At 45.6% G+C, this 52,500-nt stretch overlaps 2 protein-coding genes across 2 annotated transcripts in view; both read left to right on the plus strand.

Annotated features, from left to right (window-relative positions):
* Window positions 1–3,588: 3,588 nt before the first annotated feature.
* On the plus strand, window positions 3,589–39,791 carry tec (tec protein tyrosine kinase). Its single transcript, XM_046319503.1, is given in 20 exon segments — window positions 3,589–3,751; window positions 8,052–8,241; window positions 9,043–9,144; window positions 10,185–10,266; window positions 10,717–10,845; window positions 18,863–18,912; window positions 20,126–20,167; window positions 20,169–20,320; window positions 21,067–21,132; window positions 22,031–22,085; window positions 22,560–22,639; window positions 22,729–22,862; window positions 23,079–23,150; window positions 23,842–24,013; window positions 24,176–24,286; window positions 25,640–25,745; window positions 25,877–25,941; window positions 27,495–27,613; window positions 35,707–35,864; window positions 37,314–39,791. Coding segments are annotated over 19 exon segments (1,917 nt in total). The 5' UTR covers window positions 3,589–3,751; window positions 8,052–8,103; the 3' UTR covers window positions 37,398–39,791.
* Window positions 39,792–50,907: 11,116 nt separating this feature from the next.
* Window positions 50,908–52,500, plus strand: part of LOC124008691 (coronin-2B-like) — a 24,227-nt gene continuing 22,634 nt past the window's right edge. Inside the window, exons 1-2 of the mRNA XM_046320196.1 lie at window positions 50,908–51,192; window positions 52,183–52,299. Of these exons, the coding sequence (XP_046176152.1) occupies window positions 50,992–51,192; window positions 52,183–52,299 (318 nt within the window). The 5' untranslated portion in view covers window positions 50,908–50,991. The remainder of the gene's footprint in view (window positions 51,193–52,182; window positions 52,300–52,500) is intronic.

Below are 52,500 nucleotides of genomic sequence, written 5' to 3' on the forward strand. Positions count from 1 at the left end.
CCACCGTGGACCAGAGGAGATCTGCAGCTCGCCACCGTGGACCAGAGGAGATCTGCAGCTCGCCGTCGTGGACCAGAGGAGATCTGGAGCTCGCCGCCGTGGACCGGATGAGGGGGTCTGCTGCTCTGCAGGATGTTTCAACGCATCACGGGAGGCATCTCCCTGCAGGAGATCTTCACCTCCTACTTATTTGAAGAGGGTGCTGTTCCCTGGCAACAGCATAGACTACACTATGCACAACCAAAGGCTCTTTTAAGAGGGTGCTGTTCCCTGGCAACAGCATAGACTACACTATGCACAACCAAAGGCTCTTTTAAGAAGGTGCTGTTCCCTGGCAACAGCATAGACTACACTATGCACAACCAAAGGCTCTTTTAAGAAGGTGCTGTTCCCTGGCAACAGCATAGACTACACTATGCATAACCAAAGGCACTTTTAAGAAGGTGCTGTTCCCTGGCAACAGCATAGACTACACTATGCACAACCAAAGGCTCTTTTAAGAAGGTGCTGTTCCCTGGCAACAGCATAGACTACACTATGCATAACCAAAGGCTCTTTTAAGAAGGTGCTGTTCCCTGGCAACAGCATAGACTACACTATGCATAACCAAAGGCACTTTTAAGAAGGTGCTGTTCCCTGGCAACAGCATAGACTACACTATACACAACCAAAGGCTATTTTAAGAAGGTGCTGTTCCTGGCAACAGCATAGACTACACTATGCACAACCAAAGGCTCTTTTAAGAAGGTGCTGTTCCTGGCAACAGCATAGACTACACTATGCATAACCAAAGGCACTTTTAAGAAGGTGCTGTTCCCTGGCAACAGCATAGACTACACTATGCATAACCAAAGGCACTTTTAAGAAGGTGCTGTTCCCTGGCAACAGCATAGACTACACTATACACAACCAAAGGCTATTTTAAGAAGGTGCTGTTCCCTGGCAACAGCATAGACTACACTATGCACAACCAAAGGATCTTTTAAGAAGGTGCTGTTCCCTGGCAACAGCATAGACTACACTATGCACAACCAAAGGCTCTTTTAAGAAGGTGCTGTTCCCTGGCAACAGCATAGACTACACTATGCACAACCAAAGGCTCTTTTAAGAGCCATCCACATTGTAATAAGCTTATTCTTCCATTTACTTAACTATGTCAACTGCAGTTATTCAATTCCCAGTTACTCTCACTTTGATGCTCTAACCACTAGGCTACCTGCCACCCTATTATTAAAGAAAGTCTCAGAGTTAATGATCCCAGGTCAGTTTATATTATACAGGAAGTATTATTAAAGAGATGCAGTAGTCCCAGAGTTAATGATCCCAGGTCAGTTTATATTATACAGGAAGTATTATTAAAGAGATGTAGTAGTCCCAGAGTTAATGATCCCAGGTCAGTTTATATTATACAGGAAGTATTATTAAAGAAATGCTTTACATTGAAATACAGACAGAGATGTAGTCGTCCCAGAGTTAATGATCCCAGGTCAGTTTATATTATACAGGAAGTATTATTAAAGAGATGTAGTAGTCCCAGAGTTAATGATCCCAGGTCAGTTTATATTATACAGGAAGTATTATTAAAGAGATGCAGTAGTCCCAGAGTTAATGATCCCAGGTCAGTTTTGCACTTCACCTCCTGATGATTATGATGACTTGACAGTGTTAGAATAAAACAAACTAAAGCCACTTCAGGCTTAATCATGCTCTCTCTCTATCCACCTGTCTCTCGTCTGCGGGTAAGTTTAGATGTGAGAGTGGAGGCCAACACATAGTCCCGTCATCGCCACCTCACCCGCTCTTAAGATAACCTTCGGGCCGACTGGGAGCCCAAGGCTGGTTAGGAGACACCACTAGAGACCCTATGATGTAATAGTGATGAACTGAGAGAATATTAGGGTAGCACTGTGATTCATTGATCATATGCTGTCTTCCCCTGCTCCTCTGTTCTTACCTCTTTCCCTTTGTCTTTTACACCTCCTCTGTCTTCCTGTTATAATGCACACCAGATGTTTTTACAATATAATATTACAGTTCTAATATTTATAATGCATGTATTATGTATTTATAACACCTGGACAATGAAACTTCTTTCAATAAAGCGTTTCACATTTTCCACTGGTCACAAAAGCTCTGACGAAGGCCGTGAAGCCTATTACGTCAAGCTTATTTAAGATCAGTGATACTATCAAGAGCAGTGTGCGGTTTCCTATTTCCTGCGTTCTCGACTGGTTGAAATGAAATCTCCGATTTGATTAAATACTACACCTATCATGTTTTGTACACTGCTGCTACTCACTGTTTATTATCTATGCAGAGTCACTTTACAAATTCTCTCGACGAACCTGTGCCCCCATACATTGACTCTGTACTGGTACCCCCTGTATATAGCCTCCACATTGTCTCTGTACCGGTACCCCCTGTATATAGCCTCCACATTGACTCTGTACCGGTACCCCCTGTATATAGCATCCACATTGACTCTGTACCGGTACCCCTGTATATAGCCTCCACATTGACTCTGTACCAGTACCCCCTGTATATAGCCTCCACATTGTCTCTGTACCGGTACCCCCTGTATATAGCCTCCACATTGACTCTGTACCGGTACCCCCTGTATATAGCCTCCACATTGACTCTGTACCAGTACCCCCTGTATATAGCCTCCACATTGTCTCTGTACCGGTACCCCCTGTATATAGCCTCCACATTCTCTCTGTACCGGTACCCCCTGTATATAGCCTCCACATTGACTCTGTACCGGTACCCCCTGTATATAGCCTCCACATTGACTCTGTACCGGTACCCCCTGTATATAGCCTCCACATTGACTCTGTACCGGTAAGAGAGTAATAGGATACAGCATGTGTCAAAATGATTGATTGATGACAGGTGTCAAAAATATGATTGATTGCTGAACTTATGACCTTCTGACATGTAGTGAATATGTGCATTGTCCCGCCCCCCTGTTCGTGTGGTCATGTGTTAGAGGGTGTGTGTTATTTTGTGGCCCATGCCCCCCTCCACCCCCCCTCCACCCCCCAGTTTTATTTCCCTTATGGTTGTTATCTATGAAGCATGAATGTCTGGTTTTATAGATATCTCTGGGGGCCTCAGTATTATAAATGTCCAGAACATGAAACAGACAGAATTACAATGTCAAACTCATGTCACAACACCCATAAAGCTAACCAGCTAACTGGCTAATGTGAACTAGTCAGCCAGCTTGCTAAATAACGATTTTCGTAAATTAACATTATGAAGAAAAAAACAATACGTATAACCGTATGTCTCTACATTAACTAAGATATTACTTTCAACTATATATATATATATTATTATTTTTGCATTATTTTTTTATGATGTTATAATAATTTACATTTGCATCTGTACTAGTATTTTTGTCCGCCATCTTTGTTGAAGAAAGACTTCAATGTTGGGTCGCAATGCGTCAAATTCGTCATGGCAACAACTCGATATGATTGGTCATCGCTCAGCGGTCGCCGCTGGTGATTTGCATAACGTTCGGAAACGTTTTAAAAAAACAATTCGCCTCCTCCGCGCCGTTCAACGGTCCGCGTTGGTCTCCGCGTCTCTTCAATTGAAAATGAATGAGAAGTGGTGTTTCACCGCGCGGCACCGTGTGAAATTAGTGTACACTAGGGAAGTCTGTGTCGCTTCCTGGTTATGCTGGTCACATAGTGACAGTCAGTGGAGGCAGAATAATATCAGTTCACTCTCGGAAGAAAAGGTAAGAGTAATTTCCTATATCATATTGGACATTTAAATTGCGGGTGAAACGACTGGCTACTTTCAGTGCAATAAACGAGATTTCGACACAACCGAGAAATGTTTGTCTGAGTTGCGAGAATAGATATGTAGGCTCGTTACCGGGTTTCTGTCTGGAAGGGAACGGAATCGGCTCCGGAGATCTACTCAAAGTCCATAGAGAAATCACCACCGCGGCAGGTGTGAGTGTGTGTCTTATCGCACTGTGGGTCGCCTACTGCCTATGTCCGCGCGTAAATTATGTTTTATTTGGTCAAAATGTACCACAAATACAAAGTAGTAACATGCCTTTGGACGAGCCTGTAAATTGACTGTATAAAGTAGTGCAGTTAAATAAATAGAAGCGGTCAGCATCGAGACATTAGGAAATCAGTTTGAGAGAGATTCCGTTCACTGAAAGCGCCACACTCACACACGCGTGACCTCGAAGAATTAGATAACTAAAATTAATTTGATCCTCTATTGCCCTTTCTACCACAATATATGCTTGACCTTATTCCAGAAAGCCCACCAGATTCTGAACGTAATTCAGACCCCTTCACGTTTCCCGCATGTTATTACCTTACAGCCGTATTCTAAAATGGATTAAATATGTTTTTCCCTCAACGAACGCACAATACCCCATAATGACAAAGCGAAAACAGGTTTTTAGACAAAACTGAAATACCTTATTTACATAAGTATTCAGACCCTTTGCGATGAGACTCGAAATTGAGCTCCGTTGACATGTTTCTGTCTATATAGTGACAGTTCACGTCAGAGTAAAAACCAAGCCATGAGGTCGAAGGAATTGTCTGTAGAGCTCCAACACAGGATTGTGTCGAAGCACAAATCTGGGGAAGGGTACCAAAACATTTATTGGGGACTTTCGAAGCTGTGGAACAAAATGGCCTCCATCATTCTTACATGGAAGATCGTTTGGAACCATCAAGACTCTCCTTAGATCTGGCCGGGTGGCTAAACTGAGCAATCGGGAGAGAAGGGCCTTGGTCAGGGAGGTGACAAAGGTGACAAAAAATGGTCACTTTGACAGAGTTCCTCTGATAGAGATAGGAGAACTTTTTTTAGGACAACCATCTCTACAGCACACCACCAATCAGGCCTTTATGGTAGAGTGTCCAGACGGAAGCCACTCCTCAGTAGAATTCACATAATAGCCCGCTTGGAGTTTGCCAAAAGGCTCCTAAAAGACCCAAGAAGACTCGAGGCTGTAATCGCTGCCAAAGGTGGTGCTTCAACAAAATACTGAGTAAAGGGTCTGAATACTTATGTAAATTAGATTTAATTAAAAAAATATATATAAATTAGCAATAAATAAACATAGAATTTTGCTTTGTTATTTAGGGGGTTTTGTGTGTAAATTTGAGGGAACAATTTAATTCAATTTAGAATAAGGCTGTAATGTAACAACATGTAGAAAAAGTCAGGCTGACTGAATACTTTCTGAATGTAGTGTAATGTATTTAAAGCCAACAGGATGTTCCATTCCCCTGAAAACAAACTACAAGGATCTAGACACACATACACACACACACACACACTGTCACACATGAGTAGGCCAGCATGCAGTACAGTGTATTCTCAGAGGGACTGATTAACTTTGTTTCAGATGCACCTGTTGCGTGCTTGTTGAAGTGTGTGTATGAATGAATGACATTTGGCAACCCGGGATTGATTGAAACATTTAAAAAATAAATAAAAACATTTAAAAAATTCACTAATTTATTTATTCCCCTTGTTTTTACCAGGTAAGTTGACTGAGAACACATTTCTAATTTACAGCAACAACCTGGGGAATAGTTACAGGGGAGAGGGGATGAATGAGCCCATTGTAAAACTGGGGATGATTAGGTGACCATTATGGTATGAGGGCCAGATTGGGATTTTAGCCAGGACCCCCACTCTTACAATAAGTCCCATGGGATCTTTAGTGACCACAGAGAGTCAGGACACCCGTTTAACATCCCATCTGAAAGATTGCACCCTAGACAGGGCAATGTCCCCAATCACTTCCCTGGGGCATTAGGAAATATATATATTTTTTTTCTGACCAGAGTAAAGAGTTCCTCCTACTGGAGCAACACTACTTCCAGCAGCATCTGGTTTCCCATCCAGGGACAGACCAGGACCAACCCTGCTTAGGCAAGCCAGCAGTGGTATGCTGTTTTAAAAATATATATATATTTTACCTTCATTTAACTAGGCAAGTCAGTTAAGAACAAATTCTTATTTTCAATGACGGCCTAGAAACAGTGGGTTAACTGCCTGTTCAGGGGGCAGAACGACAGGTTTGTTTGTACCTTGTCAGCTCAGGGATTTGAACTTGCAACCTTCCGGTTACTAGTCCAACGCTCTAAGCACTAGGTTGTGATAATTATTGGTGTGCAGTGCGCACCACATGAAGATAAATCAATACATAATAGTAAATATTGTTATCCAAGGAATAATTATTTAGCAGTAAATATATATGTTTAGTATATTAGTAGTGTGTATATATATATATATATATATATATATATATAAGAAAGAAAGTGTTTGGCACAAAGAGAACCTCCAAGTGTGAGACAGGCCTACATTCAATCTATATACATGCCATTTGCTGTACAGGAGCTAAAATATTTGTGTAATTTAATTATGGGTTGCCTTTTTAATGATTTATTCCAGGCTTTAAAAAAAAAAAAAAAAAAATAATTGTGGTCCTTCTGTAGCTCAGTTGGTAGAATACACAGGGATGGACACAAACATTTCATGTTTCCTCTCATTGCTCATGGCATTTATTATTATTATTATTATAATTCAGCTCACGGGAATACACGATGGACACAAACCAGTTTCCTCTCATTGCTCAGCCGCTTAACCACCACTTGGCGCACCGATCCCGTTAGCGGGATCATTTTCCGTCAACATCCTGTGAATTGTAGAGCGCCAAATTCAAATTAAATTACTAAAAATATAAAATGTTATTGAAATCACAAGTGCAATATACCAAAACACAGTTTAGCTTGGCGTGTCAGATTTCAAAAAGGCTTTACGGTGAAAGCAAACCATGCGATTATGTGAGGACAGCTCTCAGCAGACAAAACATTACAAACAGCTAGCAGCAAAGTAAATTCGTCACGAAAGTCATCTTTGGCAGAGATTGGGTTTGACGCTACAAGCTTGGCACATCTGTATTCTTTTTACCCCCCTTTTTCTACCCAATTTCATGGTATTTTTTATTTTTTTACCTTTAACTAGGCAAGTCAGTTCCAATTGTTAGTAGTCACTATCTTGTCTCATCGCTACAACTCCTGTACGGGCTCGGGAGCGACGAAGCTCAGAATCCATGCGTCTTCCGAAACACAACCCAACCAAGCTGCACTGCTTCTTAACACAGCGCGCCGGAAGCCAGCCGCACCAATGTGTTGGAGGAAACGCCGTGCACCTGGCGACCTGGTTAGCGTGCACAGCGCCCGGCCCGCCACAGGAGTCTCTAGTGCGCGATGAGACAAGGATATCCCTACCGGCCAAAACCTCCCTAACCCGGACGACCATCACTGTCAACTGTGGGACCTTTTTATATAGACAGGTGTGTGCCTTTTCCAAATCATGTCCAATCAATTGAATTTACCACAGGTGGACTCCAAGTTGTAGAAACATCTCAAGGATGATCATTGGAAACTGGATGCACCTGAGCTCAATTTTGTTGTACATTTTAATAAATGTGCAAACATTTCTATAAAAAAACAATGTGGACAAAGTCAAGGGGTCTGAATACTTTCCGAAGGAGGTGATCTGTAAAGGATTTATTGATCTAGTGAGAAGAGAGAGGACTTCTACTGAATGTACCATTATCAGATCACTTCAAAGCTGATATCACAACCTACCAAAGGGCAAAGTACCTGGGGTTGTTTTCAATCAGATTTAAGCGCCTTCATATAGTAGCATTTTGACAACATGCTTGTATTCTATTATATTCTACTATGTTCTATTATATTTTATTCTACTATTTTCTATTCTATTCTACTATTTTCTATTCTACTATTTTCTATTCTATTTTACTATTTTACTATTTTCTACTATTTTCTATTCTACTATGTTCTACTATTTTCTATTCTACTATTTTCTATTCTATTTTCTATTCTACTATTTTCTATTCTATTTGACTATTTTCTGTTCTATTCTATTTTACTATTTTCTATTCTATTTATTATTTTCTATTATATTCTATTTTACTATTTTCTATTCTTTTCTACTATTTTCTATTATATTCTCCGGTCCAGGTGGGTCCAGTCAGTGTTCGATGGCAGAGTGGAGGGAGTGGGCGGGTCCAAGATGAGTGCTGACACGCTATTGGAGGAGACCCTGATCAAGCGGTCTCAGCAGAAGAGGTTGACGTCACCGCTGAACTACAAGGAGAGAGTGTTCGTCCTCACCAAGACCAAGCTCACATACTATGAGTTCAGAGTAGAGGTGAGTGTTCGTCCTCACCAAGACCAAGCTCACATACTATGAGTTCAGAGTAGAGGTGAGTGTTCGTCCTCACCAAGACCAAGCTCACATACTATGAGTTCAGAGTAGAGGTGAGACTGGCAGACGCATACCTTTCCCTGTACGATGGAGGTTATGTATGGACTGCTCCTATATCCTTTATCTCTCCTATCAGACTGCTCCTATGTCCTATCTCTCCTATCAGACTGCTCCTATGTCCTATCTCTCCTATCAGACTGCTCCTATGTCCTATCTCTCCTATCAGACTGCTCCTATGTCCTTTATCTCTCCTATCAGACTGCTCCTATGTCCTTTATCTCTCCTATCAGACTGCTCCTATGTCCTTTATCTCTCCTATCAGACTGCTCCTATGTCCTTTATCTCTCCTATCAGACTGCTCCTATGTCCTTTATCTCTCCTATCAGACTGCTCCTATATCCTTTATCTCTCCTATCAGACTGCTCCTATATCCTTTATCTCTCCTATCAGACTGCTCCTATGTCCTTTAGGTCTCCTGTCTGACTGGGCCCATATCCTGTTAGTCAAACTATTGTCCTGTCCAAAACCTCACCACTTCTGTCCTTCTGTCTCTCTCCTCTCCAAAACCTCACTGTGTTCTGTCCTTCTGTCTCTCCTGTCCAAAACCTCACCTGTGTTCTGTCTCTCCTGTCCAAAACCTCACTGTGTTCTCTCTCCTCTCCAAAACCTCACTGTGTTCTGTCCTTCTGTCTCTCTCCTCTCCAAAACCTCACCGTGTTCTGTCCTTCTGTTCATTGTTCACAGAAGAGGTTTAAGAAGGGGTCCATCGACCTGCAGAAAGTCAGGTGTGTGGAGATCGTGAAGAATGATGGAGTCCTACCCTGTCAGAACAAATATCCCTTCCAGGTGTGGTGCTACATATACAGCCAGTATGATGGTAGACCCCCCCCCCCTCATTACAGTGTTAATGCCCCCCTCATTACAGTGTTAATACCCCCCTCATTACAGTGTTAATACCCCCTCATTACCCCCCCCTCTACTAGGTGGTGTGTTAGTGTACAGTGTTAATGCCCCCTCCTCCTCTACTAGGTGGTGTGTTAGTGTACAGTGTTAATGTCCCCCCCCTCTACTAGGTGGTGTGTTAGTGTACAGTGTTAATGCCCCCCCCCCTCCTCTACTAGGTGGTGTGTTAGTGTACAGTGTTAATGGCCCCCCCTCCTCTACTAGGTAGTGTGTTAGTGTACAGTGTCAATTGTCCCCCCCCCAGGTTGTGTTAGTGTACAGTGTCAATTGTCCCCCCCAGGTGGTGTGTTAGTGTACAGTGTTAATTGCCCCCCCCCAGGTGGTGTGTTAGTGTACAGTGTCAATTTCCCCCCCCCCCAGGTGGTGTGTTAGTGTACAGTGTTAATTCCCCCCCCCCCAGGTGGTGTGTTAGTGTACAGTGTTAATTGTCCCCCCAACCCCCCCAGGTGGTGTGTTAGTGTACAGTGTTGATTGTCCCCCCCAACCCCCCCAGGTGGTGTGTTAGTGTACAGTGTTAATTGTCGTCGTCCCCCCCCAGGTGGTGTGTTAGTGTACAGTGTTAATTGTCCCCAACCCCCCCCCAGGTGGTGTGTTAGTGTACAGTGTTAATTTGTCGCCGCCGCCCCCAGGTGGTGTGCTAGTGTACAGTGTCAATTGTCCCCCCCCCAGGTGGTGTGTTAGTGTACAGTGTTAATTGTCGCCCCCAGGTGGTGTGTTGTTAGTGTACAGGTGGTGTTAATTGTACAGTGTTAATTCCCCCCCCCCCCAGGTGGTGTGTTAGTGTACAGTGTTAATCCCCCCAGGTGGTGTGTTAGTGTACAGTGTTAATTGTCGTCCCCCCCCAGTTGGTGTGTTAGTGTACAGTGTTAATTTCCCCCCCCCAGGTGGTGTGTTAGTGTACAGTGTTAATTTCCCCCCCCCAGGTGGTGTATGACACCAGCACTCTCTATGTATTTGCTCCCAGCTATGAGAGTAGGAGGATCTGGGTCCAAAACATTAAGGAAGGTCAGTGACTAGCCATTTTTATTTTTAAATCATCTAGGTATTGTATTCTATGCAACACTGTAAACTCTATATCTGTTGTTGTCCCAGCATACAGATGTAGAATCGTAATTTGAGCCAGTTTGCTGCAGCAGGGAAATGATGTGGAATATCATTAATCGACATTGTTTTGTAGGGGTTGATAGATTTTTTTTGTTGTTTTGTTATATCAAAGCAAGTCTTGCATCTTTTTAAAGTAGAAATCATCTTTTAGAAGGTTTTCTTTTCTTTAAAAAATTGTAAAACCTCGAATACTATAAAAGTTGTGCAGGAAAATTGTCAGTAACAAAAGAGTGATCAAATTAAGATCCTACATCTGTAGGTAGGCTGTATGTTGTTGTTTTTTTTGTCAGGTAATCTGATTAACCAGATGTTTTTCCTTTCTCTCTTGTGTTGATGTTGGATGTATTTCAGAGATAAGGGACAACTCTGTGATCGTTGCTAAGTTCCATCCTCAGTTCTGGATGGAGGGCGTGTGGCTGTGCTGTCGTCAGGCAGAGAAACTGGCCCCGGGCTGTGAGGAGTACAACCTGTTTGGAGACCGTGAGATCTATCCCCTCTTCTCATTTTTTATTTAACCAGGCAAGTCGGTTAAGAACAAATTATTATTTTCAATGACGGTCTAGGAACAGTGGGTTAACTGCCTGTTCAGGGGCAGAACGACATATATTTTTACCTTGTCAGCTCGGGGGTTTGACCTTGCAACCTTCCAGTTACTAGTCCAACGCTCTAACCACTAGGCTACCCTGCCGCCCCATTGCCAGAAGTATGTGGACACCCTTTCCTATTAGTGGCTTCGTCTATTTCAGTCGCTGACAGGAGTATAAAATCGAACACACAGACATGTACAACCGAAATTGATGTAACCAAGGGTTTTGGGGATTAACGGTACATTTACTACTGGTGAATTTATAAAAATGAAAACATCTAACAGTCAACAGTTCACATAATGAAATACTGAATGTGCAATAGTTGGCGGGAGACAGAGCCGTTCAGGAGAGAGACTTGCCTCGGCACACACACCACCCCTTCTTGTCTCAACATTATTTATTTTTATTTTTATGTTCAACACATTTTTTAAAGATGCTTTTCACTGACAGCCGCAACTCAATAATCCGCCTATTGCCATGTGGGCGGCAGGGTCGCCTAGTGGTTTAGTGGTTAGAGCGTTGGACTCGTAACTGAAATGTTGCAAGTTCAAACCCCCGAGCTGACAAGGTACAAATCTGTCGTTCTGCCCCTGAACAGGCAGTTAACCCCACTGTTCCCACGCCTGTCATTGAAAAGAAGAATTTGTTCTTAACTGACTTGCCTGGTTAAATAAAGGTAAAATGTGTGCTGCTTCCCAAATATGCAAAAACATACGAGCTTGTGATTTTTGAAACAAGCCACAGCAACAATTTATTTTTATTTTGAAATAAGCTCATAATAATTCCTCCATGGAATCAAGTGATGCTTTCTGGTCAATTGGTGTTATCTGTTTTATTTAGAGTGGGTGTTTTTCCTGCAAATTCCCCTTTTTTGGCAAATGTATGAAAATGAAATTTTTATTGTCTGCCTCTTTAACATAACATTTATGTTTCAACATGAGTAATAATCATAAAATAATAATAATATTTTAAAAACATAGTCTAAATGTGATCTGTCTGATGACCGTGGGTGGATGCCCTAATCAGGTTACCCAATGCATATGGGGCAGGTTAACTTCTCAAATGGTGCCCCCCTCCTCCTCTACTAGGTGGTGTGTTAGTGTACAGTGTTAATGCCCCCCTCCTCTACTAGGTGGTGTGTTAGTGTACAGTGTTAATGGTCCCCCCCCCTCCTCTACTAGGTGGTGTGTTAGTGTACAGTGTTAATGCCCCCCCCTCCTCCTCTACTAGGTGGTGTGTTAGTGTACAGTGTTAATGCCCCCCCTCCTCCTCTACTAGGTGGTGTGTTAGTGTACAGTGTTAATGGTCCCCCCCCTCCTCTACTAGGTGGTGTGTTAGTGTACCGTGTTAATGGTGCCCCCCTCCTCCTCTACTAGGTGGTGTGTTAGTGTACAGTGTTAATGGTCCCCCCCTCCTCTACTAGGTGGTGTGTTAGTGTACAGTGTTAATGGTCCCCCCTCCTCCTCTACTAGGTGGTGTGTTAGTGTACAGTGTTAATGGTCCCCCCCCTCTACTAGGTGGTGTGTTAGTGTACAGTGTTAATGGTCCCCCCTCCTCCACTAGGTGGTGTGTTAGTGTACAATGTTAATGCCCCCCCCCTCCTCCTCTACTAGGTGATGTGTTAGTGTACAGTGTTAATGGTCCCCCTCCTCTACTAGGTGGTGTGTTAGTGTACAGTGTTAATGGTCCCCCCCCTCTACTAGGTGGTGTGTTAGTGTACAGTGTTAATGCCCCCTCCTCTACTAGGTGGTGTGTTAGTGTACAGTGTTAATGCCCCCTCCTCTACTAGGTGGTGTGTTAGTGTACAGTGTTAATGCCCCCTCCTCTACTAGGTGGTGTGTTAGTGTACAGTGTTAATGCCCCCTCCTCTACTAGGTGGTGTGTTAGTGTACAGTGTTAATGGTCCCCCCTCTACTAGGTGGTGTGTTAGTGTACAGTGTTAATGGTCCCCCCTCCTCCACTAGGTGGTGTGTTAGTGTACAGTGTTAATGGTCCCCCTCCTCCACTAGGTGTGTGTTAGTGTACAATGTTAATGCCCCCCTCCTCCTCTACTAGGTGATGTGTTAGTGTACAGTGTTAATGGTCCCCCCCTCCTCTACTAGGTGGTGTGTTAGTGTACAGTGTTAATGGTCCCCCCCCCCTCTACTAGGTGGTGTGTTAGTGTACAGTGTTAATGCCCCCTCCTCTACTAGGTGGTGTGTTAGTGTACAGTGTTAATGCCCCCTCCTCTACTAGGTGATGTGTTAGTGTACAGTGTTAATGCCCCCTCCTCTACTAGGTGGTGTGTTAGTGTACAGTGTTAATGCCCCCCTCCTCTACTAGGTGGTGTGTTAGTGTACAGTGTTAATGGTCCCCCCCCTCCTCTACTAGGTGGTGTGTTAGTGTACAGTGTTAATGGTCCCCCCTCCTCTACTAGGTGGTGTGTTAGTGTACAGTGTTAATGGTCCCCCCCCCCTCTACTAGGTGGTGTGTTAGTGTACAGTGTTAATGGTCCCCCCTCCTCCTCTACTAGGTGGTGTGTTAGTGTACAGTGTTAATGGTCCCCCCCCCCCTCCTCCACTAGGTGGTGTGTTAGTGTACAATGTTAATGCCCCCCCCCTCCTCTACTAGGTGGTGTGTTAGTGTACAGTGTTAATGGTCCCCCTCCTCCACTAGGTGGTGTGTTAGTGTACAATGTTAATGTCCCCCCCCCTCCTCCTCTACTAGGTGGTGTGTTAGTGTACAGTGTTAATGGTCCCCCCCTCCTCTACTAGGTGGTGTGTTAGTGTACAGTGTTAATGGTCCCCCCCTCCTCCTCTACTAGGTGGTGTGTTAGTGTACAGTGTTAATGGTCCCCCCCTCCTCTACTAGGTGGTGTGTTAGTGTACCGTGTTAATGGTCCCCCCCTCCTCTACTAGGTGGTGTGTTAGTGTACAGTGTTAATTGCCCCCCTCCCCAGGTGGTGTGTTAGTGTACAGTGTTAATGGTCCCCCCTCCTCTACTAGGTGGTGTGTTAGTGTACAGTGTTAATTGCCCCCCTCCCCAGGTGGTGTGTTAGTGTACAGTGTTAATGGTCCCCCCTCCTCCTCTACTAGGTGGTGTGTTAGTGTACAGTGTTAATTCCCCCCCCCCCCAGGTGGTGTGTTAGTGTACAGTGTTAATGGTCCCCCTCCTCCTCTACTAGGTGGTGTGTTAGTGTACAGTGTTATTTGCCCCCCCAGGTGGTGTGTTAGTGTACAGTGTTAATGGTCCCCCTCCTCCTCTACTAGGTGGTGTGTTAGTGTACAGTGTTAATGGTCCCCCCCTCCTCTACTAGGTGGTGTGTTAGTGTACAGTGTTAATGGTCCCCCCCCCTCCTCTACTAGGTGGTGTGTTAGTGTACAGTGTTAATGGTCCCCCCTCCTCTACTAGGTGGTGTGTTAGTGTACAGTGTTAATGGTCCCCCCCTCCTCTACTAGGTGGTGTGTTAGTGTACAGTGTTAATGGTCCCCCCTCCTCTACTAGGTGGTGTGTTAGTGTACAGTGTTAATGGTCCCCCTCCTCTACTAGGTGGTGTGTTAGTGTAGTGTTAATGGTCCCCCCCCCTAGAGCAGTGATACTAGCTAGAGCAGTGATGCCAGCTAGAGCAGTGATACTGTGATGCCAGCTAGAGCAGTGATACTGTGATACCAGCTAGAGCAGTGATACCAGCTAGAGCAGTGATACTAGCTAGAGCAGTGATACTAGCTAGAGCAGTGATACTAGCTAGAGCAGTGATACTAGCTAGAGCAGTGATACTAGCTAGAGCAGTCATACTATGATACTAGCAAGAGCAGTGATACTGATACTAGCAAGAGCAGTGATACTAGCTAGAGCAGTCATACTATGATACTAGCTAGAGCAGTGATACTAGCTAGAGCAGTGATACTAGCTAGAGCAGTGATACTAGCTAGAGCAGTGATACTGTGATACTAGCAAGAGCAGTGATACTGTGATACTAGCAAGAGCAGTGATACTGTGATACTAGCAAGAGCAGTGATACTGTGATACTAGCTAGAGCAGTGATACTAGCTAGAGCAGTGATACTAGCTAGAGCAGTGATACTAGCTAGAGCAGTGATACTGTGATACTAGCTAGAGCAGTGATACTAGCTAGAGCAGTGATACTGTGATACTAGCTAGAGCAGTGATACTAGCTAGAGCAGTGATACTAGCAAGAGCAGTGATACTAGCAAGAGCAGTGATACTAGCAAGAGCAGTGATACTAGCTAGAGCAGTGATACTGTGATACTAGCTAGAGCAGTGATACCAGCAAGAGCAGTGATACTGTGATACTAGCAAGAGCAGTGATACTGTGATACTAGCAAGAGCAGTGATACTGTGATACTAGCTAGAGCAGTGATACTAGCTAGAGCAGTGATACTAGCTAGAGCAGTGATACTAGCAAGAGCAGTGATACTAGCTAGAGCAGTGATACTGTGATATTAGCAAGAGCAGTGATACTAGCAAGAGCAGTGATACTGTGATACTAGCAAGAGCAGTGATACTGTGATACTAGCTAGAGCAGTGATACTAGCTAGAGCAGTGATACTAGCTAGAGCAGTGATACTGTGATACTAGCAAGAGCAGTGATACTAGCTAGAGTAGTGATACTGTGATACTAGCAAGAGCAGTGATACTAGCTAGAGCAGTGATACTGTGATACCAGCTAGAGCAGTGATACTGTGATACTAGCTAGAGCAGTGATACTAGCAAGAGCAGTGATACTAGCTAGAGCAGTGATACTGTGATACTAGCAAGAGCAGTGATACTAGCTAGAGCAGTGATACTGTGATACTAGCAAGAGCAGTGATACTAGCTAGAGCAGTGATACTGTGATACCAGCTAGAGCAGTGATACAGTGATACCAGCAAGAGCAGTGATACTAGCAAGAGCAGTGATACTAGCAAGAGCAGTGATACTAGCAAGAGCAGTGATACTAGCAAGAGCAGTGATACTAGCTAGAGCAGTGATACTGTGATACCAGCTAGAGCAGTGATACTGTGATACCAGCAAGAACAGTGATACTAGCAAGAGCAGTGATACTAGCAAGAGCAGTGATACTAGCAAGAGCAGTGATACTAGCTAGAGCAGTGATACTAGCTAGAGCAGTGATACTAGCAAGAGCAGTGATACTAGCAAGAGCAGTGATACTAGCTAGAGCAGTGATACTGTGATACTAGCAAGAGCAGTGATACTAGCTAGAGCAGTGATACTGTGATACTTGCAAGAGCAGTGATACTTGCAAGAGCAGTGATACTTGCAAGAGCAGTGATACTTGCAAGAGCAGTGATACTAGCTAGAGCAGTGATACTGTGATACTAGCTAGAGCAGTGATGCTGTGATACTAGCTAGAGCAGTGATGCTGTGATACTAGCTAGAGCAGTGATGCTGTGATACTAGCTAGAGCAGTGATGCTGTGATACTAGCTAGAGCAGTGATGCTGTGATACTAGCTAGAGCAGTGATGCTGTGATACTAGCTAGAGCAGTGATGCTGTGATACTAGCTAGAGCAGTGATGCTGTGATACTAGCTAGAGCAGTGATACTGTGATACTAGCAAGAACTGTGATACTAGCTAGAGCAGTGATACTGTGATACTAGCTAGACCAGCAAGAGCAGTGATACTGTGATACTAGCTAGACCAGCTAGAGCAGTGATACTGTGATACTAGCTAGAGCAGTGATACTAGCAAGAGCAGTGATACTAGCAAGAGCAGTGATACTAGCAAGAGCAGTGATACTAGCAAGAGCAGTGATACTAGCAAGAGCAGTGATACTAGCAAGAGCAGTGATACTGTGATACTAGCTAGAGCAGTGATGCTGTGATACTAGCTAGAGCAGTGATGCTGTGATACTAGCTAGACCAGCAAGAGCAGTGATACTAGCAAGAGCAGTGATACTGTGATACTAGCAAGAACTGTGATACTAGCTAGAGCAGTGATACTGTGATACTAGCTAGAGCAGTGATACTGTGATACTAGCTAGAGCAGTGATACTGTGATACTAGCAAGAACTGTGATACTAGCTAGAGCAGTGATACTGTGATACTAGCTAGAGCAGTGATACTGTGATACTAGCTAGAGCAGTGATACTGTGATACTAGCTAGAGCAGTGATACTGTGATACTAGCTAGAGCAGTGATACTAGCAAGAGCAGTGATACTATCTAGAGCAGTGATACTAGCAAGAGCAGTGATACTATCTAGAGCAGTGATACTAGAAAGAGCAGTGATACTGTGATACTAGCTAGAGCAGTGATGCTGTGATACTAGCTAGAGCAGTGATGCTGTGATACTAGCTAGAGCAGTGATGCTGTGATACTAGCTAGAGCAGTGATGCTGTGATACTAGCTAGAGCAGTGATGCTGTGATACTAGCTAGAGCAGTGATGCTGTGATACTAGCTAGAGCAGTGATACTGTGATACTAGCTAGAGCAGTGATACTAGCTAGAGCAGTGATACTAGCAAGAGCAGTGATACTAGCAAGAGCAGTGATACTAGCTAGAGCAGTGATACTGTGATACTAGCTAGAGCAGTGATACTGTGATACTAGCAAGAGCAGTGATACTAGCAAGAGCAGTGATACTAGCAAGAGCAGTGATACTAGCTAGAGCAGTGATACTGTGATACTAGCAAGAACTGTGATACTAGCTAGAGCAGTGATACTGTGATACTAGCTAGAGCAGTGATACTGTGATACTAGCTAGAGCAGTGATACTAGCTAGAGCAGTGATACTAGCAAGAGCAGTGATACTAGCTAGAGCAGTGATACTGTGATACCAGCAAGAGCAGTGATACCAGCTAGAGCAGTGATACTAGCTAGAGCAGTGATAGCAGTGATACAGCAAGAGCAGTGATACCAGCAAGAGCAGTGATCAGGGTTCTTCTCTTAAAATGCTGAAAGAAAATCATATTCTGCTGTTTCTGATTCAAAATGTACACATGTACAATTTTACTGCAAGAAATGCTTATTTCTTCCAGGAGTTAATATTATATTAGACTGTGTGAGAGGTTCTAGACTTACAGTTGGTGTTCGTAGTTCAGTTAGGCTACTTCCTTTGACGTGCCATGTTGAAGTCCTCGTCTTGTGACCTGTCAACTTGACTACTGTTCTATAACATTAGACTACTATCACCATAGCAACACCCACCCGTAGCATGCGCTCCAGCAGGTATATCTCACTGGTCAACCCTAAAGCCAACACTTCCTTTGGCCACCTTTCCTTCCAGTTCTCTGCTGCCAATGACTGGAACGAATTGCAAATTTTTTTTGTTGGAGACTTATCTCCCTCACTAACTTTAAGCATCAGCTATCTGAGCAGCTGACTGATCGCTGCAGCTGTACATAGCCCATCTGTTAATAGCCCATCCAATCTACCTCATCCCCATATTGTTTTTATTTACTTTTTTGCTCTTTTGCTCACCAGTATTTCAACTTGCTCATCTATCACTCCAGTTTTAATTTGCTAAATTGTAATTACTTAGCTACTATGGCCTATTTATTGCCTTACCTCCTCACGCCATTTCCACACACTGTATATAGACTTTTCTACTGTATTACTGACTGTATGTTTGTTTATTTCATGTGTAACTCTGTTGTCTGTGTCGAACTGCTTTACTTTATTTTGGCCAGGTCGCAGTTGTAAATGAGAACTTGTTCTCATCTGGCCTACCTGGTTAAATAAAGGAGATGTGTGTATATATATATATATATATATATATATAGCACAGTGTTCACATTTTTCTGACCAAAAGCATGTGGGTTATGAAACAACCTGCAAGGGGTTGTGGGTTATAAGTTCACCTATAGATCACGAATGCACATATAGACACACACAAACTCATGAGTACATGTTCTCTGTAGCTGTTGACTTTGAATAATGAAAGAACAATTATCTTCTTCTTCCTCTTTTCAGTTTCGAGGAAACTTCTTCCTCCCATACCTGGAGAGGAGGGCACAGGAAGGGTAAGAACACTGTTCAACTAGTTCCTCAATCGCTCACACACACACACACACACACACACACACACACACACACACACACACACACACACACACACACACACACACACACACACAGACACAGACACAGACACAGACACAGACACAGACACAGACACACACACACACACACACACACACACACACACACTTCGGAGTCATCCAACCTCAAAAAGCACAAGAAAGAGATTTTAAAGACACTGACTATCTCAGATTGTTTTGAAATAGTTTCTGTAGTTGGAAACCGATACGATTAGCATTCCTGAAACATTAGCATTACCCCGACACCAATCCCACCGCAACAACCAATATACAGTATCAGTTCTCTGTCTGACAAGTAATGCACGGACTTCAATGGCTAATTTCTCTGAACAGGGGAAAATAAAAACATCAGCAGATTCCGATGGAATACATTACATAAGAGGAAGAAGCAATACTCCAAGCAACAACTTCATGCTACCTGCCAGACATAGAGAATTCATACTATATACTGGTTGTTGGGGTGGGGTGTGTGGGGGGTCCCATGGGTGGCATTTGATACATTTTATTGGGCGTCTTTATCATTGTAATGAACACTTGTGGTCCAAATCAGATGTTAGGTTCAATTCAATTCGCTATTATTTCTCAGAGATATAATTATATTTAAACAAAATAATGTTACAGGAATGCTAATCTTACCTGTTGCTAACTGCTGAAACAATTTCAGAACAATCTGAGATGGTGGATGACATGGTTTCTTGATATGACCTGATGGGCCTTCTAGAATTTCTGTTGTAATATTACTCTACAAATAATAAGCTATAACAAAAATGAGTCATAGCCTAGCAACAAGACAAGCTTGATACAACAAAAACAACAAAGTTAAGAAATGTCCCTTCTCTCCTCCCTTTGTCCTCCTCCCTTCTCTCCTCCCTTTGTCCTCCTCCCTTCTCTCCTCCCTTCTCTCCTCCCTTCTCTCCTCCCTTTGTCCTCCTCCCTTTGTCCTCCTCCCTTTGTCTCCTCCCTTTGTCCTCCTCCCTTCTCTCCTCCCTTTGTCCTCCTCCCTTCTCTCCTCCCTTTGTCCTCCTCCCTTCTCTCCTCCCTTCTGTCCTCCCTTCTCTCCTCCCTTTGTCCTCTCCTCCCTTTGTCCTCTCCTCCCTTCTCTCGCCCCTTTGTCCCTCCCTTTGTCCTCCTCCAGTCTCGTCGGCCTCCCCCTCCCCCTCCCCCCTCCCGTACACAGCCCTGACGATGGTAGTGGTGTCGAGGAAGTTGTGATAGCTCTGTATGACTTCCATGGTACTGAACCACATGACCTGACTATGACCAAAGGAGGACAATACGTCATACTGGAGAAATGTGACATCAACTGGTACAAGGCCCGCAACATATACGGGTCAGTACGGTGTGTATGTGAGCGTGTGCTTACTGTAGCTTGGCCCCCGGTATATCATCTCTCACTGTAGCTTGGCCCCCGGTATATCATCTCTCACTGTAGCTTGGCCCCTGGTATATCATCTCTCACTGTAGCTTGGCCCCCGGTATATCATCTCTCACTGTAGCTTGGCCCCTGGTATATCATCTCTCACTGTAGCTTGGCCCCTGGTATATCATCTCTCACTGTAGCTTGGCCCCTGGTATATCATCTCTCACTGTAGCTTGGCCCCCGGTATATCATCTCTCACTGTAGCCCCTGGTATATCATCTCTCACTGTAGCTTGGCCCCCGGTATATCATCTCTCACTGTAGCTTGGCCCCTGGTATATCATCTCTCACTGTAGCTTGGCCCCTGGTATATCATCTCTCACTGTAGCTTGGCCCCTGGTATATCATCTCTCACTGTAGCTTGGCCCCTGGTATATCATCTCTCACTGTAGCTTGGCCCCCGGTATATCATCTCTCACTGTAGCTTATATCCCCGGTATATCATCTCTCACTGTAGCTTGGCCCCCGGTATATCATCTCTCACTGTAGCTTGGCCCCTGGTATATCATCTCTCACTGTAGCTTGGCCCCCGGTGTATCATCTCTCACTGTAGCTTGGCCCCCGGTATATCATCTCTCACTGTAGCTTGGATCTTTGTCGCTTCTTCTTCTATGGTTGGCCCACTACTATTGAGTTTGTTTGTTTGTTGACATGCAGGAAGGAGGGCTACATCCCCAGCAACTACGTGACAGATAAAAAATTGGGGAACCTGGAACAATATGCGTGAGTAAAGCGAGGGACATACCGTTTTACATTGTTTTGTAACGCAAGGGTAGATGCTAAGAGGGATCCTTGGGACGTCTATACCATAACCATTTTGAAATGTAAACTTAAATGTCAACTTTATAATAACCATCACCACCAACATTATGAAGCATCCCCCCTCTCTCTCTCTTTTTTTTTTAAACAGTTATTTTCATGCAATTCTACACATTTTGTCACTGGGCGAAGATAAGTTATAAAATTGCTAAATGTTATTTCTGAAAATTCTCCACATTTTGCCACTGGGCGAAGATAACATTTAGCAATTTTATAACTTTTATTTCCTAAAATTCTCCACATTTTGCCAGAGTATGGGGAGAAAGGTTTGCACATTTTAATATATCTGAGACTGACTGACAATTTAATCGTGTCCCCCGGTCAGTAATTCAATCATGATGACTAAGTTTAGATAGTCTAGTGGCCAGCTATTTTATTTTTTCATATTTTTTATTTCAACTTTTATTTAACCAGGTAGGCCAGTTGAGGTCGCAATTGTAAATGAGAACTTGTTCTCAACTTGCCTACCTGGTTAAATAATAATAAATATGATTTTTTTGGGGGTGGGGGTGAATTGGAACGCCGACTGCGAGCCTTATCGCCCAACATCAGTGGCCGACCTCACTAATGCTCTTGTGGTTGAATGGAACAAAGTCCCTTCAAATGATCCATTGTTTTAGTGGAAAGACTTCCCTGAAGAGTGTCTACAACGAGCAAGTGTCCACAAACTATTGGACTTTTTAAAAATATATATATATTTTTTTTGTATATTAAACAATGTAATAAATGTTGATTTTATTTGGGTGAGTCTTTAAGTGTTATATGATAGTGTGAACTAATGGATTAGTGTTGTGTGTTTCAGCTGGTACAGTAAACGTGTCAACCGGAACAAAGCTGAAGAACTACTGCGGACAGAGGTGAGAAAAACTGTTTTATTTATGTCTGTGTGTTTACTGTGTGTGTGGGCGTGTTTACTGTGTGTGGGCGTGTTTACTGTGTGTGGGCGTGTTTACTGTGTGTGTGTGGGCGTGTTTACTGTGTGTGGGCGTGTTTACTGTGTGTGGGCGTGTTTACTGTGGGCGTGTTTACTGTGTGTGGGCGTGTTTACTGTGTGTGTGTGTTTGTGTGTGGGCGTGTTTACTGTGTGTGTGTGTGGGCGTGTTTACTGTGTGTGTGTGTGGGCGTGTTTACTGTGTGTGTGTGGGCGTGTTTACTGTGTGTGTGTGTGGGCGTGGGCACTGTGTGTGTGTGTGTGTGTGTGTGGGCGTGGGCACTGTGTGTGGGCGTGTTTACTGTGTGTGGGCGTGTTTACTGTGTGTGGGCGTGTGGGCGGGCGTGGGCACTGTGTGTGTGGGCGTGTACTGTCTGTGTAACTCTGTCTCCCTGTACAGGATAAAGAGGGAGGGTTCATGGTAAGAGACTCCAGTAAGCCAGGCGCCTACACCGTCTCCCTGTACACCAAGTCAGCAGGGTACGCATCACCCTAGTTCATAATGTTAGAATACTTGTGTCAGTAAAACATCATTCGAACGTTGTATAAATGTTGTGTGACCGTCATAGGGAGGGAGGTGCAGCTATCCGGCATTACCACATCAAGGAGACCTCAGGCTGCCCCAGACAGTTCTACCTGGCTGAGAAACACCTGTTCACCTTGATACCTGACCTCATCGAGTACCACAATCACAACGCTGCAGGTAGAGCACACACACTCACACACACACTCACACACAATAAACATGTATTCACATGGGATACACACACTCTTTCACTTCAATTCAAGGCTCTTTATTGGCATGGGAAACATATGTTAACATTGCCAGAGTCTCTCTCGCTCTCGCCCTTTTATCTCCTCTCTCATCCCTCTCTCTCTTGCGCCTCTCTCTTTCTCTCTCTCCTCTCCTCTCTCTCAGGTCTGGTAGCCAGGTTGAGGTATCCAGTAGGGAAGGAGAGATCTGCTCCATCCACAGCAGGCTTCAGCTACGGTGAGATTCTACTCTACTCTACCCTGTTCTACTCTACTCTACCCTGTTCTACTCTACTCTACCCTGTTCTACTCTACTCTACCCTGTTCTACTCTACTCTACCCTGTTCTACTCTACTCTACCCTGTTCTACTCTACTCTACCCTGTTCTACTCTACTCTACCCTGTTCTACTCTACTCTACCCTGTTCTACTCTACTCTACCCTGTTCTACTCTACTCTACCCTGTTCTACTCTACTCTACCCTGTTCTACTCTACTCTACCCTGTTCTACTCTACCTTGTTCTACACTACTCTACCTTGTTCTACACTACTCTACCCTGTTCTACACTACCCTGTTCTACACTACCCTGTTCTACACTACCCTGTTCTACACTACCCGGTTCTACACTACCCGGTTCTACACTACCCGGTTCTACTCTACCCTGTTCTACTCTACCCTGTTCTACTTTACCCTGTTCTACTCTACCCTGTTCTACTCTACCCTGTTCTACTCTACTCTACCCTGTTCTACTCTACCCTGTTCTACTCTACCCTGTTCTACTTTACCCTGTTCTACTCTACCCTGTTCTACTCTACCCTGTTCTACTCTACTTTACCCTGTTCTATTCTACCCTGTTCTACTCTACTCTACCCTGTTCTACTCTACTCTACTCTACCCTGTTCTACTCTACTCTACTCTACTCCATACAGAGAAGTGGGAGATCAACCCTTGTGAGCTGACCTTCATGAAGGAGCTGGGTTGTGGTCAGTTTGGGGTGGTGCGGCTGGGGAAATGGCGAGCTCAACACAAAGTAGCCATCAAGGCTATCAGAGAGGGAGCCATGTACGAAGAGGACTTCATAGAGGAAGCCAAGGTTATGATGTGAGTACAATACATGTCACACAGGACACACACACACACACAAACACGGGCTGACAGATGGCACACATCGATAGATGGATAGATAGATGGATAGATGCACACACACATTCTAATGTTTTGTAACCATGAGATCCCCACATTGTGTGTGTGTGTGTGTGTCAGGCGTCTCACCCATCCTAAGCTGGTGCAGCTGTATGGAGTGTGTACTCACCAGAGACCCATCTACATTGTGACTGAGTTCATGGGACTGGGATGTCTGCTCAATTACGTCAGGTAATATTAAAAATAAGACCAACGTCATTAGATCTATGCTCAGAAACATGTTGCGGAACGCTTCTTTCATTTTTCAATGTTTCAAAAATATATATATATATTTTTCCCCAATCAGAATAGCATACTGCAGGGCTGTTCTAGGCAGGTTAACCAAAAGGTTGCTGGCTCGAATCCCTGATCTGCCAATGTGCCCTTAACCCTAATTTGCTCCTGTACGTCTCTCTGGATAAGAACGTCTGCTACATGACTAAAGTGTAATGTAAAAGATACCCTCCTGTAGGTTTTAACTCCAACCCTGTTCCTGGAGAGAGACCCTCCTGTAGGTTTTAACTCCAACCCTGTTCCTGGAGAGATACCCTCCTGTAGGTTTTAACTCCAACCCTGTTCCTGGAGATACCCTCCTGTAGGGTTTAACTCCAACCCTCCTGGAGGTTTTAACTCCAACCCTGTTCCTGGAGAGAAACCCTCCTGTAGGTTTTAACTCCAACCCTCCTGGAGGTTTTAACTCCAACCCTGTTCCTGGAGAGAAACCCTCCTGTAGGTTTTAACTCTAACCCTGTTCCCTGTTCCTGGAGAGATACCCTCCTGTAGGTTTTAACTCCAACCCTGTTCCTGGTGAGATACCTTCCTGTAGGTTTTAACTCCAACCCTGTTCCTGGAGAGATACCCTCCTGTAGGTTTTAACTCCAACCCTGTTCCTGGAGATACCCTCCTGTAGGGTTTAACTCCAACCCTCCTGGAGGTTTTAACTCCAACCCTGTTCCTGGAGAGAAACCCTCCTGTAGGTTTTAACTCTAACCCTGTTCCCTGTTCCTGGAGAGATACCCTCCTGTAGGTTTTAACTCTAACCCTGTTCCTGGAGAGATACCCTCCTGTAGGTTTTAACTCTAACCCTGTTCCTGGAGAGATACCCTCCTGTAGGTTTTAACTCTAACCCTGTTCCTGGAGAGAAACCCTCCTGTAGGTTTTAACTCTAACCCTGTTCCCTGTTCCTGGAGAGATACCCTCCTGTAGGTTTTAACTCTAACCCTGTTCCTGGAGAGATACCCTCCTGTAGGTTTTAACTCTAACCCTGTTCCTGGAGAGATACCCTCCTGTAGGTTTTAACTCTAACCCTGTTCCTGGAGAGATACCCTCCTGTAGGTTTTAACTCTAACCCTGTTCCTGGAGAGATACCCTCCTGTAGGTTTTAACTCTAACCCTGTTCCTGGAGAGATACCCTCCTGTAGGTTTTAACTCTAACCCTGTTCCTGGAGAGATACCCTCCTGTAGGTTTTAACTCCAACCCTGTTCCTGGAGAGATACCCTCCTGTAGGTTTTAACTCTAACCCTGTCCCTGTTTATTTACTTCAGGCAGCGTCGGGACACCTTCAGCCTGGGGTCCTTACTGAGTATCTGTCAGGACGTCTCAGAGGGGATGGAACACCTGGAGGCACACGGCTTCATACACAGAGACCTGGTGAGTCTATCAGCCAATAGGATCATAGTATACAGACACCTAGCCAATAGGGAGGTAGTTAGTGAGCCGTTCTGCCAATAGGCACAGATCTGTTTAGAATAACAGCCAATCTCTTGTCTCTCTCTCTCTAGGCAGCGAGGAACTGTCTGGTGAACGATGCTCTGGTGGTGAAGGTATCAGATTTTGGAATGGCCAGGTACATAACGGAATATCACACTCTCTCTCACACCATTCTGTATCTCACTCTCTCTCACACCATTCTGTATCTCACTCTCTCTCACACCATTCTGTATCTCACTCTCTCACACACCATTCTGTATCTCTCACTCTCTCACACCATTCTGTATCTCACTCTCTCACTCTCTCACACCATTCTGTATCTCACTCTCTCACACACCATTCTGTATCTCTCTCACTCTCTCACTCTCTCACTCTCTCACTCTCTCACTCTCTCACTCACTCTCTCAGAGGGCTTCAATTATTTTGGTCTTACTGAGATTAACTGTCAGGGCCCAGGTCTGTCAGAATCTGTGCAGAAGATCTAGGTGCTGCTGTAGGCCCTCCTTGGTTGGTGAAAGAAGCACCAGATCATCAACAAACAGTAGACATTTAACTTCAGGTTCTAGTAGGGTTCTAGTAGGGTTCTAGTAGGGTGAGGACCGGGTGCTGCAGACTGTTCTAGAACCCTCGCCAATTCGTTGATATATATATATATATGTTGAAGAGGGTGGGGCTTAAGCTGCATCTCTATCTCACCCACCTGACCCAGACCCTGACCCTGTGGAAAGAAATGTGTATTCTTTTGCCAATTTTTAACTGCCCACTTGCTACTGTACATGGATTTTATAATGACATATGCCCCCCCCCCCCAAACACCACTTTCTATCAATTTGTATAGCAGAGCCTTTGACATCCCTCAGGCCAAATTGACTCTCCCGTCTTTTTCCGCAGCCGTCTATGTACCACCACCAACTGACACTAAGACGCCACTTGGTAAAGAGCAGGGCCTCATCCAACTGAAAGAATAGCCTCCCTACTATTTACAGTTATACACACTGGGGCGGCTTGGTCATGTTGGGGGGAGTGGCCTCATCACGTGTCATGTTGAGGGGCGGGGGAGTGGCCTCATCACGGGTCATGTTGAGGGGCGGGGGGAAGTGGCCTCATCACGGGTCATGTTGAGGGGCGGGGGGAGTGGCCTCATCACGGGTCATGTTGAGGGGCGGGGGGAGTGGCCTCATCACGGGTCATGTTGAGGGGCGGGCGGGGGGAGTGGCCTCATCACGGGTCATGTTGAGGGGCGGGGGGGAGTGGCCTCATCACGGGTCATGTTGAGGGGCGGGGGTGAGTGACCTCATCACGGGTCATGTTGGGGGCGGGGTGGGAGTGGCCTCATCACGGGTCATGTTGAGGGGCGGGGGGAGTGGCCTCATCACGGGTCATGTTGAGGGGCGGGGGGAGTGGCCTCATCACGGGTCATGTTGGGGGGCGGGGGGAGTGGCCTCATCACGGGTCATGTTGGGGGGCGGGGGGGAGTGGCCTCATCACGGGTCATGTTGGGGGCGGGGGGGAGTGGCCTCATCACGGGTCATGTTGAGGGGCGGGGGCATCCTGGTCACGGGTCAGGTTGAGGGGCCTGGTCACATGGGTCACTCTCTCCCTCTTTTTGTGTGTGTGTGTGTGTGTGTGTGTGTGTGTGTGTGTGTGTGTGTGTGTGTGTGTGTGTGTGTGTGTGTGTGTGTGTGTTAGGTATGTACTAGATGACCAGTACACTAGTTCATCGGGCGGTAAGTTCCCAGTCAAGTGGTCTCCTCCTGAAGTCTTCAACTTCTGCAAGTACAGCAGCAAGTCGGACGTCTGGTCCTTCGGTAGGTGGTTACTGTGTGTGTCAGGTGGTTACTGTGTGTGTCAGGTGGTTACTGTGTGTGTCAGGTGGTTACTGTGTGTGTCAGGTGGTTACTGTGTGTGTCAGGTGGTTACTGTGTGTGTCAGGTGGTTACTGTGTGTGTGTGTGAGGACTGTCTATTGATGTGTGTGTGTGTGTGTGAGGACTGTCTATTGATGTGTGTGTGTGTGTGTGAGGACTGTCTATTGATGTGTGTGTGTGTGTGAGGACTGTCTATTGGTGTGTGTGTGTGTGTGTGAGGACTGTCTATTGGTGTGTGTGTGTGTGTGAGGACTGTCTATTGATGTGTGTGTGTGTGTGTGTGAGGACTGTCTATTGATGTGTGTGTGTGAGGACTGTCTATTGATGTGTGTGTGTGTGTGTGTGTGTGTGTGTGTGAGGACTGTCTGTTGATGTGTGTGTGTGTGTGTGTGGACTGTCTATTGGTGTGTGTGTGTGTGGACTGTGTGTGTGTGTGTGTGTGTGTGTGTGTGTGTGTGTGTGTGGACTGTCTGTTGATGTGTGTGTGTGTGTGGACTGTCTATTGGTGTGTGTGTGTGTGTGTGTGTGTGTGTGTGTGTGTGTGTGTGTGTGTGTGTGTGAGGACTGTCTATTGGTGTGTGTGTGTGTGTGTGTGAGGACTGTCTATTGGTGTGTGTGTGTGTGTGTGAGGACTGTCTATTGGTGTGTGTGAGGACTGTCTATTGGTGTGTGTGTGTGTGTGAGGACTGTCTATTGATGTGTGTGTGTGTGTGAGGACTGTCTATTGATGTGTGTGTGTGTGTGTGAGGACTGTCTATTGATGTGTGTGTGTGTGTGTGAGGACTGTCTATTGATGTGTGTGTGTGTGTGAGGACTGTCTATTGATGTGTGTGTGTGTGTGAGGACTGTCTATTGATGTGTGTGTGTGTGTGAGGACTGTCTATTGATGTGTGTGTGTGTGTGAGGACTGTCTATTGATGTGTGTGTGTGTGTGAGGACTGTCTATTGGTGTGTGTGTGAGGACTGTCTATTGATGTGTGTGTGTGTGTGTGTGAGGACTGTCTATTGGTGTGTGTGTGAGGACTGTCTATTGATGTGTGTGTGTGTGTGTGAGGACTGTCTATTGGTGTGTGTGTGTGTGTGTGTGTGTGTGTGTGTGTGTGTGTGTGTGTGTGTGTGTGTGTGTGTGTGTGTGTGTGTGTGTGTGTGTGTGTGTGTGTGTGTGTGTGTGTGTGTGGACTGTCTATTGGTGTGTGTGTGTGTGTGGACTGTCTATTGGTGTGTGTGTGTGTGTGGACTGTCTATTGGTGTGTGTGTGTGTGTGGACTGTCTATTGGTGTGTGTGTGTGTGTGGACTGTCTATTGAGTGTGTGTGTGTGTGTGTGTGGACTGTCTATTGGTGTGTGTGTGTGTGTGTGTGGACTGTCTATTGGTGTGTGTGTGGACTGTCTATTGGTGTGTGTGTGGACTGTCTATTGGTGTGTGTGTGGACTGTCTATTGGTGTGTGTGTGTGTGTGTGTGGACTGTCTATTGGTGTGTGTGTGTGTGTGTGTGGACTGTCTATTGGTGTGTGTGTGTGTGTGTGGACTGTCTATTGTGTGTGTGTGTGTGTGTGTGTGTGTGTGTGTGTGTGTGTGTGTGTGTGTGTGTGGACTGTCTATTGGTGTGTGTGTGTGTGTGTGTGTGTGTGTGTGAGGACTGTCTATTGATGTGTGTGTGTGTGTGTGTGGACTGTCTATTGGTGTGTGTGTGTGTGTGAGGACTGTCTATTGGTGTGTGTGTGTGTGTGAGGACTGTCTATTGGTGTGTGTGTGTGTGTGTGTGAGGACTGTCTATTGGTGTGTGTGTGTGTGTGTGTGTGTGTGTGTGTGTGTGGACTGTCTATTGGTGTGTGTGTGTGGACTGTCTATTGGTGTGTGTGTGTGGACTGTCTATTGGTGTGTGTGTGTGGACTGTCTATTGGTGTGTGTGTGTGTGTGTGTGGACTGTCTATTGTGTGTGTGTGTGTGTGTGTGTGTGTGTGTGTGTGTGTGTGTGTGTGTGTGTGGACTGTCTATTGGTGTGTGTGTGTGTGTGTGAGGACTGTCTATTGGTGTGTGTGTGTGTGTGTGTGAGGACTGTCTATTGATGTGTGTGTGTGTGTGAGGACTGTCTATTGGTGTGTGTGTGTGTGAGGACTGTCTATTGATGTGTGTGTGTGTGTGTGTGGACTGTCTATTGGTGTGTGTGTGTGTGTGTGGACTGTCTATTGTGTGTGTGTGTGTGTGTGTGTGTGGACTGTCTATTGTGTGTGTGTGTGTGTGTGTGGACTGTCTATTGGTGTGTGTGTGTGTGTGTGTGTGTGTGTGTGTGTGTGTGTGTGTGTGTGTGTGTGTGTGTGTGTGTGTGTGTGTGTGTGTGTGTGTGTGTGTGTGTGTGTGTGTGTGTGTGTGTGTGTGTGTGTGTGTGTGAGGACTGTCTATTGGTGTGTGTGTGTGTGTGTGTGAGGACTGTCTATTGTGTGTGTGTGTGTGTGTGTGAGGACTGTCTATTGGTGTGTGTGTGTGTGTGAGGACTGTCTATTGTGTGTGTGTGTGTGTGTGTGTGTGTGTGTGTGAGGACTGTCTATTGATGTGTGTGTGTGTGTGAGGACTGTCTATTGATGTGTGTGTGTGTGTGAGGACTGTCTATTGGTGTGTGTGTGAGGACTGTCTATTGGTGTGTGTGTGAGGACTGTCTATTGATGTGTGTGTGTGTGTGAGGACTGTCTATTGATGTGTGTGTGTGTGTGAGGACTGTCTATTGATGTGTGTGTGTGTGTGAGGACTGTCTATTGATGTGTGTGTGTGTGTGTGTGTGTGTGTGTGTGTGTGTGTGTGTGTGTGTGTGAGGACTGTCTATTGGTGTGTGTGTGTGAGGACTGTCTATTGGTGTGTGTGTGTGTGGACTGTCTATTGGTGTGTGTGTGTGAGGACTGTCTATTGGTGTGTGTGTGTGTGTGTGTGTGAGGACTGTCTATTGGTGTGTGTGTGTGTGTGTGTGTGTGTGTGTGTGTGTGTGTGTGTGTGTGTGTGTGTGTGTGTGTGTGTGTGTGTGTGTGTGTGTGTGTGTGTGTGTGTGTGTGTGTGTGTGTGTGTGTGTGTGTGTGTGAGGACTGTCTATTGATGTGTGTGTGTGTGTGAGGACTGTCTATTGGTGTGTGTGTGAGGACTGTCTATTGGTGTGTGTGTGAGGACTGTCTATTGGTGTGTGTGTGAGGACTGTCTATTGATGTGTGTGTGTGTGTGAGGACTGTCTATTGATGTGTGTTTGTGTGTGAGGACTGTCTATTGATGTGTGTGTGTGTGTGTGAGGACTGTCTATTGATGTGTGTGTGTGTGTGAGGACTGTCTATTGATGTGTGTGTGTGTGTGAGGACTGTCTATTGATGTGTGTGTGTGTGTGAGGACTGTCTATTGATGTGTGTGTGTGTGTGTGTGTGTGTGTGTGTGTGTGTGTGTGTGTGGACTGTCTATTGGTGTGTGTGTGTGTGTGTGGACTGTCTATTGGTGTGTGTGTGTGTGTGTGTGTGTGTGTGTGTGTGTGTGTGTGTGGACTGTCTATTGGTGTGTGTGTGTGTGTGTGTGTGGACTGTCTATTGGTGTGTGTGTGTGTGTGTGTGAGGACTGTCTATTGGTGTGTGTGTGTGTGTGTGTGTGTGTGTGAGGACTGTCTATTGATGTGTGTGTGTGTGTGTGTGTGGACTGTCTATTGGTGTGTGTGTGTGTGTGAGGACTGTCTATTGGTGTGTGTGTGTGTGTGAGGACTGTCTATTGGTGTGTGTGTGTGTGTGAGGACTGTCTATTGGTGTGTGTGTGTGTGTGTGTGAGGACTGTCTATTGGTGTGTGTGTGTGTGTGTGTGTGTGTGGACTGTCTATTGGTGTGTGTGTGTGGACTGTCTATTGGTGTGTGTGTGTGTGTGAGGACTGTCTATTGTGTGTGTGTGTGTGTGTGTGTGAGGACTGTCTATTGTGTGTGTGTGTGTGTGTGTGTGTGGACTGTCTATTGGTGTGTGTGTGTGGACTGTCTATTGGTGTGTGTGTGTGTGTGTGTGGACTGTCTATTGGTGTGTGTGTGTGTGTGTGTGTGTGTGTGGACTGTCTATTGGTGTGTGTGTGTGTGTGTGGACTGTCTATTGGTGTGTGTGTGTGTGTGTGTGTGAGGACTGTCTATTGGTGTGTGTGTGTGTGTGTGTGTGTGTGTGTGGACTGTCTATTGGTGTGTGTGTGTGGACTGTCTATTGGTGTGTGTGTGTGTGTGTGTGGACTGTCTATTGGTGTGTGTGTGTGTGTGAGGACTGTCTATTGGTGTGTGTGTGTGTGTGTGTGTGTGAGGACTGTCTATTGGTGTGTGTGTGTGTGTGTGTGGACTGTCTATTGGTGTGTGTGTGTGGACTGTCTATTGGTGTGTGTGTGTGTGTGGACTGTCTATTGTGTGTGTGTGTGTGTGTGTGTGTGTGTGTGTGTGTGTGGACTGTCTATTGGTGTGTGTGTGTGTGTGTGGACTGTCTATTGGTGTGTGTGTGTGTGTGTGAGGACTGTCTATTGGTGTGTGTGTGTGTGTGTGTGTGTGTGTGTGTGTGTGTGTGTGTGGACTGTCTATTGTGTGTGTGTGTGTGTGTGTGTGTGTGTGGACTGTCTATTGGTGTGTGTGTGTGGACTGTCTATTGGTGTGTGTGTGTGGACTGTCTATTGGTGTGTGTGTGTGGACTGTCTATTGGTGTGTGTGTGTGTGTGTGTGGACTGTCTATTGGTGTGTGTGTGTGTGTGTGAGGACTGTCTATTGGTGTGTGTGTGTGAGGACTGTCTATTGGTGTGTGTGTGTGTGTGTGTGAGGACTGTCTATTGGTGTGTGTGTGTGTGTGTGTGAGGACTGTCTATTGGTGTGTGTGTGTGAGGACTGTCTATTGGTGTGTGTGTGTGTGTGAGGACTGTCTATTGGTGTGTGTGTGTGTGTGAGGACTGTCTATTGGTGTGTGTGTGTGTGTGAGGACTGTCTATTGGTGTGTGTGTGTGTGTGTGAGGACTGTCTATTGGTGTGTGTGTGTGTGTGAGGACTGTCTATTGGTGTGTGTGTGTGTGTGAGGACTGTCTATTGGTGTGTGTGTGTGTGTGTGGACTGTCTATTGATGTGTGTGTGTGTGTGTGTGGACTGTCTATTGATGTGTGTGTGTGTGTGTGTGGACTGTCTATTGATGTGTGTGTGTGTGTGTGTGTGGACTGTCTATTGATGTGTGTGTGTGTGTGTGTGTGGACTGTCTATTGATGTGTGTGTGGACTGTCTATTGATGTGTGTGTGTGTGTGGACTGTCTATTGATGTGTGTGTGTGTGTGTGTGGACTGTCTATTGATGTGTGTGTGTGTGTGTGTGGACTGTCTATTGATGTGTGTGTGTGTGTGTGTGGACTGTCTATTGATGTGTGTGTGTGTGTGTGTGGACTGTCTATTGATGTGTGTGTGTGTGTGTGTGTGTGTGAGGACTGTCTATTGATGTGTGTGTGTGTGTGTGTGTGTGTGTGTGTGTGTGTGTGTGTGTGTGTGTGTGTGTGTGTGTGTGTGTGTGTGTGTGTGTGTGTGTGTGGACTGTCTATTTGTGTGTGTGTGTGTGTGTGTGTTTGTGTGTGTGTGTGTGGACTGTCTATTTGTGTGTGTGTGTGTGGACTGTCTATTTGTGTGTGTGTGTGTGGACTGTCTATTTGTGTGTGTGTGTGTGGACTGTCTATTTGTGTGTGTGTGTGTGGACTGTCTATTTGTGTGTGTGTGTGTGGACTGTCTATTTGTGTGTGTGTGTGTGTGGACTGTCTATTTGTGTGTGTGTGTGTGTGGACTGTCTATTTGTGTGTGTGTGTGTGTGGACTGTCTATTTGTGTGTGTGTGTGTGTGGACTGTCTATTTGTGTGTGTGTGGACTGTCTATTTGTGTGTGTGTGTGTGTGTGAGGACTGTCTATTGATGTGTGTGTGTGTGTGAGGACTGTCTATTGATGTGTGTGTGTGTGTGAGGACTGTCTATTGATGTGTGTGTGTGTGTGAGGACTGTCTATTGATGTGTGTGTGTGTGTGTGTGTGAGGACTGTCTATTGATGTGTGTGAGGACTGTCTATTGATGTGTGTGTGTGTGTGTGTGTGTGTGAGGACTGTCTATTGATGTGTGTGTGTGTGTGTGTGTGTGTGAGGACTGTCTATTGATGTGTGTGTGTGAGGACTGTCTATTGATGTGTGTGTGTGAGGACTGTCTATTGATGTGTGTGTGTGAGGACTGTCTATTGATGTGTGTGTGTGTGTGTGTGTGTGAGGACTGTCTATTGATGTGTGTGTGTGTGTGTGTGTGAGGACTGTCTATTGATGTGTGTGTGTGTGTGTGTGTGTGTGTGAGGACTGTCTATTGATGTGTGTGAGGACTGTCTATTGATGTGTGTGTGTGTGTGTGTGAGGACTGTCTATTGATGTGTGTGTGTGTGTGTGTGTGTGAGGACTGTCTATTGATGTGTGTGTGTGTGAGGACTGTCTATTGATGTGTGTGTGTGTGAGGACTGTCTATTGATGTGTGTGTGTGTGTGTGTGAGGACTGTCTATTGATGTGTGTGTGTGTGTGTGAGGACTGTCTATTGATGTGTGTGTGTGTGTGAGGACTGTCTATTGATGTGTGTGTGTGTGTGAGGACTGTCTATTGATGTGTGTGTGTGTGTGTGTGTGTGTGTGTGTGTGTGTGTGTGTGTGTGTGTGTGTGTGTGTGTGTGTGTGTGTGTGTGTGTGTGTGTGTGTGTGTGTGTGTGTGTGTGTGTGTGTGTGTGTGTGTGTGTGTGTGTGTGTGGACTGTGTGTGTGTGGACTGTGTGTGTGTGGACTGTGTGTGTGTGGACTGTGTGTGTGTGGACTGTGTGTGTGTGGACTGTGTGTGGACTGTGTGTGTGTGGACTGTGTGTGTGTGACTGTGTGTGTGTGGACTGTGTGTGTGTGGACTGTGTGTGGACTGTGTGTGTGTGTGGACTGTGTATTGACTGTGTGTGTGTGTGTGTGGACTGTCTATTGATGTGTGTGTGAGGACTGTCTATTGATGTGTGTGTGAGGACTGTCTATTGATGTGTGTGTGAGGACTGTCTATTGATGTGTGTGTGAGGACTGTCTATTGATGTGTGTGTGAGGACTGTCTATTGATGTGTGTGTGTGTGTGTGAGGACTGTCTATTGATGTGTGTGTGTGTGTGTGAGGACTGTCTATTGATGTGTGTGTGTGTGTGTGAGGACTGTCTATTGATGTGTGTGTGTGTGTGTGAGGACTGTCTATTGATGTGTGTGTGTGTGTGTGAGGACTGTCTATTGATGTGTGTGTGTGTGTGTGAGGACTGTCTATTGATGTGTGTGTGTGTGTGTGTGTGAGGACTGTCTATTGATGTGTGTGTGTGTGTGTGTGTGTGTGTGTGTGTGTGTGTGTGTGTGTGTGTGTGTGTGTGTGTGTGTCTATTGATGTGTGTGTGTGTGTGTGTGTGTGTGTGTGTGTGTGTGTGTGTGTGTGTGTGTGTGTGTGTGTGTGTGTGTGTGTGTGTGTGTGTGTGTGTGTGTGTGGACTGTGTGTGTGTGTGTGTGTGTGTGTGTGACTGTGTGTGTGTGTGTGGACTGTGTGTGTGTGTGGACTGTGTGTGTGTGTGTGGACTGTGTGTGTGTGGACTGTGTGTGTGTGTGTGGACTGTGTGTGTGTGTGTGGACTGTGTGTGTGTGTGTGGACTGTGTGTGTGTGTGTGGACTGTGTGTGTGTGTGTGGACTGTGTGTGTGTGTGTGGACTGTGTGTGTGTGTGGACTGTGTGTGTGTGTGTGAGGACTGTCTATTGATGTGTGTGTGAGGACTGTCTATTGATGTGTGTGTGTGTGAGGACTGTCTATTGATGTGTGTGTGTGTGTGTGAGGACTGTCTATTGGTGTGTGTGAGGACTGTCTATTGGTGTGTGTGTGTGTGTGTGTGAGGACGGTCTATTGGTGTGTGTGTGTGTGTGTGAGGACGGTCTATTGATGTGTGTGAGGACGGTCTATTGATGTGTGTGAGGACGTTCTATTGATGTGTGTGTGTGTGTGTGTGTCAGGTGTGTTGATGTGGGAGGTGTTCACAGAGGGGAAGATGCCATTTGAACACAACCCTAACCATAAGGTAGTGATGATGGTGTTAGAAGGGCATCGCCTCTACAGACCCAAGAAGGCCACGCCCAACATCTATGACATCATGCTGCGCTGCTGGCACGAGGTACGTCATACGCTTCCTGCTTTCCCACTTCCTACTTTGTGTATTGTGAATGTTTGAGGCAGAAGATACACTAAAAACAAATATAAATGCAACATGTAAAATGTTGAGCTGAAATAAAAAAATCCTATAAATATTCAATTTGCATAAAAATGTTATTTCTCTCATATTTTGTGCACAGATTTGTTTGCATCCCTGTTAGTGAGCATTTATCCTTTGTCAAGATGATCCATCCACCTAACGGGTGTTGCATATCAAGACTATGATTAAACAGCATGATCATTACACAGGTGCACCTTGTGCTGGGGGACTCAGTTTTTAGGGAGCATGCAATTAGCATAGTGACTGCAGGAAAGGCCACCCGAGCTTTTGTCAAGACAATTTTTGTTAATTTCTCTACCATAAGCCGCCTCCAACGTTGTTTGAGAGAATTTGGCAGTACGTCCATCTGGCCTCACAACCGCAGACCACGTATATGACGTCGTGTGGGCGGGCGGTTTGCTGATTGGGCGGTTTGCTGATTGGGCGGTTTGCTGATTGGGCGGTTTGCTGATTGGGCGGTTTGCTGATTGGGCGGTTTGCTGATTGGGCGGTTTGCTGATTGGGCGGTTTGCTGATTGGGCGGTTTGCTGATTGGGCGGTTTGCTGATTGGGCAATTTGCTGATTGGGCAATTTGCTGATTGGGCAATTTGCTGATTGGGCAATTTGCTGATTGGGCAATTTGCTGATTGGGCAATTTGCTGATTGGGCAATTTGCTGATTGGGCAATTTGCTGATTGGGCAATTTGCTGATTGGGCAATTTGCTGATTGGGCAATTTGCTGATTGGGCAATTTGCTGATTGGGCAATTTGCTGATTGGGCAATTTGCTGATTGGGCAATTTGCTGATTGGGCAGGCACAATCTACGGACAACGAAAACAATTGCATTTTATCGATGCCAATTTGAATGCACAGAGATACCATGATGAGATCCTGAGGCCCATTGTTGTGCCATTCATCCACCACCATCACCTCATGTTTCAGCATGATAATGAACAGGCCCCATGTCGCAACGATCTGGCCCGCATCCTCACCAGACACGTCACCCGTTGAGCATGTTTGGGATGCTCTGGATCGATGTGTACAACAGCTTGTTCCAGTTCCTGCCAATATCCAGCAACTTCACACAGCCATTGAAGAGAAGTGGGACAACAGTCCACAATCAACAGCCTGATCAACTCTATGTAAAGATGTGTTGCGCTGCATGAGGCAAATGATCGTCACATCAGATACAGACTGGGTTTCTGATCCACACCCCTACGTATATTTAGGTATCTGTGATGAACAGTTGAATATCTGTATTCCCAGTCATGTGAAATCCATAGATTAGGACCTAATTTATTTATTTCAATTGACTGAATTGTAACTGTTGTAACTCTCTCTCTCCCCCTCGCTCGCTCTCCCCCTCTAGAGAGCAGAAGAGAGACCATCGTTTTCCCAGATCTCCATCTTGATCTCCGACGCTCTAGAAGTGGATGGGTCCTCCTCTGCCTGAACCCACCAATCAGATCCTCTCCTCTGCCTGAACCCACCAATCAGATCCTCTCCTCTGCCTGAACCCACCAATCAGATCCTCTCCTCTGCCTGAACCCACCAATCAAATCGTAACCACCAGTCGGATCTCCTCAGATCCAGTGTTGGAGGACTGCTTCCACACCGCTCTCTGTACTGATGGATCTCTTGTGATGGACAATTATGGTGGAGTTTGTTAGACAGGAAGTTTGCGTCCAAATACCATATACTGTTTCACTACTTCTATCCTGTCTGACAGGAAACTGGACAGTCTTCTCAAAACGTATATGTTCCCCCCCCCTTTGCTCTCAGAACAGCTGAATTCTGAGTGTTCTAAACATTAAGAACACCTTCCTAATATGGAGTTGCACCTCCCCCTTTCCTCCTCAGAACAGCCTCAATTCGTCGGGTCATGGACTCTACAAGGTGTCGAAAGCATTCCACAGGGTTGCTGGCCCACGTTGACTCCAATGCTTCCCACGGTTGTGTCAAGTTGGCTGGATGTTCTTTGGGTGGTGGACCATTCTTGATGCACACGGACTCCAGACAGGCGTTCCCAGACTCCAGACAGGCGTTCCCAGACTCCAGACAGGCGTTCCCAGACTCCAGACAGGCGTTCCCAGACTCCAGACAGGCGTTCCCAGACTCCAGACAGGCGTTCCCAGACTCCAGACAGGCGTTCCCAGACTCCAGACAGGCGTTCCCAGACTCCAGACAGGCGTTCCCAGACTCCAGACAGGCGTTCCCAGACTCCAGACAGGCGTTCCCAGACTCCAGACAGGCGTTCCCAGACTCCAGACAGGCGTTCCCAGACTCCAGACAGGCGTTCCCAGACTCCAGACAGGCGTTCCCAGACTCCAGACAGGCGTTCCCAGACTCCAGACAGGCGTTCCCAGACTCCAGACAGGCGTTCCCAGACTCCAGACAGGCGTTCCCAGACTCCAGACAGGCGTTCCCAGACTCCAGACAGGCGTTCCCAGACTCCAGACAGGCGTTCCCAGACTCCAGACAGGCGTTCCCAGACTCCAGACAGGCGTTCCCAGACTCCAGACAGGCGTTCCCAGACTCCATCCTCATCTCTGTACCCCACACATACAATTATCTGTAAGGTCCCTTAGTTGAGCAGTTAATTTCAAACACAGATTCATCCACAAAGACCAGGGAGGTTTTCCACAGCCTCGTGAAGAAGGGCACCTATTGGTAGATGGGTAAAAAATTAACCTATTGGGAAGCAAACATTAAATATCCCTTTGAGCACGGCGACTTTATTAATTACACTTTGGATGGTGTGTCAATACACTCAGTCACTACAAAGATACAGGTGTCCTTCCTAACTCATTTGGTGAAAAGGAAGGAAACCACTCAGGGATTTGAACATGAGGCCAATGAAACAGTCACAGAGTTTAATGGCTGTGATTAGAGAACACTGAGGATGGATCAACAACATTGTAGTTACTCCACAATACTAACCTAAATGACAGAGTGAAAAGAAGGAAGCCTGTACAGAATATAAAATATTCCAAAACATTCATCCTGTTTGCATATAAGGCAATAAAGTAAAACTGCAAAAAATGTGACAAAGAAATGAACTTTTATGTCCTCAATAAAAGCTTATGTTTGGGGCAAATCCAACACATCACTGGGTACCACTCTTCATATTTTTCAAGCGTGATGGTGGCTGCATCCTGTCATGGGTATGCTTGTCATCGGCAATATGTTTTCTAGGATAAAAATAAACAGAATATAGCTAAGCACAGGCAAAATCCTAGAGAAAAACCTGGTCCAGTCTGGTTTCCACAAGACACTGGAAGACAAATTCACCTTTCAGCAGGACAATAACCTAAAACAAAAGGCCAAATTTCCACTGGAGTTGCTTACCAAGAGCACATCAAATGTTCCTGAGTGGCCTAGTTACAGTATTGACTTATATTGGATTGGGCCTCCCAAGTGGAGCAGCGGCCTAAGGCACTAAGTCGCAGTGAGGCGTCACTACAGACCCGAGTTCGATCCTAGGCTGTGTCACAGCCGGTCGTGACTGGGAGACCCATGAGGCAGCGCACAATTAGCCCAGGGTCGTCTAGGTTAGGGGAGCGTTTAGCCTGCCTGGGATTTCCTTGTCCCATCGTACTCTGGCGACTCCTTGTGGCGGGCCCCGGCGCCTGCAAGCTGACGCCGGTCACCAGCTGGACAGTGTTTCCCCCGATACGTTGGTGTCTTCCAGGTTATGTGAGCAGTGTGTCAAGAAGCAGTGAGGCTTGGCAGGGTCGTGTTTCAGAGGACACATGGCTTCTCGATCTTAGCCGTCTCTCGAGTCGGTAGGGGAGTTGCAGCGATGGGACAATACTGGATATCACGAAATTGGTGTGAAAAAAATAATTAAAAAATCTAGGGCAAGACTTAAATGGTTGTCTAGCGATGATCAACAACAGAGCTTGAAATAATTTTCTGAAAAGTTAACGTGGAAATATTGTACAACCCAGAAAGACCCACAGCTGTATTCTCTGCTAAAGGTGATTCTAACATGTATTGACTCGGGGTGTGAATACTTATAAATAAATTAGTAAATTAGACATTTCTGTATTTCATGTTCAATAAATGTACAAAAATGTTTTTTTTTTAAACATGTTTTCACTTCGTCCTTATGGGGTATTGTGTGTATGTAACAGTATAACTTTACACCGTCCCCTCGCCCATACCAGGGCGCGAACCAGGGACCCTCTGCACACATCAACAACAGTCACCCCGCGAAGCATCGTTACCCATCGCTCCACAAAAACCGCGGCCCTTGCAGAGCAAACGGGAAACTACTACTTCAAGGTCTCAGAGCGAGGGACGTCACCGATTGAAACATGTAAATGGCTGGGAAATGAATGTAATCACATTTAAATTAACAACAACATGAGGTGTAAGTCAAAGGGTATGAATCATTTGTGAAGGCACTAGCTAGCTTTAGGTCGAATGAGTGAGTTTGTTATGCTGTTTCTAATAGTAGTGTGACTGACTATTGTTATGAAATTAAATCATATGTATCAAACAACGTCCTGTGAAGTGATGTGCCTGTATTGTAGCCTGCGGTGTTATTTATGCATGACCGCCGCGATACATAAACCCTCCACCCTGCCGACCCAATGACTTAAGACACTCCACGCCCAGTGCTCAGCCAGAAAACACACAGAGAGAGAGAGAGAGAGCGCGTCCGTTAGTCTATGAGATGCTGTAAGGTGATTATTGTATCGGAGGCTCTGGGTTTAGGACCAAAGGTAAGACCAAGCAGCAGACATGATTATGGCGATGGCTTCTTAAACTCATTGTGAACACTTGTTGATGTTTTTCAAAGCGTATGTCACGGTCTGTTTGAACAGATGACCCCTTATTGATACTAGTCAGGCTATGTTGACGCGCGGTCCCTCCGTAGTCAGGCTATGTTGACGCGCGGTTCCTCCGTAGTCAGGCTATGTTGACGCGCGGTTCCTCCGTAGTCAGACTATGTTGACGCGCGGTTTCTCCGTAGTCAGACTATGTTGACGCGCGGTTCCTCCGTAGTCAGACTATGTTGACGCGCGGTTCCTCCGTAGTCAGGCTATGTTGACGCGCGGTTCCTCCGTAGTCAGGCTATGTTGACGCGCGGTTCCACCGTAGTCAGGCTATGTTGACGCGTGGTTCCTCCGTAGCTCATGGTAAAGCATTGCAACTCCAAGAGAGTGGTTTTGATTCCCGGTATCAACCATACGTAAGAAATGTATGTTGCTTTGGATAAATTGGTGTAAATTATTATATTGTTACAATTCTAGGCCATATTGGGTGCTACGGTACTGTCTATACTGTGCCTACAGTTGTATTTACACCCCTTGAACTATTCCACATTTGGTTGTGTCACAGCCTGAATTCAAAATGGATTAAATAAAAGACATGTCTCACCCATCTACACACAACAATACTCCATAATGACGAAGTGAAAACATGTTTTTTTTTAGACAGGTATGCAAATGTATTGAACATGAAATACTATTCACACCTCCCTGAGTCAATACATGTTAGAACCACCTTTAGCAGAGATTACAGATGTGTCTTTCTGGGTCAGTCTCTAAGAGCTGTGTGTCTTTCTGGGTAAGTCTCTAAGAGCTGTGTGTCTTTCTGGGTAAGTCTCTAAGAGCTGTGAGTCTTTCTGGGTCAGTCTCTAAGAGCTGTGTGTCTTTCTGGGTCAGTCTCTAAGAGCTGTGTGTCTTTCTGGGTAAGTCTCTAAGAGCTGTGTGCCTTTCTGGGTAAGTCTCTAAGAGCTGTGTGTCTTTCTGGGTAAGTCTCTAAGAGCTGTGTGTCTTTCTGGGTAAGTCTCTAAGAGCTGTGTGTCTTTCTGGGTCAGTCTCTAAGAGCTGTGTGTCTTTCTGGGTAAGTCTCTAAGAGCTGTGTGTCTTTCTGGGTAAGTCTCTAAGAGCTGTGTGTCTTTCTGGGTAAGTCTCTAAGAGCTGTGTGCCTTTCTGGGTCAGTCTCTAAGAGCTGTGTGCCTTTCTGGGTCAGTCTCTAAGAGCTGTGTGTCTTTCTGGGTAAGTCTCTAAGAGCTGTGTGTCTTTCTGGGTAAGTCTCTAAGAGCTGTGTGCCTTTCTGGGTCAGTCTCTAAGAGCTGTGTGCTTTCTTTCTGGGTCAGTCTTTCTCTAAGAGCTGTGTGTCTTTCTGGGTAAGTCTCTAAGAGCTGTGTGTCTTTCTGGGTAAGTCTCTAAGAGCTGTGTGTCTTTCTGGGTAAGTCTCTAAGAGCTGTGTGTCTTTCTGGGTAAGTCTCTAAGAGCTGTGTGTCTTTCTGGGTAAGTCTCTAAGAGCTGTCTTTCTGGGTAAGTCTTTCTGGGTAAGTCTCTAAGAGCTGTGTGTCTTTCTGGGTAAGTCTCTAAGAGCTGTGTGTCTTTCTGGGTAAGTCTCTAAGAGCTGTGTGTCTTTCTGGGTAAGTCTCTAAGAGCTGTGTGTCTTTCTGGGTAAGTCTCTAAGAGCTGTGTGTCTTTCTGGGTAAGTCTCTAAGAGCTGTGTGTCTTTCTGGGTAAGTCTCTAAGAGCTGTGTGTCTTTCTGGGTCAGTCTCTAAGAGCTGTGTGTCTTTCTGGGTCAGTCTCTAAGAGCTGTGTGTCTTTCTGGGTCAGTCTCTAAGAGCTGTGTGTCTTTCTGGGTCAGTCTCTAAGAGCTGTGTGTCTTTCTGGGTAAGTCTCTAAGAGCTGTGTGTCTTTCTGGGTAAGTCTCTAAGAGCTGTGTGTCTTTCTGGGTAAGTCTCTAAGAGCTGTGTGTCTTTCTGGGTAAGTCTCTAAGAGCTGTGTGTCTTTCTGGGTAAGTCTCTAAGAGCTGTGTGTCTTTCTGGGTAAGTCTCTAAGAGCTGTGTGTCTTTCTGGGTAAGTCTCTAAGAGCTGTGAGTCTTTCTGGGTCAGTCTCTAAGAGCTGTGAGTCTTTCTGGGTCAGTCTCTAACAGCTGTGAGTCTTTCTGGGTCAGTCTCTAAGAGCTGTGAGTCTTTCTGGGTCAGTCTCTAAGAGCTGTGAGTCTTTCTGGGTCAGTCTCTAAGAGCTGTGTGTCTTTCTGGGTCAGTCTCTAAGAGCTGTGAGTCTTTCTGGGTCAGTCTCTAAGAGCTGTGTGTCTTTCTGGGTCAGTCTCTAAGAGCTGTGTGTCTTTCTGGGTCAGTCTCTAAGAGCTGTGTGTCTTTCTGGGTAAGTCTCTAAGAGCTGTGTGTCTTTCTGGGTAAGTCTCTAAGAGCTGTGTGTCTTTCTGGGTAAGTCTCTAAGAGCTGTGTGTCTTTCTGGGTAAGTCTCTAAGAGCTGTGTGTCTTTCTGGTCAGTAAGTCTCTAAGAGCTGTGTGTCTTTCTGGGTAAGTCTCTAAGAGCTGTGTGTCTTTCTGGGTAAGTCTCTAAGAGCTGTGTGTCTTTCTGGGTAAGTCTCTAAGAGCTGTGTGTCTTTCTGGGTAAGTCTCTAAGAGCTGTGTGTCTTTCTGGGTAAGTCTCTAAGAGCTGTGTGTCTTTCTGGGTAAGTCTCTAAGAGCTGTGTGTCTTTCTGGGTAAGTCTCTAAGAGCTGTGTGTCTTTCTGGGTAAGTCTCTAAGAGCTGTGAGTCTTTCTGGGTCAGTCTCTAAGAGCTGTGAGTCTTTCTGGGTCAGTCTCTAAGAGCTGTGAGTCTTTCTGGGTCAGTCTCTAAGAGCTGTGAGTCTTTCTGGGTAAGTCTCTAAGAGCTGTGTGTCTTTCTGGGTCTTTCTGGGTAAGTCTCTAAGAGCTGTGTGTCTTTCTGGGTCAGTCTCTAAGAGCTGTGTGTCTTTCTGGGTAAGTTTAAGAGCTGTGGTCTTTCTGGGTAAGTCTCTAAGAGCTGTGTGTCTTTCTGGGTAAGTCTCTAAGAGCTGTGTGTCTTTCTGGGTAAGTCTCTAAGAGCTGTGTGTCTTTCTGGGTAAGTCTCTAAGAGCTGTGTGTCTTTCTGGGTAAGTCTCTAAGAGCTGTGAGTCTTTCTGGGTCAGTCTCTAAGAGCTGTGAGTCTTTCTGGGTCAGTCTCTAAGAGCTGTGAGTCTTTCTGGGTCAGTCTCTAAGAGCTGTGTGTCTTTCTGGGTCAGTCTCTAAGAGCTGTGTGTCTTTCTGGGTCAGTCTCTAAGAGCTGTGTGTCTTTCTGGGTCAGTCTCTAAGAGCTGTGTGTCTTTCTGGGTAAGTCTCTAAGAGCTGTGTGTCTTTCTGGGTAAGTCTCTAAGAGCTGTGTGTCTTTCTGGGTAAGTCTCTAAGAGCTGTGAGTCTTTCTGGGTAAGTCTCTAAGAGCTGTGAGTCTTTCTGGGTAAGTTTCTAACAGCTGTGAGTCTTTCTGGGTAAGTCTCTAAGAGCTGTGAGTCGTTCTGGGTAAGTCTCTAAGAGCTGTCTACACCTGGATTGTAGAATGTATTCCCATTTTACTCTTTTCAACATTCTTCAAGCTCTGTCAAATTGGTTATTGATTATTGCTAGACAGCCATTTTCAGGTCTTGCGATTAGGTTTTCAGGCAGATTTAAGTCAAATCTGCCGCTCAGGAATATTCACTGTCTTCTTGGTAAGCAACTCCAGTGTATATTTGGCTTTGCGTTTTAGGTTAATTCATCTCCCAGTGTCTGTTGGAAAGCAGACTGAACCAGGTTTTCCTCTAGGATTTTGCCTGTGCTTAGCTCCATTCCATTAATTATTTTATCCTGAAAAACTCCCCAGTCCTTAACGATTACAAGTATACTCATAACATGATGCAGCCACCACTATACTTGAAAATATGAAGAGTGGTACTCTGTAATGTGTTGTATTGGAATTTCCCCAAACATAACACTTTGTATCCAGGACAAGAAAGTTAATTGCTTTGTCACATGTTTTGGCAGTTTGACTTTAGTGCCTTGTTGCAAACAGGATGCATGTTTTGTAATATTTGTATTCACACTGTCAATTAGGTTAGTATTATGGAGTAACTTCAATGTTGTTGATCCATCCTCAGTTTTCTCCTATCACAGCCATTAAACCCTGTAACTGTTTTAAAGTCATTATTGGCCTCATGGTGAAATCCCTGAGCGGTTTCCTTCCTCTCCGGCAACTGAGTTAGGAAGGACGCCTGTATCTTTGTAGTGACTGAGTGTATTGACACACCATCCAAAGTGTAATTAATAACGTCGCTGTGCTCAAAGGGATATTTAATGTTTGCTTCCCAATAGGTTAATTTTTTACCCATCTACCAATAGGTGCCCTTCTTCACGAGGCTGTGGAAAACCTCCTTGATCTTTGTGGTTGAATCTGTGTTTGAATTTCCCTGCTCGACTGAGGGACCTTACAGATAATTGTATGTGGGGTACAGAGATGAGGGACCTTACAGATAATTGTATGTGTGGTACAGAGATGAGGGACCTTACAATTATCTGTATGTGTGGGGTACAGAGATGAGGGACCTTACAATTATCTGTATGTGTGGGGTACAGAGATGAGGGACCTTACAATTATCTGTATGTGTGGGGTACAGAGATGAGGGACCTTACAGATAATTGTATGTGGGGTACAGAGATGAGGGACCTTACAGATAATTGTATGTGTGGTACAGAGATGAGGGACCTTACAGATAATCTGTATGTGTGGGGTACAGAGATGAGGGACCTTACAATTATCTGTATGTGTGGGGTACAGAGATGAGGGACCTTACAATTATCTGTATGTGTGGGGTACAGAGATGAGGGACCTTACAGATTATCTGTATGTGTGGGGTACAGAGATGAGGGACCTTACAGATAATTGTATGTGTGGGGTACAGAGATGAGGGACCTTACAGATAATTGTATGTGTGGGGTACAGAGATGAGGGACCTTACAGATAATTGTATGTGTGGGGTACAGAGATGAGGGACCTTACAGATAATTGTATGTGTGGGGTACAGAGATGAGGGACCTTACAGATAATTGTATGTGTGGGGTACAGAGAGGAGGGACCTTACAATTATCTGTATGTGTGGGGTACAGAGATGAGGGACCTTACAATTATCTGTATGTGTGGGGTACAGAGATGAGGGACCTTACAATTATCTGTATGTGTGGGGTACAGAGATGAGGGACCTTACAGTATGTGTGGGGTACAGAGATGAGGGACCTTACAGATAATTGTATGTGTGGGGTACAGAGATGAGGGACCTTACAGATAATTGTATGTGTGGGGTACAGAGATGAGGGACCTTACAGTATGTGTGGGGTACAGAGATACAGAGATGGGACCTTACAATTATCTGTATGTGTGGGGTACAGAGATGAGGGACCTTACAATTATCTGTATGTGTGGGGTACAGAGATGAGGGACCTTACAGTATGTGTGGGGTACAGAGATGAGGGACCTTACAGTATGTGTGGGGTACAGAGATGAGGGACCTTACAATTATCTGTATGTGTGGGGTACAGAGATGAGGGACCTTACAATTATCTGTATGTGTGGGGTACAGAGATGAGGGACCTTACAGAGATGAGGGATTGTATGTGTGGGGTACAGAGATGAGGGACCTTACAGTATGTGTGGGGTACAGAGATGAGGGACCTTACAATTATCTGTATGTGTGGGGTACAGAGATGAGGGACCTTACAGTATGTACAGAGATGAGGGACCTTACAGTATGTGTGGGGTAGAGAGATGAGATGAGGGACCTTACAGTATGTGTGGGGTACAGAGATGAGGAAGTCATTAATAATAATGTTAAACAGTATTATTATTATCATTATTATTGAACACAGAGAGTCCATGCAACTTATAATGTGACTTTCTTTTCTTTTTAATTAAGCACCTTTTTACTAATGAATTTATTTAGTTAAATAAATAAAAATGTTCTTCTTCTCCCTTACCTCCTCTTGGTTCTCTCCAGACTGGTAAAGTAGACCCCCAACACCCCAGGATGTTGGATGTCAAGTGGCTTGCCATAACAAAGGAGTTGAATACTTATTGACACTTCGGCTTTTAATTTTTCATACAATTGTAAATATATATATATTTTTTAAAGAACGTAAATCGACTTTGACATCATGTGGTATTGCGTGTAGGCCAGTGATGGAAAAAATAATAATGTATTCCATTTTAAATTCAGGCTGTAACAACAACAACATGTGGAAACGGTAAAAGGGTGTGAACACTTTGTAAAGACATATATAACAATGTTTTGTGATTTTGTGAGTAACCTGCTGTGCATTTGAGGTAGTGAGTGAGGGTCAAAACCCAAATCACTACTGGTGACCCCAAACACTCTTATTTTGCCAACAGATCCCTCTAGGCTTTATTTAGCTCAGTGGACTAACACAGTCTTAGGCACTGGCCAGCCAGGCTAATTGATGATGGGTGCCACTGGCCAGCCAGGCTAATTGATGATGATTGATGCCACTGGCCAGCCAGGCTAATTGATGATGATTGATGCCACTGGCCAGCCAGGCTAATTGATGATGATTGATGGCACTGGCCAGCCAGGCTAATTTAATGTTGATTGATGCCACTGGCCAGCTTGATGCTAATTGATGATGATTGATGACACTGGCCAGGCGGGCTAATAGACTGTGATTAGTACTATAGCCCAGGAAACATTAGGTCCAAACTCTGTGCGATGCGATACTTGAAAAGACATAATTAGCCACAGAGCTCTGGCCATATTTTCTACTAGCCCAGACTGAAAAGTACTAGCCAGCTGGCCGGCTAGCTTAATTTCCATTCCTGCTTAGAGGTAATACTAGTTGTTGGTATGTTGCTTTGTGTTTTTCTTCCATTACTTATTACACTATCGACTCCATTGTCCTCCCTAAAGTTCAAACTTCAAAGGTTGTGTGTGCCATTGTTTGTTGTCCCAGTCAGGCAACGGGAGAGGGTGTTACGGATTACAGATTCACTAAGAACACACAGTAAACCAGGAGGAAAACGATGCATTATGTATGAGAGAAGTCAATAGGACGATAGAAAGGTTAGTCTATTCTTAGTCTTATTATAGGAAGATGATATGGACAGGAAAAACATGAGTAACCTCACTCTCTCTCTCTCTCACTCACTCACTCACTCACTCACTCACTCACTCACTCACTCACTCACTCACTCACTCACTCACTCTGTCTGTCTCACTCTCTCTCACTCACTCTGTCTCTGTCTGTCTCACTCACTCTCTCACTCACTCACACTCTGTCTCTGTCTCACTCACTCTCTCTCACTCAATCACTCTCTCTCACTCACACTCTCTTTCTCACTCACTCACTCACTCACTCACTCACTCACTCACTCACTGTCTGTCTCACTCTCACTCACTCTGTCTCTGTCTGTCTCACTCACTCTCTCACTCACTCACACCTCTCTTCTCTCACTCTCTCTCACAATCACTCACTCACTCACACTCTCTGTCTCACTCACCACCACCACCACCACTCACACACTCTGTCTCACTCACTCACTCACTCACTCACTCACTCACACACTCACTCACTCACCACCACCACCACTCACCTCTCTCTCTCTCTCTCTCACTATCCCACTCACTCTGTCTCTGTCTGTCTCACTCTCTCACTCTCTCACTCACTCACTCTGTCTCTGTCTGTCTCACTCACTCTACATTTACATTTACATTTAAGTCATTTAGCAGACGCTCTCTCTCTCACTCCCTCTCTTTTCTCTCTCACTCACTCACTCACTCACCTCTGTCTCTGTCTCACTCACTCACTCACTCACTCACTCACTCACTCACTCACTCACTCACTCACTCACACTCACTCTGTCTGTCTCACTCTCTCTCACTCACTCTGTCTCTGTCTGTCTCACTCACTCTCTCACTCACTCACACTCTGTCTCTGTCTCACTCACTCTCTCTCACTCAATCACTCTCTCTCACTCACACTCTCTTTCTCACTCACTCACTCACTCACCACTCACTCACTCACTCACTCACTCACACTCTGTCTCACTCACTCTCTCTCTCACTCCCTCTCTTTCTCTCTCTCACTCACTCACTCACTCACTCACACTCTGTCTCACTCACTCACTCACTCACTCACTCACTCACTCACACTCACTCACTCACTCACTCACTCACTCACTCACTCTCTCTCTCTCTCACTATCCCACTCACTCTGTCTCTGTCTGTCTCACTCTCTCACTCTCTCACTCACTCACTCTGTCTCTGTCTGTCTCACTCACTCTACATTTACATTTACATTTAAGTCATTTAGCAGACGCTCTCTCTCTCACTCCCTCTCTTTCTCTCTCTCACTCACTCACTCACACTCTGTCTCTGTCTCACTCACTCACTCACTCACACCTCACTCACCACTCACCACTCACTCACCACTCACTCACACTCACTCTCTCTCTCTCTCTCTCTCTCACTCTCACTCACTCACTCTCACTCACTCACTCACTCACTCACTCACTCACTCACTCACTCACTCACTCACTCACTCTGTCTGTCTCACTCTCTCTCACTCACTCTGTCTCTGTCTGTCTCACTCACTCACTCACACTCTGTCTCTGTCTCACTCACTCTCTCTCACTCAACTCACTCTCTCTCACTCAATCACACTCTTCTCACTCACACTCTCTTTCTCACTCACTCACTCTCTTTCTCACTCACTCACTCACTCACTCACTCACCACTCACTCACTCACTCACTCACTCACCACCACTCACTCACCACACTCACACTCTGTCTCACTCACTCTCTCTCACTCCTCTCTTCTCTCTCTCTCACTCACTCACACTCTGTCTCTGTCTCACTCACTATCTCTCACTCACTCACTCACTCACTCACTCACTCTGTCTCTGTCTCTCTCTCTCTCACTCACTCTCTCTCTCACCACTCTCTCTCCCTCTCTCACTCACTCACTCACTCATTCTCTCTCTCTCACTCTCCCACTCACTCTGTCTCACTCTCTCACTCACTCTCTCTCTCACTCACTCACTCACTCACTCTGTCTCTGTCTGTCTCACTCACTCTACATTTACATTTACATTTAAGTCATTTAGCAGACGCTCTCTCTCACTCCCTCTCTTTCTCTCTCTCACTCACTCACTCACACTCTGTCTCTGTCTCACTCACTATCTCTCACTCACTCACTCACTCACTCACTCACTCACTCACTCACTCACACTATCTTTCTCTCTCACTCACACTCTCTCTCTCACTCACTCACTCACTCACTCACACTCTCTCTCTCTCTCTCTCTCTCTCTCACTCTCCCACTCACTCTGTCTCTGTCTGTCTGTCTCACTCACTCACTCACTCACTCACTCACCACTCACCACTCACTCACTCACTCACTCACTCACCACTCACTCACTCACCACTCACCACCACCACACTCTCTTTCTCTCTCACTCACACTCTCACTCACTCACTCACTCACTCACTCACTCACTCACTCACTCACTCACTCTGTCTCTGACTCTGACTCTGACTCTGACTCTGACTCTGACTCTGACTCTGACTCACTCACTCACTCACTCACTCACTCACTCACTCACTCACTCACTCACTCACTCACTCACACTCACTCTCCACTCACTCACTCTGTACTCTCTCTCTCCCCCTCACTCTCTCTCTCTCTCTCTCTCCCCTCACTCACTCTCTCTCTCTCTCTCTCTCTCTCCCCCTCACTCACTCTCTCTCTCTCTCTCTCCCCCCCTCACTCACTCTGTCTCTGTCTCACTCACTCTGTCACGCCCTCTCCCCTCACTCACTCACTCTGTCTCTGTCTCACTCACTCTCTCTCTCTCTCTCTCTCCCTCTCACTCACTCTCTCTCTCTCTCTCTCCCCTCTCACTCTCTCTCTCTCTCTCTCTCTCTCTCTCTCTCACTCTCTCTCTCTCTCTCTCTCTTTCTCTCTCTCTCTCACTCTCTCTCTCTCTCTCTCTCTCTCTCTCTCTCTCTCTCTCTCTCTCTCTCTCTCTCTCTCTCTCTCTCTCTCTCTCTCTCTCTCTCTCTCTCTCTCTCTCTCTCTCTCCCCCCCTCACTCACTCACCCCACTGTGTTGTCCAACTGGACCTCTCAATATCAGTGCATATGAGTGAACCACCTGTGTGTATCCACCTGTTCACATATAACCATCATCATCATCATTAACATTGTAATCTTCCTCCTCTTCTTAGATGTCATGGTGCCCTCCGTACCGTAGTTCTAAGTTCCGACACGTCTACGGTAAGGCCTCCACCAAAGACCACGGTTACCACGGAATCCCCATCACACACAGCGTCCACGACAACCACTACTGCTCCGTTAACCCGCGCTTCGTTGCCATAGTAACGGAATGCTCCGGGGGCGGTGCTTTCTTGGTCCTCTCCATCCATCACGTACGTTACCGGAGAGAGACTATACGGACACGCCTCGGTGCCCCAAAAAATTGATGATGCATGTTAGATCACAGCGAGAGTTGAGTGGGGATTGGCAAAACAGATTTGGTTCATCCTTATTTATTTAACCTTTATTTAACAAGGCAAGTCAGTTAAGAACAAATTCTTATTTACAATGACAGCCTAGGAACAATGGGTGTAAGTAACTACCTTGTTCAGAGGCAGAACGGCAGATTTTTACCTTGTCAGCCTGTCACCCTGACCTGATATTAGCTACACTAGCTAGCTACTTCCCTCTCTTTTCTGGCCTGATATTAGCTACACTAACTAGCTACTTAGCTTTTTACTGGCCTGATATTAGCTACACTAGCTAGCTACTTAGCTTTTTACTGGCCTGATATTAGCTACACTATCTAGCTACTTCCAACCTTACTGACCTGATATTAGCTACACTAGCTAGCTACTTCCAACCTTACTGGGCTGATATAGCTTAGCTACTTTCAACCTTAATGGCCTGATATTAGATAGCTAGATACTTCCCGCAACAACCCTAATCAAATATTTAAAAAGGATTACAATAATGAGATGTATCCACCAATCCAAAAAAAGAATAGGTTTAAGCTGGACAGCCCGCCGTACCGCGTTGTGGACAACAACTCCCATTCCATTGTTAGGGTCAGAGAGACATACATCTTGTCTGTATATCCATCATCTTTGGTATAGCCTCTCCCAAGTTACTGGGTGACCTCACTTCATGTTTACGTAATTTCCTAGTTACACCACTTCCTCTTCCTGCTGTCAGATGATTTTTACTGGTCTGATTAGGTCGTGTGTATGTTAAATTATTGCTTGACAAGCCTAGTGAATGCATTATACATCATGTTGTACGTTCACTATCTCTTTTTAAGCCATTATTTGTATCTCCCCTCTTCCTCCTCTTCTTTCCCCTGGCTTTCTTCTTCTCCCTTACCTCCTCTTGGTTCTCTCCAGACTGGTAAAGTAGACCCCCAACACCCCAGGGTGTGTGGTCACAGTGCCAGGGTGTTGGATGTCAAGTGGAACCCCTTTGATGACCACTGCATCGCCTCCTGCTCTGAGGACTGCACCGTCAGTACTACAGATATACACGCATAGTACTCATTAGTACACACTATACACTCATATAGATGCATAGTACTCATTAGTACACACTATACACTCATATAGATGCATAGTACTCATTAGTACACACTATACACAGATATAGACACACAGTAGTCGATAGTATCACTGATATACAACCACAGTAGTCGATAGTACACACTGATA

The sequence above is a fragment of the Oncorhynchus gorbuscha genome, linkage group LG21 (assembly GCF_021184085.1).
Source record: "Oncorhynchus gorbuscha isolate QuinsamMale2020 ecotype Even-year linkage group LG21, OgorEven_v1.0, whole genome shotgun sequence".
NCBI classification, from domain to species: domain Eukaryota; kingdom Metazoa; phylum Chordata; class Actinopteri; order Salmoniformes; family Salmonidae; genus Oncorhynchus; species Oncorhynchus gorbuscha.